The sequence below is a fragment of the Vicugna pacos genome, chromosome 1, assembly GCF_048564905.1.
Source record: "Vicugna pacos chromosome 1, VicPac4, whole genome shotgun sequence".
Lineage (NCBI taxonomy): Eukaryota > Metazoa > Chordata > Mammalia > Artiodactyla > Camelidae > Vicugna > Vicugna pacos.
Genome location: NC_132987.1, coordinates 3,110,024 through 3,182,112, shown reverse-complemented (window position 1 = coordinate 3,182,112; position 72,089 = coordinate 3,110,024). Strand labels below are relative to the sequence as shown.

General features: G+C 43.4%; 1 non-coding gene and 1 pseudogene across 1 annotated transcript; both read left to right on the top strand.

Annotated features, from left to right (window-relative positions):
- Window positions 1–19,778: 19,778 nt before the first annotated feature.
- On the top strand, window positions 19,779–19,942 carry LOC116281560 (U1 spliceosomal RNA). Its single transcript, XR_004191028.2, has one exon. It is a non-coding gene; the product is annotated as a U1 spliceosomal RNA (small nuclear RNA).
- Window positions 19,943–42,109: 22,167 nt separating this feature from the next.
- LOC102545390 (large ribosomal subunit protein uL11-like) lies at window positions 42,110–61,228 on the top strand (annotated as a pseudogene).
- Window positions 61,229–72,089: the final 10,861 nt, after the last annotated feature.

Genomic DNA, 72,089 nt, shown 5'->3' with positions numbered 1-72,089 from the left:
AAAATTCACCAGTGATTAAATATTGCAGCTTTTAAATAATGTTTCTCAAGCTTTTGCCTAATGGATTTGCAGGGGGTTGAATGATGGTGTCTGGTCCTTGACCTACACTGTTTAATTATCCTTATCGACTGACTCATGAAATTCCAGCGTGCACAGCGGTGTGCTATAAATGAGGCTTTGTTCCTTTTGTGAAATTGAGAGCTAGCTCTCTGCCTTTCCTCCTGGCTCGTGATCAAGAATCGGGCTGCATCTTCTCCCCACTGCCGGAGACAGAAACCCAGCAAGACAAACAACCACAGAAATGAGATCTTGATATTCTATCAGAAGTCTACATAATACTGACAGGTATATGTAGAAGAGATAAACAAGATTATACTGTATAGCACAGGGAAATATATACAAGATCTTGTGGTAGCTCATGGTGAGAAAGAATGTGACAATGAATATACGTATGTTCATGTAGAACTGAAAAATTGTGCTCTACACTGGAAATTGACACAACATTGTAAACTGATTATAACTCAATAAAATAAAATTTTTTTAAAAAAAGAAGTCTACACAAGCACCTCTCATATGAGATTTTTTAAATGACACAGTGAAACCAGATTCCAGAATCAGGGCCAACCACACCAGCAGCAAGATGGGCTGCTGAGGTGGGGTGACTTCTAGGCATTTGGAAGAAAATGCTGCCTCTTACAATGTATCTCTCCCGCCGACTGGTGGCTAGAATCCACAAGAAAGTGGCATTCCTGTAGGCTGAAACGTTTTTTAAATAGATGACCTGTAAAGTCCCTTTAACATTCTAAATCAGCACTTGGAAACTCAAGGTTCCCGGGGTAAAACAGGCCTGAATATGTGTTTTATTCAGACCCCCCAATGCCAAAATTTATGTATGTGTGTGTACACATATATGTACTTTTTACGAATTTGTTCGTTGATGTACTCAGAAAAAGTGTGAGAGGCTAAAGGGTGGCATTCTCTGTAGCTCACGCATCCCGGGAGCTCTTCTTTCACTATCTTCGAGTTGCTGTTTTTTTTTTCTTTTTAATAATTCTGTTCATTGTAGAAAACTGATAATATAAATGATTCTTGTCCAAAGAAATGCAAACTAATTGTGTCCAGTGAAACGCATTAATTACTGCACAGATGAGTAGATAGATCCATTTTGCGGCTAGATCTGTTTCTCATCGATTTGGAAAGTTATTTCAGATAACTGTTCCCTACAAATCTCTGCTCCTTATATTGTCCTTTTAACTGGTTATAACATCTTCCTGGGTACCTCATTAATGAGTCAAAGTATTTGACACAGGTACATTTTATAGTTGATTTTACCTTTTTAAAAAAATTATCGTTTTTTTAAAGCGCTGATTATTTATTTATTTATTATTGAAGTACAGTCAGTTACAATGCATTGATTTCTGGTGTATGCATGTTTCAGTCATCCATATACCTACATATAATTGTTTTCATACTCTTTTTTCATAAAAATTTAATCTTTTAAATGTACATAATTTTGGATCTCGAGAGGAGAGAGCTGAATCGTTGCACTGCTCATGACGCATTGTTGTCTTTGATTCTTGCAAGTTCCCTGTTTTGTCTTCATGATTTCCTTTTACCCCCATGGTCACCCCCATTCTTTTCCTGCCCCAACCATGGACAACTATTCTAATGTTTATTCTGAGTATCTTTTTCTTCGAATGTGTTCATACTTTTTTAGTTGATGTTAAGACATATATTAAAATCAAAAAGTGTACTAATCTTAGATATAGAGCTCACTGAATTTCAAGCAATCACCACCCAGACATGGAATATTTCCAATACTCTGTAAGATGTATTCCCAGGCAATACCGTGACTACCTCTGACCCTCCCCGCAGAGGCAGCAGCATTCTGGCATCCATCTCTATAGAAGAGTTTTGCCTGTTCTTGAACTTGTAATATGTTCCTGAACGTCTTATACAACATGCTCTCCGCTGCATCTGCCGTCTAACACTCATCATTCTGCCTGTGAAGTGTATCCATGCTATTGTACGGAGAACAATTTATACATCTTTCATTGCCAAGTAGTATTCATTTTATAAATATACCACCTGTTGAAGGTGAGAACCCAAACCATCTACATGTGCTCAGCGACACCACAGTATACACTGACATGGCCTCACTACGCCATGAACTTCATTAGCACAATTTTACTGTTTTAGGAAACTCTCGTCCAGGAAGACCAAAGTTGCAAACCACTCTTTTATTCATTCTAGGCCCTTCCTGAAGGAAACTCGCCAAACAGTAATTGACACTCCTAGTCTCTTTAACCCCTTGCCTTGGCTGGTTGTGTCCATCAGTCCTTACTGTTATCATCATCACCCTTCCCCGGTCCTAACCGAGACCCACTCCCTTACACTGAAAGGCTCACCTTAAAGCAGACTTCAGAATTGCAATTAATGTCTTGACTTCGCCCTCCCCACTCTGAAACCCTGCAAAGACATTGTTGAGGTGTTTGTATTTGTCTTTTATTTTTTTGGATTTCTAAATTTTTATTTTGTTACTGAAATATAGTCGATCTACAAGGCTTCAGGTGTACAGCAAAGTGATTCAGTTATACATGTATATTCCTTCTCAGATTCTTTTCCATTATAGGTTATTACAAGATACCAAATGTAGTTCCCTGAGCTACACAGTAGGTCCTGGTTGTTTACGTATTTTACATATAGTAGTGGGTAATATGTTAATCCCAAACTCCTAATTTATCCCTTCCCTTCCCCTTTCCCTTTTGGTTATGACAAGTTTGTTTTCTAGGTCTGAATCTATTAATATTTTGTAAATAAGTTCACTGGTGTCATTTTTTTAGGTTCCACATGTAAGTGATATCACTTGATATTTGTCTTTCTCTGTCTGACTTACTTCGCTTAGTATGAAGACAATCTCTAGGTCCACACACATTGCTGCAAATGGCAATATTTCATTCTTTCTGTGGTGACATAATTTTTTTTGTCTTACCAATATGTGATCTCCATGATAATTTAGGAGCCAGCATTCAACAAGCAGCATTTGACTTGTTTCCCATTTTTGGCTTTTATGACTAAAGCTGCTGTGGACATTCTCATTCAGGATTTTTAATGGACGTGTGCACTTATATCTCTTAGGTTCATAGCTGGACTGGGTTTATGTGCCTGTGGTCTAACTTGCCTAAATATATATATATATTTTCTTTTTTTTAATTTGAAGATTTCACATAAAATTGAGCTTTTCAGCCTTTCTTGAAAAACCAGAAGACCTGGCCATCCCCGGTCAGCATCGCCTGTTGTCCCGTTTGACTGGAGCTGGAGAGGGGCCACCCACCCTGCTCCTCATGGAAGTCACCTCTCCTCCAGTGGGAGTCTTAGCTGGAAACCTCTGTTCTAAGCACAAGCTTGGGAAGGGAGACTCTTTAAGTTCTTGTTACTTTTATTACAGAAAACCGAGAGCAGGTTTTACTGGAAAGGAACAAGACTGTCAGTGTCTGAGGGAAAAGGCCCCTCTGCCAAGGATGTCGGGAGGCAGCTGGCCAGAGAGCAAAGCCAGCTTAGGACGCCTCGATCTATTTTGCAATTCAAAGGAGAACCAGTGCTCTCTGAAAAGACACTAGCAGTGGTAAAATGAGAAGCGCGATCACCAAAAAAGACCTAGATCAGTCTTCCTTATTCATTAACATCATAAGTAACTTTTGTGAAACTTTTTTTTTTGGCATTTAGAGTGTTACAGACGTAAAGAAGAGTTAAAATAGCTCCCCACTGCTGAACCAAAAGAATTTAATACAATCCAGAGCCCTATGATATAAAAAGATATTAGTCATTAAAGACCAATAATGCAGCTTCTCTATTATTCTGGTAGGTAGAGAACAGAGCGGAAACCGTATGCACTTTCACACAACCAAGGGGGCCCGTTGGCTCCAAGGCCTGGCTAAGATTCTGTGCTGACACAAGACACCTTTCCTTCCCCAGAGTGGGTTTTTTATGCCCAGTCTGCAAGGAGAATGTCTGTATGGGGAGGTGTATCTGCACTTGGCATAATAGGCCTATTAACAAAAGGAAGTTGTCTGTGGGATTTGCAAAGGAGGAAGCCATTCCTATCCATCTCCCCTTCGTCCGAGGGAGGGAGAAAGTGACTCTTTACCTTCCTTTTGTATAAAATTGTGTTTAAGTTACTTGGCACTTTCATAAATGAAATTTGCCTTCACCAGCTTGGCCTGGTGCCATGGTCTTGGGCCAGATGAATGATATATGGATCAAAAAAGGAAGGCTTGAACCTGCCCACCCATCAAAACCCCATCCTCAGGGAGCTCAGCCCATCACATACCCTGAACCTCAGAATCACCAGCACCACCCGGAAGGAGGAGGATGGCTGACAGAACAGCAGGGAAGACCCAGGCTGCTGGGGGAAGCTCTGGGGACATGGCACCTTCTGCTTATCCCTGTAGCTAACATGACCCCTCCTTCTGGAAGGGGCGGGGAGGGACACCAGTGCACTGGTATTGTTTAAGAGCCAAATAAATCGTACCCAGCATCATTGGTCACAGAGTTTGATGTGAATCAAATGACTCCACCAGATGTCAACCATGAAGAGGGATAAACGACAGCCCTCTGGGCGCCAAGCTAATTGTTGGCTCCCTCGAACAACCTGGGGGTTCACAGGCAGCACTTGACTTTCAAGCCGTCAAAAGGTGTAAGCCTTAGTCCTTCAGGCAGAGCCTGCTGCTTTGCTTTCAGTCCTCCTCCCAGAGCAGGACAGTCACCCACGCCACAGAACAGCTGGGACCGAGCATCCCAAGGCTTCACTTCCGATCTCTACTCTGCCTTGCTTTGCCTAACCTCGCCTGCAATCCAACCTCCAGCGCAGGCCCATCAGTCAAACCGGACCCACATATTTCAGCTCATGTATTTGTCTTCTAGATCATCACCAGTCTCCTTTGTCCTGGGCTCAGATTCTAAGGATGTCCACAAGCCAGCCTGACCGCCCTGGATCTCCTCCTGAGAACTGTCTCAATCCGCAGCTGAGGTGACTTCCCTCCTCTCCACATAGACAGTAAAAAAAATCTTAAAATATGCAACATCTCAAGATACTCCTCCAACCTAAATCAGAAGTCCATAGTCCTTTCTTTTTTGCTGTTGCCTAAAAATTTTTATTGGCTGCTTTTTTATGCCAAGCACAGTGCTAAGTATTATTTGGGGCATTATCTCATTGAATTGGCATTTCTGCATTTCTAGGGATGTATCCTCAACAAACTAATGCTTGGAATAGTTCAGAAGGCTACAACTGTGGGATCACTTACAGCTTTAAAATGTGACATATAAGCCAATTTCGAAGCTGCCTCAGTCATCAGCTCCAGTGGACTAAAATCAGGTGAGACCTTTACGGATGAGTTTGCGGAAAACGTTAAGGATACAGAACACATTTAGGAGACGTTAGAAAGGCGTCATCAAGAGAGTGAGGTTTAACGCCCTCCACTTGCTGTGTAATGACCTGTGGCTGCTGCCCCTCAAAACTCTTCAGTTTCAACTGGACAAGATATTTCTCGAGGTTATAACCACACTTCAACGTTTACACTGCGCTCTGCCGTGTAATGAGCTCATCCGCCTCAGTCTCCCGATGGAGTCGGCCTGCGAACCACATGTGGAGGCGCTGGATGGAGCCGCTCTCCAGACCGGGCGACCCCTTGTGGGAGACAGTCTTTCCTGCGATCAGCTCGGAGACCTTAGGAAGGTCTCAACTTCTTGCAGCCTCCTTGCACAATCTGCAAAGCTAAGGGATGGATCCAAAACTCTAAGTCTTTTTAGACTTGACATTGCATGATCCCATTAACCTTCCATTACACAAGCTATGTGGTCACCAAACTGAAATGCCTCTAGGGGCCAGGTCAAATCAACGAAGCACCAAATACGGTGGTGAAGACAAAGGTGGGTCCTGGGAAGAGAAGACTTTAATACCGACTCCCATCAGCACCATTACATTTTCCACTCTCAGACATGAGCACCTGATGTTTTTTCGTCTTGTCGACAGGACTCGGTAGGCACAGCGTCAAGTCAGGGCCCCTGGCCCCGGCTCTCCACTTCCAACCCCAGTGCTGTGACCAAGCCCCTCTAGTTATAGGCACCTTGGAGCTGCAGCTGGCCAAGGACAAGTACTGGACTTTGGCAACTAGACAGCATGTACCCCCATCTGTAACGGGCCTTGCTGGCACCCTAACAGGAACCCTCGGGTCACTCTTACCAGCTCTGTGTGCCCAGGCTTTGCACCTGCATGCTTTGCTACTAGTGTTTCACCTCTGGGACCTTTGAGGTTTGCTCTTGGGCCCGAGAGTTAACCCCTGATCAGGACAGGAGAAGTGTCTACGGATGATGGCCACCCCTCTTCCTGGGCATCCATCCGTCACTGCGGTAGGGTATGAACGCCCACACCCTTTACGTCCAGGAGGTGCCAACTCCAGCGGGATGAACATCGGTTATGCTCCAGTGCTCCCTGGGGGGTCAGGCTGAGTCTGCGATGTCACCTGAAATCACACCCTGCCTTGGCTTCTTCCGCCGCCTCATTCTGCTCCCTGACCCCTACATCAGTTTCTTTTGGAAGCACTGCCTTGATAACTCACTTGTCCCCAAATCCTTGGCTGAGACACTGCTTCTGGGAAAAGTCAACCTACTAGGCTACCTAAATGCATTCACATGCAACTTTTTAAAACGGCTACTGTTCTGTCAAACAGAGTACATCAGAAACCCAAATTTAGCCAGTAAGCCACCAGTATGCAATCTCTGGCTTCATCTAAGAAATGGTTTTATCCTCAGTCCAGTGAAAAAAGCAGGGACTTGAAGAGGGCGCTGAAGAATTTGACAAAAATGTTGAGAGACTCCAGAGACGTGTGTCTAACGCCTCCGGCTATTTTAAGCTCTTGGGTTCCCCAATGCGTTTGGTTCTTTCTGCTCTGTTTATCAACACCTGCCATGAAGATTACAGAACAGGAACAGAGTGGCTAATTCTCCAGCTGCTTTATGATGCAGAGTAGAAACCGCTGACTCTTTCCATCTTGTAAAGACTCCACAGTGCTCTTTGTATTATCAATGCCTAACGTTCGTTTAGTATAATGAACTCTTCAAAGTGCTTTCTGACACATGACCTTCTGTGATTCTGCCAATATCTCTGTAAGGTAGTATTATGTCCTTATTTCACAGGTACGGAAACTGAAGCTCTGAAAGTTGCAAATCAGAAAAATACGACTCCAAAACTTGGATGTTTTTCTAGCGTAGAGAGTCCATAAAAGATCCATTGTCTTAGAAAAGTGGTGATTCCAAACCAGACAGTTAGTAATAAGAGAAGAGCATGTGAAAATTGAGATAAACCGAAAAAAATGAGGAAAGAGAATATGCGGAGAGAAAACAGGATGTTTTGAGGAGAAACCAAATGAGTTGATATTATGACGAGTTGCGGAAATAAGCAAAATGGAGAGAAGACAGAAAATGCTCTGGTTCACAAGAAAAGTGGAAAGGTGGAGAGAAGAAAGTTGGTGGAGGGGTATAAAGACCCCATCACAAAACGAAACAGCAAGAAGGTCAGAACCGAGGATGACAAAGGCCATAAACAATACAGACTCATTATGTTACTGGAAAATGTGGTTCACCTCTTGATGGGTGTCCAGCCAAAAGGCAACCAAGCCAAAAAGCCGGAGAAGAAAGGATTTATTACCTGAAGCAAGTAAAGAGAATACTGGTAATGTTCCCCAAAGCAGTGTCTTCCTGAACAGCAAACTTGGGGAAGGTTTAAGCGAAGGGCACATGCATATTCACAAAGGGGCTTGAGCAGAGAAGAATTCAGCATAGAATTGGGGCCAGGGTCTAGAGTTCAAGCTTTAGCTGATTGAACTCACGAGGGTCAGAAAAGTTCAACATCCTCATCCTTTAGGTTCCAGCTGACCTGGTGGTTGAGCACTCAAAGGGGGTTTAAATTCTGCAGAATAGCTCAAGAAAGTGCTTCAGGCTGGTCTTTACCATTGAAACAGAACTGGGAGCCTTGACAATGGATCTGTTACCTTTAATATTGTTACTTCTCTTACCTGATACCTGTTCCTTCATTCTTCTGTTCCTCTAAGGTCAGTGATGACTGGGGACAAGGACAAGCACTGTGGCTAGGTTTGATCCCAAAATGGCTTAGACCAAAAATGACTTCTCTTATGTCAAGGAAGCCATGCCTGGTTCTCTTTCTCTGGGGACCCCCTACCCTGTCTGCTTACAGTCAGGCAAACAAGATGTTAACACTCTCCCAGCATAAGCCCTTTCCAAGCCCTGGGAAAGACAGATGCTAACAAACTGGGTAAAGACTGGGACAAGTCAGGCACAAAAAGGACCACAGGCAGAAGTAATCAGTGGAGCCTACAAGCTGGTAGGAAGCAGAGTGCTTAGCAAGCGAGGATCAGGCAGCTCCCGCATCAGGTCCTGGGGTTTCATCCCAGACATTAGTTCCAAAGGATTATCTATACTGGGCGGGGGTCGTGGCTTGGGAAAGCAAGAGGTGATGTTGAGATACTGGTCATGGAAACTGAGGTCGAAGGCAGAACAAATCAAGTCTGAGCTTTAGCCCTGACAGGTTGCTGATCAGGCCTTATATAAGCCACTTTTGGCAGGAAAGGGCTCTCTGCAGGAGGCTCCTTTCGTCTTGCCACTAACCTCAAAACCAGGCACCCCATGCTCCACTCTGGCCGAAGCACATCTTTCAAGTCTTTTGTTTACACAGTACCTTGCCTAACCTGTTGGTTCTTTCCTGGATCAAAGAAGTAGGAACCACGAATAAGTAATTAGCAGATGACCAGGTCTCTTCCCCAGCTTCCCCTTCAGCAACCTCGAGAAAAGACTGTGTGAACAAGACAGCATGTAAGGAAAGATCACAAGGAGTTGACAAGCCTGCAGGCAGTGCGGGATGGCAGCGACTCTGACCCCCAGTTGTTACTGAACAAAAGTTCCAATGCCCCTCGCACCATGAAGCCAGACAAACCAAAACATCGGAGTTTGGAGCAGGGAAAGGTTTATTGCAGGGCCGAGCAAGGAGGATGGGCGGCTGGTGCTCGAAAAAACAAAATTCTCCAATGGTTTTGGGGGAAAGTTTTTTATAGGAAAAATTTGGGGTGAGGGCTGCAGGGTGTGAGACTTTTTTCTGATTGGTTGGCGGGGAGGTAACAGGACGGTGCTCCAGGAAGCTGGTGCTCAGCCTGAGGTCACCATCCTCCACCATCTGTGAACTGCATCTACCTCATAGGGGAATTAGGAGAATTGAGCTATTATATGCACAGTGGTTCATAAACGGTAAAGATTATGTGTTTTTTTTTCCATGTAAGGTAGTGAGACAGGAAGGAAGAGGGCAGGGCACAGCCATTCAAGGAATGGCACAGCAATTAACACCAAGGTGGCAGAAAACTCAACTCCCAACAGAACTTGAGGCCCAAGATTGCAGGAGACTCAACTCCCAGTAGACCTTGAGCTACATAATACGCTCACTGTGATATTTTAACATGGTGAATGACACACCCACAGGCACCAGGACAGTTCCCAGGCTGACCATAAAAGGTCAGAAAGTGGCCCAATTTCTGGGAATACCCATCCGTTCCCCAAAGTGGCTGGGATAATCCTCCCACTTGTTAGCATATGAAGTTACTGAGCGCATAAAAACCAGCAACCCCACATCTCATGCTTTTCTCTTGCCTTTTGAGATGGCCTGCTCTCTGTCTCTGGAGTGCACATCTCTCTGAATAAACCTGCTTTTATTCACCTATGACTCGCTCTTGAATTCTTTCCTACGCAAAGCCAAGGACCCTCACTTGGCAGGGTGCGCCCCAGGGACTCAACTCGGCCATCCTCTCACCCCACATTTCCCTGTATCAGTAGAACCAAGTTTGTTACTGACAATCTTTATTACAATCACCCTTAAGTGTAAGAAATAAAGGGTGAAAACAGTTAAGAGGCCGCAGCTGTTATGGTGGGGAGGGACTATGTGACCAGGAAATCAGGCAAGTTATTTCGAATGGGGAGTTAGGAAAAATGCTGAAGAACAGAATTAATACAGAATCTTACCAAAGACTGTTGGATGACTGCAGAAAGGGACTGTGGTCATTGCGATGAAAAACCAGTCAGATTTGATAGTTTCATTTTTCTCTGTGGCCTTGAATCCTCACTGTTTGAGAACACATTCTCATCTTTGCAAGTCTTAAAAAGGTCAGAAACTTGGCAATGAGCCTGCACTCTGTCAGCCCTTGGTCTTTATTTATTCTGTGGAAACATAAAGGATTTCAATTCTGTCAATACCAAGAGCCCTACAAACCGGGACGTTTTCTGTAACCTGTCCTGGGTTCTACAAGCTTCCACATGGAATCAGAGGAACCTCCCATGTGGGAAAGGATGGAATGTGAGTTCAGTCGCGTTTGTCTTTTTCACTGGGAAACAGTGAAGACAGCTTTCGTTTTGCCGAAGTAGCTTCAGAGAAATGAAAACGGGTCGCTAAAGTATCATTACACATGTGTGTAAATTAATTACAAAAGCTTTTGGCCATGAGCTTTCACGGAAGGAGGAAGAGGCAGCCTTCCCACGGCTTCCGCTTTATGAGAAGACTGGTCAGAAGAAGCAATAATGACAGGGACACTCAAACATCCGGGAACAGTGGGGCATTATAGGACCCACACAGGGTAAGGATTTGACATTCACTCAGCACTGACTTTCGAAGCCCATGGTATGTGATAAACTACGCTAATCACATCTATGCCACACACGAGTTTTACAACCATACATATATTTCAAATGCTAACATCATGAGCTATTTGGAGGAGAGTTAGTTAACAGTCCAGCTTTTCTATTATATGTAACGTGGCAATGACAAGCCATGCGCCAAACTGAATTAAAATATTAATTTTCCAAGAGTTCTGGGAGTTGCAAGCTTTATTTCTATAGATATTTGGCATATCCTAAAAATGAGCTATGACTGCTGTGATGGTTTTAATAGAATTCCCCTAAAACCTTTTCTTTCTGTCCGGACAGTGTAGGTTCTGGATGACAGTGAGTGGCAGAGGGGTAAATGAGAGAGAGCAAACATTTGCTGAAACTGTTTTCCGTCTGAAAGAAAATGACACTGAGAGCCCAACATGGGAAGAGGCTTTGAAGAGAAGCTAAAAACCAACCTGTGCCCCCCTGAGATGCGTAGGATACAACATGACTTGAAGGGGGGCCAGCTGGCCGTGACCCTCAGGAAGCAAACGTTTCCAGAGGGTCCGCTGCACAAAGGCAGGACACTAGGTGTAGGAGGAGAGCGAATATAACTTCCGACTGCTGCTCCTGGGAGTGTTCCTAGCCCATTTGGAGAAGAAACACAGACACACTTGAAAAGGAGGTAAAGCTTCAGAGTAGGTCACCACGGCGTATCTTTGATGACATCCTCTGTTGCCATAAGACAAAAGCACTTGAACAGTAGGGGGGATGTGGGCTCATGTACCTGCAAAGTCCAGAGATCAGATGGGCTACTGCTGGTTTGACGGGTCAGCGCTGCAGTGTCATCTGAGTCCTAATTTCTTCCGGTCTCTCCTCCCCTTCCTCCCTTAGGCTGGCTTCTCTCGGAATCCTGCGATGCTTCCACAGTTCCGGGCTTGCCATCTGAACACCACAATGGCCATTCCTGAAGAAAGAGAAGTTATTTCCCAGCAATCGAGCAAGGGTCCTCACTGTCGCTCTGATTAGACGTCTTAACGCCCATGACCACCTGGGGGATGGATGTGTTCATTAACATGAGGCAATTTAAACCCACCCCTCGAACGAGGGCAAGAGGGAGCTTCCCTCCCCAACTCTTTTTTTGTTTGTTTTTAACACTTTTTATTGAGTTACAGTCAGTTTACAATGTTGTGTCAAATTCCAGAGTAGAGCACAATTTTTCAGTTATACATGAACATACATATATTCATTGCCAGATTTTTTTTTCTTTTCTGCTGTGAGCTACAACAAGATCCTGTGTGTATTTCCCTCCCCAACTCTTCTGGGCTGCAGGAAGGAGGGACAGACACGCAAAAGAGAATCTGGACACAGTCCAGAAGTGGAATGGGGAGTCAGCCCTTGTGAAGGCAGCAACTCACATCCACCCAGGAAATTCTGAAATCTCTCTCAGAATTGGTTCTTAACATTTCACAGTTAAAATTGTCGTCATTTTGTGGATCCTAAATCACTTGTTGCAATTTAAGCTAATTGATTTCTCTGGAAAATGTGTCTGGAAAGACATGAACTCCTTTTTCCCCCACTAACACCCCTTAGGCACCTGAAGAGGGCTCTTAGACAATGCATGCAACTGTCATGTATCCATTTCAAATTATTTGAATTTCTTTCATTTCTGAAAACTCGCTTGAGCATCACCTGTTTTCCTACTTCGGGATTTTTTTCTCTGGTTGCTCTCCTGTGTGTTTGAACATCTCGTTAAGGCTGGGGAGCAACCTCAGTGGAGCCCAGCGCCTGCTGTAGCTGCCATTCACTGAGATACTGTGTACCAGCAGAGCATATGTGCTTTTCACTCTTAAGCTAATTTAATGCTCACAACAATGCAACAAGATATGTGATGTTAGTTCTACCTTAAAGATTAGGAAACTGAGGTTCAAAGAGCCTAAGTAACATGCCCTAAAACGCACAGCAGAAACAGGATTAGAACCCGGTATTCTATGATTCCAAGGCCTGCTTTCTTGCCATTAAGCCAAACGACCTCTAAAAGTCCAGCTTGAGCAATGCTGAGTATCATTGGTGAATGAAAATTATTCAGCACATCATGTAAATGTAAGGAAAGAATTGATGTCAGCACCAGCACTGGGAAGGCTGTCGCCTGAAAATTATTCCAAGGTTAACATAGTAAAAAACTGCCTTCTTCAGTATTTAAACTGTCCCTCCAAACCACTTAATTCTTCTTTGTAGCCAAGAATGTAAAGTGATATGGGTCTTATGCATGACAATCGAGAAATGATTAATGATCTGCATACACTAGTAACATTGTTATAACCCCACCTCAAGTCTCGCTGATTAACTGATTTCAGACAAGGTTACTAAGAGTTCAAAATACAGGAAAATGAATACCTATTGCTTTCAAAGTCAGTTGAAAGGCACTGGCTAAAGCAGCATTGGAAAGGGTTAAAAAGAAAAAAATTGCAAAAAATTATGTAAGGTTGAGTTTAAGGGATAAAGGACCTCAATTAAAGCCCTGCCAAAAAAAGTAATGAGGCCGCACTTCGTTGTCAGAATGAACTGGAACAAGAAAAATGAGAAATCTGGTCAGGAAAAAAGAGGGAACCCTCCTCGGTGCTGTCACCTGACATTAGCACAAAATTATCCACTTGGTGACTTTTTTTTCTTCTCTCTTCGGGTGGAATGCAGCTTTTCACACATTTGCAAATGTTTCTGACAGTCTGAACTTGGTCTTCCTTCCAACAGTCAAAGCATTCATTAAATTGCCAAATGCCTTTCTGATCTCTTATTTCCTAAAACCACCAACAGAATACAAAGTAAGTAGGATACATGACCCTGAGAAAAAAATTTGGCCTTGGAACAGTTTTAGAAGGAAAAAATGTTTTATCATACATTACATGGAGAGATCCAGTTAATTCAATCCAAATATTGTGATTTACCAGGAACGTTTTCAATTACTAACTTTGAAAATGTTTCCACTCACATTAATGTATTTTTCTGATCCACTGTATATTTATTTCACAAACGTTATAAACTATAATGTTCATAGTATCATAATTATCATGTTTATTACATAATAATTATACAAAATAATGTCCCCCTTTTGTTAAGCAAATACACATTTCCACTAGTCTAATAAATCAACTATTTTTCTTTTTTTATGTCCATTTGCAGTTTATGTCTATGTACATATAATTTAAAATTTGTTCTAACTTTATACAAATACCATTCTGTATACTGCATTATTCACTTAACACTGGGTGATAAACATATCACCTATTGCTATGTGAGCATCATAATTCATGTTAATAATTTCATGATATTCTACGAGAATATTATGAAAAACTATGGAAGCAAAATGGATAACCTAGAGGAGATAGACAAGTTTCTGGAAACATACAGTCCACCAAGACTGAATCAAGAAGAAACTGAACACTTGAACAAAACAAATGAAACTAAATCAGCAATAAAAAACCTCCCTACAAATAAGAGTCCAGGACCAGACGGCTTCACCAGGGAATTCTACCAAACACACAAAGAAGAACTCGTACCAGTCCTTCTCAAACTCTTCCAGAAGATGGAAAAGGAGGGAATACTCCCAAACTCATACTATGAAGCCACCATCACCCTGATACCAAAACCAGGCAAAGACACCACCAAAAAAGAGAATTACAGACCAATATCACTGATGAACATAGATGCAAAAATCCTTACCAAAATATTAGCAAATAGAACCCAACAGCACATAAAAAAGATTATACACCACGATCAAGTGGGGTTCATCCCAGGGACACAAGGGTGGTTCAACATATGCAAATCAATCAATGTAATACATCACATCAACAAGAGAAAGGACAAAAACCACATGATCATCTCAACAGATGCAGAAAAAACATTTGATAAAATTCAATACCCATTTATGATTAAAAACTCTCACCAAAGTGGGTATAGAGGGAACATATCTCAACATAATAAAAGCTATCTATGACAAACCTACAGCCAGCATAGTACTCAACGGTGAAAAACTCAAAAGCTTCCCACTAAAATCTAGGACAAAACAAGGCTGTCCACTGTCACCACTCCTATTCAACATAGTCTTAGAAGTCCTAGCCACAGCAGTCAGGCAAGAGAGAGAAATAAAAGGGATCCAAATTGGAAAAGAAGAGGTAAAAGTGTCACTATATGCCGATGACATGTTACTATATATAGAAAACCCTAAAAGGTCCACACAAAAACTATTAGAAGTAATCAAAAAATTCAGCAAGGTAGCAGGTTACAAGATTAACGTACAAAAATCAGTTGCATTTCTTTACGCTAACAATGAATCAACAGGAAAACAAAGTAAAGAAACAATCCCCTTTAAAATAGCACCAAAAGTAATAAAATACCTAGGAATAAATCTAACCAAGGAGGTGAAAGACTTATACACAGAACTATAAAAGATTGATGAAGGAAATTAAAGACGACTTAAAAAAATGGAAAGATATCCCATGTTCCTGGATTGGAAGAATCAATATTGTTAAAATGGTCATAGTGCCCAAGGCAATCTACAGATTTAATGCAATTCCTATCAAATTACCCAGGACATATTTCACAGAACTAGACCAAGTCATAATAAAATTTATATGGCAACACAATAGATCTAGAATTGCCAAATCATTACTGAAGAAAAAGAATGAAGGTGGACGAATAACCCTCCTAGACTTCAGACAATGCTACAGAGCTACAGTAATCAAAACAGCATGATATTTATACAAAAACAGACATATGGACCAATGGAACAGAATAGAGAGCCCAGAAATGCACCCACAAACTTTTGATCAACTAGTCTTTGACAATGGAGGCAAGAATATACAATGGAATAAAGACAGTCTCTTCAGCAAATGGTGTTGGGAAAACTGGACAGCAGCATGTAAGTCAATGAAGCTAGAACGCTCCCTTACACCATACACAAAAATACACTCAAAATGGATCAAAGACTTAAACATAAGACAAGACACAGTAAACCTCCTAGAAGAATGCATAGGCAAAACATTATCTCACATACATCTCAAAAATGTTCTCCTAAGGCAGTCTACCCAAGCAATAGAAATAAAAGCAAGAATAAACAAATGGAACCTAATGAAACTTATGAGCTTCTGCACAGCAAAGGAAACCATAAGCAAAACAAAATGACAACCTACGGAATGGGAGAAAATGTTTGCAAAAGATGAAACCGCCAAAGGCTTGATCTCCAGAATACATAAGCAGCTCCTACGACCTAATAAGAAAAAAACAAACAACCCAATCCAAAAATGGGCAGAAGACCTAAACAAGCAATTCTCCAAGGAAGACATACAAATGATCAATAGGCACATGAAAAAATGCTCAGTATCACTAATTATCAGAGAAATGCAAATCAAAACTACAAAGAGATATCACCTCATACCAGTCAGAATGGCCAGCATTCAAAAGTCCACAAATGACAAATGCTGGAGAGGCTGTGGAGGAAAGGGAACACTCCTACACTGCTGGTGGGAATGCAGTTTGGTGCAGCCACTGTGGAAAACTGTATGGAGATGCCTCCAAAGACTAGGAATAGACTTACCATATGACCCAGGAATCCCGCTCCTGGGCATATATCCAGAAGGAACCCTACTTCAAAAAGACACCTGCACCCCAATGTTCATAGTAGCACTATTTACAATAGCCAAGACATGGAAACAGCCTAAACGCCCATCAAAAGATGACTGGATAAAGAAGAAGTGGTATATTTATACAATGGAATACTATTCAGCCATAAAAAAGACAACATAATGCCATTTGCTGCAACATGGATGTCCCTGGAGAATGTCATTCTAAGTGAAGTAAGCCAGAAAGAGAAATAAAAATACCAAATGAGATTGCTCATATGTGGAATCGAAAAAAAAGAAAAGAAAAGAAAGAGACAAGTGAGCATAAATACAAAACAAAAACAGACTCATAGACATAGAATACAAACTTGTGGTTGCCAGGGCGAAAGAGGGTGGGAAGGGACAGACTGGGATTTCAAAATTTGTAGATACTGACAGGCATATGTAGAATAGATAAATAAGATTATACTGTATAGCACAGGGAAATATATACAAGCTCACAGTGAAAAAGAATGTGACAATGAATATATGTATGTTTATGTATAACTGAAAAATTGTGCTCTACACTGGAAATTGACACAATATTGTTAACTGATTATAACTCAATTAAAAAAATAGTTTCATGATATTCAGTTAAGATAATCTTCTGTGAATTATTCAACCATTTTTAAACTATTGTACATACAAATTATTTTTAATTTTTCCTAATTATAAATGAGGTTGCCATGACTTTCATTTTACAGAAAACTTTCTCTGTATTTTTATATTTTCTTAGAACAAACTCACAAATATTTCACTATAGTTTTTCTTTCTTTTTGGGGGGTGGGGGAAGGAGGTAATTAGGTTTATTTATTTACTGATTTATTTTAATGGAGGTACCTAGAATTGAACCCAGGACCTAGAGCATGCTAGGCATGCACTCTTATACCCTTCCTCTCACTATAATTTTTTTTTAAAATGTGCCTGATTCAGACAGTCACTACCTAAAAAAGGCTTCAGACTTAGCAGAACAGCTTTATTTTAAAGTTTACTATCTTGAAATAAAATGTAGCCATCCTGATTTTTGTGTCTCTTTAGTAGTTTTGATAGATTTCAATGAAGCTTGGAATGTATAAATAAAAACACAATGCAAGCCACATGTGTAATTGAAATATTTCCAGTAGCTACCCTAAAAAAAAAAATAGGTAAAATTAATTTTAATAATGTATTTTATTTCACCCCATAGATTCAAATGATTATCATTTCAACATGTAATGAATAAGAAGTATTATTAATAAGTCATAATAATTACACATTATTATGAATATCATTATAAGTAATGTGTTGATAATAATATTATATATTATGTTAATAACATTATTATTATGTTAATAATTTTAATAATTTAATAGTTTAATAATAATATCATTAACATTCTTTTTTCACAAGTCTCCAAAATCCATTGTATATTTCACACAGCACATCTTAATTCAGATGCTAATTTTCCTAAAAAATTATCGATCTGTATTTAAGTTACATAAAACTTAGTTACAAAAAGTAAATTTACATACTCCAGTTGTTCAAAACTTACTTAAAAGTTTTCCAGTAACTTGATGTATCAGTTTTTAAATGTAAATTATTGAATAGTAAACAAAACTAAGAATTCAGTTCCTCTGTTGCACAAGCCATATTCCAACGTGACTATTGTACTGGGCAGCACAGTGTAGATGGAGGACTTATAACTGTGATTTTTCTGAGGAAGGTCTATAATACATAGAACCAGTAACACTTATTTCTTCTTAGAGAAAAAAAAAATCTGTATTGGCTTGCTTGAAAGCATTCTCCTCCCTCCCAATAAGAAAAACCATGCAATCATTTGCATTCATTCTGGTCAAAAGGATCAGGGGATCCAGTAGGTGGAGTACCAAACTCTCCTTAATGAATCCACTAGACGGATACTCAGCCAAGATTTTTGTGAATAAAATGTTCCCACATGAAAAGAGAATGAGCTCCTTTAGAAGCTTTTTCTGAGGGAGGTGGAAAAATCCAATTGTTTTCATAGCACCAGCTGGTTCTTTGGAGTTAAAAGAAATAACACCTCCCAGGGGTGAACGTTTATTTCGTGTCCAATCAGAAATGCAGTCACCCTGATTCCCTAAGAGACCACGCTACCTGGTAGACAGTACTGATGGCAATTAGGATGAAAACAACAAGTAATAAGGACACAGATTCTCACCCCTGTGGCTCTTCTCCAATCCTTATTTAGTTTGTGTGTTTCTGGTACTAATGAGATTCCCCCCGCCAAAAAAAATCTATTTCAAGTTCAGAGTCACTTTTTGTCCTGTGTGAGGGTGGCAATAGTCACATAATGCTAAAAATCAAAGTAATAGCTTCTCTTTTATTTTGAGAATTTTTGAGTGTTTCGTATGCACTGGATACTGTTAAAAGCATTTCATAATATACAGAAGTATTTAATACTCACAACTAGTGGATGAAGTAGACATGAAGTAACTTGCTCAAAGTCATATGGCTATGGTCTTCACAGACATTTTTTAGATGGGAAATTTGCCACTGAATTCTATACGTTTCTTACTCAATGACTTCCTCCCACACACACCCTACTCATCCTTCCTTCCTTCCTTCCCTTTTCATTTGGTACCTTCCTTCCTCACTTGCACTATTCAGTCCATCACAGACTGGTCTCTACTACCCCAGACCGCTCTTGTTGAGATCACTGATGCCCTCAGTGCCAAGCCCCAGGGCCCACCTTCCAATTCTCTGCACAGTGGGTCTCATTTAAACATCCTCCTCTCTAGATTGCCAGGGGCCTCCTCTCCTAGCTTTCTCATCATTTCCCCCACAATCCTATTTAATCACCTTTGCTGTGCTCCTTCCTTTGATTGTCCCCTTAAAGGTAGGTGCCTCACAGATTTATTCATATATATTTATTAATTTATATGTGTGTGTATATATATATATACGTATATGTATATATGACTGATCTGTCAGTCCTCAAACTGATCAGAAGGGAAGCCCCCTCTCTCTACCAGAGTAAATTTCCAGAGCTCATCTTGTCTCCTGCCTTTAAATAACACGTAGATTGCCAAAGCAATCTCCAGTTCAGACTGAATTCAGAGCTCATAGATCCAGCTGCCTTTTAACATTTTCATTTGGATGTCTACTAAGGATTCACCAACTTAAAAGATTCAAACCCAGTTTCTACAGCACCCCCACCACTCACACACAGACAAACCCACATCTACCTCTTCTCCCCCAACATCCAATTCACCAGGTGAGATTAACTTCATTGCATGAATTTGTCCCCTAACTCCATTATCGCTATCCTACGCCTACAGTTACAAAATTTAAAAATACATTTTAAAAATTGAAAAACAAAACACACACACACACACACACAAAGAACTCTTACAATTCAATAACAAGAAGACAGATCACACAATTAAAAATGGTTGAACAACAATACTTACCTGGCAGGGGAGATACCATGATCACGAAGGTGGTTTTCCCAGGGCGAGGCTTATCCATTGCACTCCGGATGTGCTGACCCCTGCGATTTTCCCAAATGTGGGAAACTCGACTGCATAATTTGTGGTAGTGGGGGACTGCGTTCGTGCTTTCCCCTAAAAAAAAAAAATGGTTGAACAATTTGAATAGACATTTCTCCCAAGAAAGAATACAAATGGCCAAAATGAGTACATGATAAGATGTTTAACATCATTGGTCGTTAGGGAAATGCAGTTCAAACCACAGTGAAATAATTCTTCACACCCAGTAGGATGACCAGAATCAAAAAGTCAGACAATAATGAACATGGGAGACAATGTAGAGAAACGGGAGCCCTCAGACATTGCTGGTGGGAATGTAAAACAGTGCATCCATTCTGGGTAATAACTAGGCAGCCTCAAAAGGTTAAATATAGAACTACCATATGATCCAACAATTCCTTTCCTGGATATATACCCTAGACAGTTGTAAATATAGACGCATACATAAACCTGTGCACAGGGTTCATAATATCATTAGCCGTAACAGCTAAAATGTCCATGAACTGATTCGTGAATAAACAAAATCTAGTCTATCCACACAATGGAATATTATGCAGCAATGAAAAGGAATGAAGCATTGATGCTACAACATAAGTGAAACTTGAAAACAAGCTGAGTGAAAAAAAAATCACGAAAGGTCACACATTGTATGAAGCTATGTACATGATATGTCCAGAATGGACAAATATATAGATGCTTTTGAATATGCAGAAGCATGTAGCCCAGACCCACCTGCACAGAACACTGATTATCTCACCTTTCCCCACCTACAGTCACTGTTACTATGCTTTTCCCATAACTATCCCAAGCCTCTTGACTCCAGGGAGGCAGATCTGAGACTTGTTCTCTTATCTCCTCACTTGGCTGTCTCAAGAATAAACCCTTTCTCTGCTGCAAACCTCGGTATCTCAGCATTTGGCTTGCTGTGCATCAGGCAAATGGACCTGGTTTGGTAACAGAAGGGCACCTTTCACGTGAGAGATTTATTTCCTGCTTTCAGGGAGACAGAAAGGAGGGTGAGAGTGTCCCTCTTGCATTGACCATTTCTTAAGCAACTTTAATTTAAAATAATATGTTATTGAGACACATTTTGGGGCAGCTGACCCTAGGTCTCAACAGGGTGATGGTTTCACAACTGTATGTATACTGTAAACCATTGAAATGTGTATTTAAAACAGGTGAATTGATATGCATTGACTGAAAAAATATATACAACCTGAAAGTTGGAAATTATGCTTTATTTGGTGGACATACTGAGGTCTTAAGCCCAGAGACAGTCTCTCAGGTAGTTCTCAGGGACTGTTACCAAGAGATAAGGGAGAAGCCAGGATATATAGGAGTTTTTGCAGAAAAGAAAAAAAAAACCCCACAGATAATCAGAACATCAAAAGGTTACTATTAATTAAGAAAACCAGACATCTCAAGTTAATGAATTTAGCACTTTTCTATGTATTGGAAGATAAAAGATTCTGGGCTCACTGAAATCATTCCTTTGATTCTCACCTTAACTGTATGGGGCCAGTATCCTGTTTTCTTCCACACTGTCCTCCATAGTAGCTGCACCAAATTACATTCCCACCAGCAATGTAGGAGGGTTCCCTTTTCTCCGCACCCTCGCCAGCATTTATTGTTTGTGGACTTTTTAATGACGGCCATTCTGGCTGGTGTGAGATGATACCTCATTGTAGTTTCGATTTGCATTTCTCTCATAATTAGTGATATTGAGCATTTTTTTGTGTGCCTGTTGGCCATCTGTAACATAATTTAGTGACCTTCCATGAACCTAGGTACAATGAAAGTAAGACATGTGTGGATTGATAAATCCAACAAGCTAAACCTAGCTTTAATATCAGATATTAATTTAATATTGACTATTTCCTAGATCATGTGAACCTGAAATTTATTTTGGTCAGTTTCTTTTATATTTAGTAATATTTAGTTTGTAAGTGCTTACTTTTAGGTCAATTAAAAAGAATTATTTTATAAATGCTGATAATATTTTCTAAAGGTAGAGACATTTCTTATGTATAATGTTTACACAGACATACAAACAGACAAAACTAGAGATCTGGTCGCTTCACTTTTAAACTTAGTTATGAATCAGGTATTACAATATGAACTTACTGGCTTATAAATAACAGTTAAAATAAGTTGGATTTGTTTGCTCAGATGACTAACGCTTTGCTATTTGTAGAAAAGACTTTTAAGATTTGTATTTGTCCTTCATAAACCCCTAGGGAGGCTATGAATTAGATTCTGGGGGAAGGAGACTTCCAGTGGTTTGAGTTAAAAAAGGCTTTCCCCCTCCATTCCTACTTTTTCTTTCTTGGTTCTGGATTTTACCTGACTGAGCTAAGTAAGCTCGGGCTCAGGTCATAGTAGACTGTATTTACATTTCTGATTTGTCAAGATTTTCAGGACAAAGACAGTTGCCTTTAATTCTCCAAAGGACTGGTCTGCCACCTAAATGATACTAAAAGGTTGCTTTGCCCAACTATACCTTCTTTAATTTGCCTTTTATACTGGTGAGAAGATTCCCAACTAAACTGAAAATTTAAAGTTCCATGTTCCAAGATATCTTTCCATTTCTTAGTATCATCTTAAATTTCCTTCATCAATGTTGTACAGTTTTCAGAATATAGGTAACCTTCTTGGCTAAGTTTATTTCTAGGTATTTTGTTCTTTTTGATGCAATGGAAACGTTTATGCCAGTGATAAAATTCTGGTTTTTGAAGTGGGAAAAAAGAGTGAATGGCAAAATATCCTTCTTTCTTACGGGTGAGTTGTGTTCCATTACATATGTATGCTGCATCTTCTTTATCCATTCATCTATTGATGTGCACTTACGATGCTGCCATGTCTTGGTGATTATAAATAATGTTGCTGTTAATAGTGGAGTGTATGTATCTTTTTGAATGAATTCTAATTTAGTGGTTGGCTTTATTCCTTTGATAACTATGTAAGTTTAAAAAGCTAAAGCTCTAAATTTGACACAACATTGTAAAATGATTATAAATCAATAAAAAATGTTTAAAAAAAAGCTAGAGCTCTAAACGTTCTTAGAAACAATGAACAGTTCATATATGTAAATGTAAAAAACATGTACAGTATATCGCATTTATGTATTTACATGCAATACATTGTATATGTGCAGTCAAATTCTAACAATTCTACCTAATAAAACTGAAGAAAAAATTTCATGTTCTAGAATTTTAGCATGCAATTTATCATACCTTCAAAAGCTTGCAAAAGGCATTCAACAAAGGCCTTCTTTCTTAGTATACAGGTTAGACCCAAAACAAAATCTCTACTATTATTTTTATTAGTCCCTGAATATTAGCTCTCAGTTTTACTTTAATATTGTCTGGGCTCAGGTAACACTCTTGCTTTCCTTCAGTATGTTTAATGTATATTTCCTGAGGGGCAGATTCATATCTTATGATACCAGGCAGGAGAAGCGCTCCCCAGTGGAACATGTCAATCCCACAAAATAATGAAGCGAAAGAGATGTAACCGTCTTCTATAGAGTCCATTTAAATATGCCAATTTTGGCAAACTTTCATCTCAGTTCTATCAACTTTTATACCTTTAATTTTAGTTGCCATTAGGATCCAATCAACGAGTCTCGGTCTTATGAGGAGTCCTATAAGCTTTCCTTACTTTTTAATTCCAAGACCATTTGCTCTATTCATATAAAAGGCCTTGGGGTCCCCAGTGAGGGGTTGAGCTAAGGGACTTAGGCCCTTTTGTCAATCTTTTAACTTGATTAATTGGCCTAACTTTTGCCCCAAGTAATTGTTGATCAGGTATCTCAGTGTAATTTTCTTTCAGTCTTTTAAATATATATATATATATATATATATATATATATATACACACACACACACATATATATATATACACACACACATATATATATATTTAAACTGGGGTAAACAGAGCAGAATTGTTTGGTCCCCCCTTACTGTTGGGGACTGATAGGGGGTCCCTTTGGCCCATTGCACTGAAAGAGGATTAATTAAAACGGCCATATTTAGACTAATAGATTTCTTATCTTTATGCTTGCCCTTAAAATGGTCAACTGACCTGACTGACCGGTTCCTACTCACAGTCCCGGGACCATTGTTAAAATAAAGCTATTAATTCTACTGTTTCTGCTTTTTTCCAGTAATTGAAACTAATAATCATACTTGGTTTCTGAGTTGTTCTCCAGGGAGAAGGTCACAGAACTGTAACCTTACAAAGTAGCTAAGTACCAAGAAGACCACACCTTGAGTGCTTCCGAGATAAACAGATAGAAAAAGTGACAACCACTAACTTCTATAGAATTGGTCACCTGGAGGCATCACGACGCCACTCTAAGTATTATACTGAGAAAATGATTCTGTTGACTGTTTATTATTTGAGCGATGGCAGTATAATCGCCCTGCCCCACGCCCAAAGTGGGTGCACAGTCTTGAAGGCACCAGCCTGCTGTGAGTCCCCTTTGCCCAGCAAAGCAACAAAGCTGCCTCTTTTCTTCTAAGCTCCAAGACTCGGCCTCTGAGTTTCAGTTTGGCTCGTTAGGACGGGGCCGATATTTCGGCAACACCACCTTAGGTAATGTTGTGCCAAAACCTTTTGTCTTAATCCCATTAACATCCATGTTTTTTATCCCATTCCTTAATAACCACCTAGAGAGTTTTCTTTTGAGAAGAGTCCCTTTAAAATTTCCTCCTTGTCAGGAAAACCTCCAGACTTTCACTTCAGTATTTTTCTTATTTCCCTGTTAATCAACTTAATTAATATTAATTCTAATGTTTTTATTAGCATCTGTAAGACCCACTGAGGGGCAGGAAAGGGCACAAATAGGCCTTCCCAAACTTGTTTGTTTGTTTGTTTGCTTTGAACTAAAGGAGCTCTTAGTTTAACCATTATATACATACAGTTTTTTCCACTTTTTAATTTTTTTCCTATAGGTACCAATAAAACAGCTGTTTATTATGAGAATTCTCTAAAAATTTACCAGTTTAGGTGTTTATCCAATTTAAAGGATCCATCATCTGGCCATTAATGAGATAATAGTGCCTCAAACCAATAAGACGCAAGAGGCAACCCCACAAGAGAGTGCAGAGGATGCCGCCTACACAAGATCCAGAACATTTATTCCCCAAAATAGTCTAAGAAAGTAAAGGCCTTCCTGGTCCAGGCTGTTGCAATGATGGTTAAGATGGCAAAAAGCCCCTAAGAGTTGGCACAGTCGTGCAAAAGACTGCTCAGAGTCCTAGTCTATTTGATAGGCTGCCAAATGTACACCATATGTGTACCTTCCAGATGGCAGAGACCAAGTTCTCAAAATACATGCACACACACAGACACAGACACAGACACACACACACACACACACACACACACACACACACACCCCACTAAGACCAGGCAGAACATTTACATCTCAAAGGCACAGGGAGAGAAATACAAGTTCCCCGTAGAAGGGCTTTTGTTTCTTTAAGGTCAGGATTCTGAAAAGATGTTTTATCAATCTGGCTTTCTCTTACATAACTGCATACACAATAAAAGAACTCCATTTAGTCTTTTTCAGGGTGAGATTTTCTTTAATTCCCAATTAAGAAGGTACTTGTACGTGTAAGTTTTGTACATATGTAAACCTGGCTGGAGTGTGAATTGGAGGCTGGCAATCTGTTGTTCCTTTTTCTTTTATTTTGAAAGCTTCGTTCCCCATTTTGAAGTCGGTGATGGCCTTGTGGTGGGCCCGCGTGCTTTTGTGAGCTGACCTCCTCTAGGTTTTTACCTAGAATCATTTCAGCCTTCTTATGTGTCTTGGTTTCTCCCTTGGGTAGCCTAAGACCACTGTGGGTGTTCAGATCACAGTGTGGCCCCTCTTATATGTGTCCCTGGCGGGGACCGTTTTGAATTAAAATGACTGGATTTCCCTATAAGAATGACTGCACTGTGTTAGGTCTTGGCTTCTGCCATTCCCGCCAGTTTCTCAGTTGCCCTGAGAAAGCCAATGTTGGCTGGGAGGAGATGTCCCTTCTTTGGAGCTGAGAGCTCTCATGAGATGTCATCACTTTCATTTCAGCACTCTTTTAAAGTAGCCAATTCAAGGGAAAATGGCAGGCCAGTCTTCCACCTAATTACCCAGTCCAACTTTACAGTGGCCTTCTGATGAGAAAAATCATCCCAGTCTTTCAACTGAGGATAAGCCATTCAGTGTCTAAACTGAGCAAACATCTTCCCAGTGGCTTTCACTGAGGATAACCCAGGAACTTCTTCTTAAAACTAAGTTTCAAGGATAACCTCCTCCTTCAGAGGGGAGTTTAACACCACCGAATAAAACTTAGGATCAATAGTCAATAAAGGGAGATCCAAAAACCAGGAGAGATTCACACAAATTCATTTGGATTCTCTGAGGAGGCAGACAGGCACAAGAGATCTCTGCTGGTACAAGAACTCTGGATCCTGGTAGAGTTCAGGTGAAGGAGAGAAATCTAGAAGTCTGCTCTGGGTCCCTTTGTTGTAGCCAATTTGTTCAACAGACTTGCTGAGGACTTAACACCAGGAAGACAGCCTCTCAGCTAGGTCTGGGGGACTGACTCCAAAGAGGTAAGGGAAGAGCCAGGATATATAGGAGTTTTTGCAAAACAAAAACAAAAACGCATATAGTTTGAACATCAATGGTTACTGTTAATTAAAGAAAACCAGACATCTCAAGTTTATGAATTTAGCACTTTTCTATGTATGGGAAGATGCAAGTCCGGGCTCATTGAAATCATTCCTTTGATCTGCACCTTAGCTATCTGGGGCCAGTCTCCTGTTTTCTCCAACCTGAACCCCCTCAGGGGGCACATTTTGGGGCAGCTACGGTGACTGATTGCTTGATGGCTGCAACATTTTTGTTTGCTGATATTACAGGTGACATTCTTCATCCACATATGCAAATCATATCTCAATAAAGCTGTTTTTAAAAAGGAGAGGGGATGCTGGGGTGAGCCATGCAGATATCTAAAGGAAGAACATCTTGCTATCCAAACACTGGCTTTGCCTCTGGGTGGGTGTTGAGCCAAAAGGTACAGAGATGGGGAGAAAGAAGGATTTATTATCATTTGCAGCAAGTAAGGAGAACGCTGGTGCTCTTTCCCAAAGCAGTGCCTCTTGTACCGCACAACTGGGGGATTTTTAAGCAAAGGGTACATGCATATTCATGAAGGGGCTTGGGCAGTTGACAGAGTCCAAGCTTTAGTTGATTTAACTCACAAAGGTCAGAAAAGGTCAACATCCTCATCCCTTAGGTTCCAGTTGATCTGATGGTTGAGCACCTGAGAGGGGTATAACTTCTGCAAAACAGCTCAAGAAAGTGCTTCAGGCTGGTCTTTACCATTGAAACAGAACTGGCAGCCTTGACAATGGATCTGTCATCTTTGCTATTGTTACTTCTCTTGCCTGATAACAGTTCCTGCAATCAGGTCAGTGATGACTGAGACCTGTTCAAGGACAAGCACTGTGGCCAGGCTTAGATCCCAAGATGGCTTGGACAAAAAATGGCTTCTCTTGTGTCAAGAGAAGCCATGCTTGGTTCTCTTTCTCTGGGGAACCCCTTACCGTCTGCTCACAATCTGGCAGAAGAAGCAGTCAGAGCAAACCCACAGGCAGGAGAGCATCTCAGGGGGCTCAAGGAACAGCAAGGAGACCAAGGTGGCTGGAATGGAGGGAGGGAATGGAGAGAGGGGAGGGAGGGCTCACAGGGAGACGATCAGAGAGGTAATGGGAAGCTGGCTCAGGTGGGATCTTTTATGGGCTTTGTGAAGACTTTGTATATACAGTAAGGGGGATGGGGAGCTTTTGCAGCATAAGGAGCAAAAATGTGACATTACATTGATTCATATGTAAAAGGATAAGTCTATCTGCTTGTAAGCAGATGGGGTAGGGGTGCAGAGAAAGAGAACCAGGCATGGCTTTTCTTGACGTAAGAGAAGTCATTTTTGGTCTAAGCCATTTTGGGATTGAACCTGGCCACAGTGCATTTCCTTGAACAGGTCTCAGCCATCACTGACCTTAAAAGAACGGAAGAATGCAGGAACTGTTATCAGGCAAGAGAAGTAACAATAGCAAAGGTAACAGACCCATTGTCAAGGCTCCCAGTTCTGTTTCAATGGTAAAGACCTGCCTGAGGCACTTTCTTGAGCTGTTCTGCAGAAGTTAAACCCCCCTCAAGTGTTCAAGCACCAGATCAACTGGAACCTAAGGGATGAGGATGTTGACCTTGTCTGACCCTCATGAGTTCAATCAACTAACACTTGGACTCTCTTGACCCTAGCCCAATTCTATGCTGAATTCTCCTCTGCTCAAGCCCCTTCATGCATATGCATATGTCCTTTGCTTAAACCTTTCCCAATTTTTCTGTTCAGAGAGACTCTGCTTTGGGAAAAAGCCCCCATGTGTTCTCCTTACTTGCTTAAAGTGATAATAAATCCTTCCTTCGCCCAATCTCTGGCTTGATTGTGTCATTGGGCTTGACACCTACCAAGAGGCAAACCCAGTTTTGGGTACCATGCTGGGGTGGGAAGTAGACCATGACATGGCAGGACAAAAAGTGAAGCAGAGAGATTAGTTCAGAGGCTGTCATTCATAGATTGTAGGAGAAGAGAATTTGCCAACCCAAAATGTCTCTGTGGCATACTCATTGTATTAAGTTGGTTATTTTTTAAGAAACAGCAGACACGGAGAACACTCTGAAAACCAAATAAGTTACCCTTTTATAAGAAACATTCACCTTTGAAAAATAAATCTCCATTAGTAAGGATGTCTCCCTTACTATACCAGCAAAAGGAGGAAGACCAAGAGTCTCTACAGACTCTTGCCAACTGAAAACTGGCCCTGGCCATCTGCCTGTATGAGGACTGAGTCACACCGGCACTGGCCATCTACCTCTGCAAGGATTAGATCATGAGCCGCTACAGCACTGACCTCCAACACTCCTTGAAAGGAGGTCAGGGCAGAGATCACCCATGAGGTTCTCTGGGCTCTGGGAAAACCCAATGAAACAAGCCTTCTATTCTCAGGGGATATTATGAACCCAAATTCTTGTATCTCCTCTTATCTAGAAAACACTAAAATCATTAACAGTGACATTTGCTCCTCATGACTAATGACAAGCCTCTGCCAAAACGTGTGCTTGAATGCATGTACTCACCTCAATGAAATCATATGTAATACTGACCTCCCCCCAACCCCCGTCTCTTTGGAGCAGTTCCTCAGAGCTGTCTGAGATGCTGTTTCCCAGGCTATAGTCCTTTTTTTTTGCCCCAAATAAAATTTAACTCACAACTCTCACATTGTGCTTCCCCCCCACCCCCAGTAGACACACTTAACAATGGAAAAATCACTGACGTAAATCTGTGTAACTTTAACCTTGTCTACTGTGCTTTTCCTGGTAACTGCAACATCCTCTTTTGTCTTTAGCTGAGGATGGTATTTAAGGTGATGGCTTTGGCCATTCTTGCAAGTTGCAAAGTTTTACTGGGTCTCTCTCATGTGTACATATTATTAAACTTTTGTTTGATTTTCTCCTGTTAATTTATCTCATGTCAATTTAATCCTTGGACTAGCCAGATGAATCTAGAAGGGTAAAGGAAAATTTCTTCTCCCACACAAGATGATGGTGGCTCAGACACCACTGGTTGGATTCCGGAGACCTTAACTCTTTAATCCCCAGATAGCCCAGTGAAATACCTGATAGCATCATTGCTATTTTCCTGATGAGGAAATTGAGGTATTATAATTTCATAGCATACAACATCACACAAGGAATAGGTGGCACAGCTGGGAAACCCAAGTGGTCTTGTTCTGGAGTCTGTGCTCTGCTTCACTGTACTATACTAACCTTCTGAAATCTCTGCTGTCACCTGTGCCCGTCGGTTCTTATATGCAAACTTGGGGACATTTCTAAAAGCATGCAAGTCACAGCTGCTAGCTAGACTTCTCTTCCTGATAATTAACAATGTTCCTGGGGCTCTGTCTAACAACTTTGTACTCATACTGAAACACTTTGTTTCTATGAAAAGTGAGCCAGGAACACCACTGAACAAGACAGAAAAAAGCTGAGGCCTAAAAGGAGAATTAAAAAAAAAAAGAAGAAGAAGAAGAAGGCTGAACAGTGTGGCATTGCTCTAACAAGGAAGAAGAGAGAAAATAAATGTCATGGGAAGAGAAACTGACAAGTGTCACAGAGTGGAATTAATCTGTGAGCCTTTGTGATTTGGAATTTTGGGTTCTACAAAAGCCTAGATAAAGAGAGTGAAATCGTTTTTACTTTTTAAAGTGGTTTGAGTTGAGTCATGGTGCAGCAGTTACACATCGTTCAGAGCACACTCTGTAACTGCAATCTTGTCAGCTCATTCTGGCCCCGGGGTGGCCTGTATCCAAGTTTCCCATAAACCCAGATCTTTGGATTGGAAGGAAAGTGCATGTGATTGGTATCCCTTTTGCTTCCTCTAAACAGTGGTCAAGCAAAGAGAGATCAGAGTGTTTCACCAGAGTTTGTACGACTCCCCCTTTCTCTGCTTCCTTCCTTTCATCTTCTTTATTTTTTTAAAATAAAGCACAACCAGCAGCATCATATTTATTTGCTTTATGAGTGCAGCTTTCGAGCTGTTTCCAAATGGCTTTTGGAAATAGTCGAAAAATGTCTCTGATTTGGCAACTATTTAGGTGGTAGCCTACCCTGGGTCTCTGGCTATCACCTCAGGATTCAGACACTCACCAGGAGTCTATTTTCAAGAAGAATTAAGAGTCTCCAGGGAAAGAATCTATTTTCAGGATATTTTTTTAAAAAGCCCTGGGATGAGCATTTATAATTTCATTGTGCCACCTGTATCTGAACCCCTTCCTGTTTTTAAGCTTGTGAATCCCCATCTGTGAGTTGAAAGGCAGAGCCCACTCTGCTAATGGGGTGGTGGTGGGGGGGTTGCCAGGCAGGGTCTCATTTTCCAGTGCCCCCCTCCCAGTGTACCAAGGGCCCTGCCACTGAGGCTCTAGCATCAGACACATGGCACTTGGCAGTTACTTGAGGGTCCAGGGTCCAAGATGCCCCCTCATCCTCTTTAAATCTCACCCATACTCCCTACCTCTGGAAAAGAATATTCCATTTCCAGTTCTGCTGTGTTTCAGCTCCTCATGCTCATGTGAGACTTCTCTTCTACTGTTTCAGTGTTTCCCTTCCCCCCACCTCCCTCCTTATGAAGATATGATATCCAGAGCAGTGGCTGCCATCCTGCAGCTGGAGGCACCGATAGAGTTCTAGAGTGCCAATGCATGCGACATGCTGAACAAGCTCTGGGACCTCCTTTCTCCACATTTACAGGAGGTGTTTAAATTACTTCACTGCTTCAGTGTAGTTTTCTTCCAGATAAGAAGGTCTCCTAAGAGGTTAAGTAATTACCAATCTCACCTTTTTCTCTTTCTCCCACGAGTTTCCCCTGGTGTTGGGCAGGGTGGGTATGGGGTGAGGATACAGGGTGGTTTCAACTCCACCTCACCTGGTGCCCAGCCATGGCGGGTCTGAAACTGAGTCCACCTAAAACCGAGTTCCTTCACTGAGTTTATAATTCATCTCTCTGTCCAAAACCTTATTCCTTTTCTCGTCCCCTCTGACCTCCATCCTGAGCTAACTGGACACTAATCAACCAGTCGGATGCCTACATTGCTGATTTAGGCGTCATCCTTAACGTACAAGCTCAGGTCGTCTCTCCAGGGCAAGATGAGCTCCCAGCCTCTGGGGTGTGGACCACCTGGCCTGAGGATCCGGGACATCTTGATTATGAATTGTCACAAGATGATGATTCATCTCAACTTCTTTGTTCTTTCCCTTAAAAAAAATCCCAACCCAAAGGCCAAGTAGGGTGGATCTAAGGCTGGTCTCTCACTCTCTTGCTTGACATTTGCAGTAAACCTTTACTTGGCTGCACACACCCACTGTCAGAGTTTAGCTCTCTGTGCTGCGGGCATGTGAATGTGTTGCTTGGTTATAGGTCAAATCTTCTCTGCATCTGGATTCTCTCTCTCACTCTGTCTCTGTGTGTCTCTCTGTCTCTGTCTGTCTGTCTGTCTGTCTGTCTCTCTCTCGGAGGAATCAAGGCCTTTCCTGACTCCAGTGAGCTCAGAAAACAAAGAACCCTGCAGGAATCAGGAAACACTTTCTGAAATAACATCTGCACTTCCCCACTGTGGCCCAAGGTCACTGTACCAGCAACTTCCCACAGATCATCTCCAGTCCTCCTTCTTCATGGAACTCAGTCAGGTTCCTAGTTTTGTAAACTACTGTCTGTTCTTGTGACACTGATTTCCTTGGTTTAAACTGCTTAAACATTATCCCCAGTTCAAAAGCAATTCAAAAAACCATACTTTCTTTTTTGTCAATGGAATGTATTTTTCCTTTTTTCTTTTTTTAACATCTTTTTATTGTTATAGTCATTTTACAATGTTGTGTCAAATTCCAGTGTAGAGCATAATTTTTCAGTTATACATGAACATACATATATTCATTGTCATATTTTTTTTCGCTGTGAGCTACCACATGATCTCATGTATGTTTCCCTGTACTATACAGTATAATCTTGTTTATTTATTCTGCATATGCCTGTCAGTATCTACAAATTCTGAAATCCCAGTCTGTCCCTTCCCACTTCCTGGCCCCTTGGCAACCACAAGTTTGTATTCTATACCTATGAATCTGTTTCTGTTTTATATTTGTTCTGTTTTTTTAGATTCCACATATGAGCAATCTCATATGGTATTTTTCTCTTTATGGCTTACTTCACTTAGAATGACATTCTCCAGGGACATCCATGTTGCAGCAAATGGCATTATGCTGTCATTTTTATGGCTGAATAGTATTCCATTGTGTAAATATACCATTTCTTCTTTATCCAGTCATCTTTCGATGGACATTTAGGCTGTTTCCATGTCTTGGCTATTGTAAATAGTGCTGCTATGAACATTGGGGTGCAGGTGTCTTTTTGAAGTAGGGTTCCTTCTGGATATATGCCCAGGAGTGGGATTCCTGGGCCATATGGTAAGTCTATTCCTAGTCTTTGGAGGCATCTCCATACAGTTTTCCACAGTGGGTGGCTACACCAAACTGCATTCCCACCAGCAGTGTAGGAGTGTTCCCTTTCCTCCACAGCCTCTCCAGCATTTGTCATTTGTGGGCTTTGAATGCTGGCCATTCTGACTGATGTAAGGTGATATCTCATTGTAGTTTTGATTTGCATTTCTTTTTTTTAACATTTTTATTGATTTATAATCATTTTACAATGTTGTGTCAAATTCCAGTGTTCAGCACAATTTTTCAGTCATTCATGGACATATACACACTCATTGTCACATTTTTTTCTCTGTGAGTTATCATAACATTTTGTGTATATTTCCCTGTGCTATACAGTATAATCTTGTTTATCTATTCTACAGTTTTGAAATCCCAGTCTATCCCTTCCCACCCTCCACCCGCCTGGAAACCACAAGTCTGTATTCTATGTCTATGAGTCTATTTCTGTCTTGTATTTACGCTTTGTTTTTGTTTGTTTGTTTTTGTTTTTGTTTTTTAGATTCCACATATGAGCGATCTCATATGGTATTTTTCTTTCTCTTTCTGGCTTACTTCACTTAGAATGACATTCTCCAGGAGCATCCATGTTGCAGCAAATGGCATTATGTTGTCGGTTTTTATGGCTGAGTAGTATTCCATTGTATAAATATACCACTTCTTCTTTATCCAGTCATCTTTTGATGGGCATTTAGGCTGTTTCCATGTCTTGGCTATTGTAAATAGTGCTGCTATGAACATTGGGGTGCAGGTGTCATCCTGAAGTAGGGTTCCTGCTGGATACAAACCCAGGAGTGGAATTCTTGGGTCATACGGTAAGTCTATTCCTAGTCTTTTGAGGAATCTCCACACTGTTTTCCATAGTGGCTGCACCAAACTGCATTCCCACCAGAAGTGTAGGAGGGTTCCCTTTTCTCCACAGCCTCTCCAGCATTTGTCATTTGTGGATTTTGAATGACGGCCATTCTGACTGGTGTGAGGTGATACCTCACTGTAGTTTTGATTTGCATTTCTTTGATAATTAGTGATACTGAGCATTTTTTCATGTGCCTATTGATAATTTGTATGTCTTCCTTGGAGAATTGCTTGTTTAGGTCTTCTGCCCATTTTTGGATTGGGTTGTTTGTTTTTTTCTTATTAAGTCGTAGGAGCTGCATATATTTTCTGGAGATCAAGCCTTTGTCAGTTTTGTTGTTTACAAAAATTTTCTCCCATTCCATAGGTTGTTGTTTTGTTTTGCTTATGGTTTCCTTCGCTGTGCAGAAGCTTGTAAGTTTAATCAGGTCCCATTTGTTTATTCTTGCTTTTGTTCCTATTGCTTGGGTAGACTGCCCTAGGAGAGCATTTTTGAGATGTATGTGAGATAATGTTTTGCCTATGCTTTCTTCTAGGAGGTTTATTGTATCTTGTCTTATGTTTAAGTCTTTGATCCATTTTGAGTTTATTTTTGTGTATGGTGCCACACAAAAACTACTAGAAATAATTGAAGAATTCAGCAAGGTAGCAGGTTACAAGATTAACATACAAAAAGCAGTTGCATTTCTGTACACTAATAATGAATCAACAGAAAAAGAAAGTAAAGAAACAACCCCCTTTAAAATAGCACCCAAAGTAATAAAATACCTAGGAATAAATCTAACCAAGGAGGTGAAAGTATTATACACAGAAAACTATAAACCACTGATGAAGGAAATCAAAGAAGACTTAAATAAATGGAAATATATCCCATGCTCCTGGATTGGAAAAATCAATATTGTTAAAATGGTCACACTGCCCAAGGCAATTTACAGATTTAATGCAATCCCTATCAAATTACTCAGGACATATTTCACAGAACTAGAACACATCATAATAAAATTTATATGGAACCACAAAAGACCTAGAATTGCCAAAGCATTACCGAAGAAAAAGAAAGAGGCTGGAGGAATAACTCCCAGACTTTAGACAATACTATAGAGCCACAGTCATCAAGATAGCACGGTATTGGTACAAAAACAGACATACAGACCAATGGAACAGAATAGAGAGCCCAGAAATGAACCCACAAACTTTTGGTCAACTCATCTTCGACAAAGGAGGCAAGAATATACAATGGAATAAAGACAGTCTCTTCAGCAAATGGTGTTGGGAAAACTGGGCAGCAGCATGTATTTTTTCTTAAGTTTGGGTGGAACCATGGAAATATCTTGTCTTCTCTCGTACACATGTGTGTTTTAAGGCTAGAGCTTTGTGTGCACTGCTGCTATCTGCTTCCACAGCACTTCCACGAAATTCAGTTCAGCCGAATTCTTTGCTTTCCACATGCTGTGTCTTTACAGTGGCATCACTCGCTATGATTGATGGAAACACTGAACAATGTGCTGCTGTATTAAAAGACTGTATTTGGGAAGCCTAACTTACTGGTGATAAAAAAAAAAACTTTTAGCTTGGCTTGTTGGCTATTGCTTTCCTGAGCTTTTACAAATTTTTTTTATGAGTTTGAATGAACTTAGAATCTGTCTCAGACTCAGGGGTAGAACACACTTTATGTTTCTGCAGAATTGTTTTTCATCACAAACTAATAAACCGTAGGCAGAACTCTCTGTGGGGCCTGCTCACCACATGAGATCTCAACTGTATCATTAATCAGAATTAAAATAAAGGAGGACCAAGAAGCCAGGCACATGCACCGATCTGTGGCAGCCTCTGTGATAGGTTGTCATGTGGGATGGTGACAGGGTCTGTCTCCTCAGAAACAAAAGGAGGAAGTGACACCGTGACAGCAGCGTGTCTAATGCATTGACAAGTTTCTTCACGGAGGCTCCGGCTCTGATCTCTCTCCTTTGCATTGCGTTGAGAAAGGAATTTAAATTCTGTCCAGAGTTAGGCATTTCTGAACTGATTTAAATTGAAAAAGAGCATTCTTCCTCTCTGGATATGTGTTAAGTCTTTGTTTGCACGTGCAGAGAAGCTGTCTGCAGGAGAAAGAGAACTCAGCGCCACGTGACACGGGGTGGAGTCCGCACGGTCTGTCTGCCCGGGTCTGCTCCACCAGCTCTGCTGGCCGTCTTGCTGTCAGAAACCACCTGCAATCTCCCAGCAAGACAGTACTGTGATTATATGCGACACAACATTGTAAACTGACTATACTTCAGTGAGAAAATAAAATGAAATAACAACAAAATAATTAATTAATTTAAAAGGGAAAAAAAATAAGACTGAGTACAGAGTAAACGGCATTACCTAACAAGCAGGTCTATTTTAAACCTTCTTCAAGATGGCATGTATAGAAAAACTGAAAGGACTTGGTGGTAAAAAAAAGCGATGAGAATGACTTGCGGGCAAGATCAAAGGCATCTGCAACCTTCACGACTTGAGACTCATGAGACAGGACAGTTCCCTGTGGCAACAGGGGCCTAGGGGAAGGGAAGGAACCAGGGGCCACAGGGACACCGTGCAGCAGGCCTCTCCTCCCAGTCCATGACTGCAGCAGACACACCCTGAGGTCCCACGCCCTTGAGGGAAAGTACAATCCGTGACTTACTTCTGACCAAGGAAGCCTGGTAAACATGGGATGTCACTACTGCAAGTGTTACCTCACATAGCAAAGTTACGTGGTGACCCGCCCATGATTACGTTACCTGTCTTAGAGGTGGGAGTGAGATGCTCTCCTGATGAGCCCCACGTGACCTGCCCTGAAGACAGCCGTGTGGCAGGGGACTGAGGGTGGCCTTGTGTGAGGGTGGCCTTCAGCTGACGGCCAGAAGACTCTGGGGCCCTCACTCACACAGCTGCAAGGAAACAGATTTTGCCAGCAAAGAGATTGAGTTTAGAACTGGTGCTTCCCCAGCCAAGTATCCAGACAAGAGTGTAGCCCACCTGACACCTTGACTGCGCCTCGTAGGACCCTGAGCAGAGGACCTAGCCACACTGTGTCCAGATGCCTCCCATGGGTGAGGCACTAAGTTTGTGGTAATTTCTTACACAGCAATAAAAAGTTAATACAGTGGTCTAGAATAAGTTTTTGTCCTTCTGAGTCTCAGCTTCCTCATCTATAAAATGGGGACGTTGATACCAACTCATATAGACAGGTTGAATCATCAAATGAAATAATGGCTCTTGCTAACACGTACTTGTTTTATTGTATATTAACAATCTTATTATTGTTCGGGGTGCATGGCCCTATTAGACCTATCACATGGCTGGACAGGCATTAGGGAAGTGACCCTAGCTCTTGGGCCATCCATAGAAGTGGGACAAAGGGCAAAGCATGGTGGCCAACACAACCAACAGCCAAGGGTCAGCCCTGAGGATCTAAGAGGAAAGGGCTGAGTCCTAACAGATGGCTGAAACACTGAGTCAGAATTCCAAATGGATGATGCTAAAAAAATCTGGTAGCAGGCAGTTATGTGAGCTGACCAGACCAGGGCAGAGTACTGAGACCCAGAGCACCAGGCTGGCTTTCAGGGGCTCAAGTCCATCCTGGGCCCCAGGCCACAGGGGATCAGGGAGAACCACACACGAGGAAAGGGAAACACGGCCAGCTGTCCTTCAGCTGCAGCTCCCTGTAAGGCTGAATCTTTCCTGACTACCTACCCCTTGCCCAGCAGCGTGCCAGGCAAAGACACTATGAAGAGGAGGGGGAGGTCCTCCCTGCCCTGGACAGTGCCCAGGCTGGTGGCCACAAGTTAGATTCCAAGACTAACACCGGAGTTCTGTGTTCAGTGCCGGGGTCCCAGATTCTGCAGACAGCACGGCTGGGCTGTCGCGGGGCTTTCAGGCTGCTCGCCTCCCTGGCCGTCTGACACCAGGGGAAAGCAAGGCTGAGCTTTCCTACAGAGCGTGGGGATCCAACCGGGGGGGAGCCATGAGGGCTAAAGTCAAGAGAATGAGGTAGGACCTTGACACCCGTTCACAAACGACCTGGAAATGGCATTCCAAGACAGGGCAGGCTTATTTTAAGCCCTCTTTAAGAGGACTCACGACCCACCCCCTTGCTGTGCTTGTGTGCAGAGGGCAGGTATATTCTCCATTTCATTACTGAAGTGCTAAAGGCTTAGAATGTTGGTCATTCAAAGTATCAGAAACTGCCAAAACTCAGACCGTGTTGAACATCAGACGTCAGCGGATGTGGGACTAGAGCTTTGGCTTCCCTTTCCTCTTGGTGAGGTGTCTGCAGGGACGCTATCTTGAGTGGCTTGTCAACATGCTCCACTGAAGGAACAGGAAGCTACACTGGTAATTACAAGTGGGACCTCGCCACCCTGGGAGGCGGAGGCACCCATCACCACCAGACCTTCCTGCTCTGAGTAACCTGACAGCTACTGTCTCATTCGCACCAACTTTTTGAGGGGATCTTGGTTCTCTGCCTGCCTCCACAGAGCCCAAGAAAATCAGCCTTTTCCCTGACTTTCACTCCTCACGATGGCTGTGAAGACCTGTGAAGTGTGGTGGTTGAGAGCCCAGCCCCCGGAGATGACGTGCAGGATGAATCCAGCTCTGCCCCCGGCCAGCCCTGCTCCTCTTACATTGACTTGGCCTCTCTGAACTGGGAATCAGGCTAGTGAAAGTGTGTTAGGAAAGCACCTGTCACAGAGCCTGGATACAGAGAGTCCTCATTAAGGACATTAAGGTGGCTGTTACTATTATGACCGCTAAAATGGCTATTGCCTTGCACTTAGGTTTCAGTTTACCGGGAAGTCATTAATGTCTCTGGGACAGCGCAGATCAAGTGACAGCAGGTGGAAGAGTCTCAGAAGCTCGGTGAAGTCAAATTGTTTATAACTATGCCTCAGCCCGGGGATTTGCAAACTTCCTCTAAGAAGGGCCAGGTAGGAAATATTTCAGGCTTGCAGGTCATGTGGTCTGTGTTGGGACCAGTCACCTCTTCTCAAAAGTAGCCTCAGACGATACAAAAGCAAATGGGTGTGGTGTGTTCCAGTTAAACATTATTTACAAAAAGAATGGGCTGGATTTGAGCCACAGCTGGCCAACACCGGCTCTCGCCCTTTGCCCGCTTGCAGCAAGGAATCTCTGAGCAGAGCTCTGAAGGGAAGAGCTCGAGAGAGAGCAGACATAGTGGCACCTGGGTCCCCACTGAGTCATTCTGGGGGGTATTAATTCCTCCGTGCTCAGGTTGTCCCTCTGCAAAACAAGGGAACAGGACCTCTCACACCCAGTTATCGAGGGTAAATGACCCCAAGTATGTGACATATAATTGAGGACAAGAGGTAAAGTAAGTGTGTGTAGTTCTGGTTTTTGCACATGCGTTTACTTCTTATTTGACTGGCTAGATTGCGAGTTTTTTGAGGGCTGGACGCTTGTCCTCTGTTGCCCTTGCTTCTCTCACCTCCTCGCTAGGTCCTAGGGAGGTGGTCTGCACAAAGCAGGGAAGGGCAGCCTGCACTCAAACTTTGGTTGTTCTGTTAAGATCACTTGTAGGACAGGAGGAACCAACACCTGCTAAGTGAAAGAGGAAAGGAACTTGTTAGGGAGACACGCACAGACCAGGGGAGGCAGGCGGGGGCACTGCCCTGCCAGTCAGGATGGGTGCCCTCGTAAAAGGGACCCGAGAGCTCTCTGGCCCATTCTCCACCACGTGAGAACGCAGGAAGGAGGGAGTGGTCTGACACTCAGAGGAGGGCTCTCACCAGAACCCAGCCAGGCTGGCACCCTGATCCTGGAGCTGCAGCCTCCAGAAATGTGAGAAATAAAAACCTACCGTTTATAAGCCCCTGGTCTGTGGCTCTGCCCTATAGCAGCCTGAATTGAGTAGGGAACAGCCCCAGGCAGGAGTCTCTGCATGGCTGAGGCCAGATCACTGCCTACACCTAGGCTATAAGGAGGCAAGGACAGAAAACTTTATTCAGCAATTCTGGCCTCTGGAGTGAGAGCACCACGTCACTCAGTGATGAGGAGCCCTCCAAACAGGAAAGACGTGGGGGCTGGGAAGCCAGAAAAATGGCCGGCGTCGCCTGCACTGATCATCCACCAGCCTGACCCACGAGTGTGTGGAGAGCATTTGGGTCACAACGTGGGCCACCACCACTACGACTCTCAGGTTTGTTGCTCGTCAGGTCAGCGCTGGGATGGATTAAGCCCTCCAAGCTCTGGCCTCGGGTCTCCTACGGCAGATACTCCGGTGTCCCTCAGGTGTGCGCACCGTTGTGCCTGCCAGCCTGACTGCCGGCAGCTGGAACATACAGCTTTGGCCAGAGAGCTGTCCTGCAGCTGCTGGGACTCATTTTGGCCACAAGTAAGGCCAGCTCAAAGTGCCTGGGTGATGTGTAACCCACAGGGGCGTCTGCTAACCTATTATTGATCAGGGGTGAATGTGCACATACCCCGGTTCCCTTGCCCTGTGACTAGGATCATAATAACATACATGTTTTACATCATTTCCCAAAACTTAACCACTAGTTTGCACATTTTAATTGCACTTAATGGTAGCTGTGTGTACAGACTGCCTTCTCCTCCTTAGATTACTATACGCGCACACAGACACACACACACACACACACACACTCTTCTGCCCATGTCTCCCAACACTGCAAATGAACAGTGCGCACTCAGCCTTCCTCTTAGCTTCGCTTCTGGGAGAAGTCGGAACACAACTCTCTTGGCCTGAACGTCGGCACGCTGTTCTGCAGACACATCAGGGAGGCTGAGATGGCTCCCACCACAAAGCTCTGTGATTCACAGGAACCACAGCAGGTGCCTATGCAGCCGAACAGGAGACTAAGAAAATATTATTTCCTTTCTCTACTAAAGAATCAGTATTAAAATTAGAGACTGTGTGTTTATACAAAATCTGCCCCTATGATGAAAACACTGATGCTGAGAAGGGAGGGAGGGAGGAAAAGAAAACAGACAACCATTATTCAGGTGAATCAGAAGAACATAAACAGGATGGGTCTGAAACAACAAGGACCTACTGTATAGCACAGGGAACTACATTCAATGCCTTGTATTGGCCTCTAATGAAAAAAACATGAAAAGGAATTGAATCAGTATTCTGTACACCAGAAATTAATACAATATTGTAAATTGACTACACTTCAATTTTTTAAAAAAAGAGGATAGGTCTTGGACTTCTGGAAGGTGACGAGGCAGACTGCTTTGAGGCCACAGAGTAAAGAGGAGAGCTGCCTTTACCCTCCCTATACCCTGGAAAAACGAGATATGAGGAGGGCTGTGAACCACCGGGTCATCAAAGCAAAAGCTATTCTGCAGGGCCCTGCGGAAAGCTATCAGAAGAAGGAAGGTCGGGTCAACTCTCTGTGACTGAATGAGCACAAAGCCGTCATGTTCTGAAGCTGAGAGGACTCGCCTGAGGCCTCTGGTAGCTTCAGGGGCTTCCGTGGCTGCTCTTCTCTCGGGGAACTGGGAGGAGGCAGCTCCTGCTGGACGCTCTTGTGCAAGGAGGAAGGTAACTTGAACATGTATTTTCTCTCCTCTGCATCCTGACCATTGAGTTGTGCTGATAAAGATCAGACCATTGTGCTGAAGCACTGAGCTCTTCATGAAATCATAACCCAGCTGCTGAACTCTAATCCCGTTTCCCTCTTTGTCGGAAAAGGGAAGGATTTTGTTGGCACCTGACTCTGTACAGGTGGGAAGATGGCGCATTAGGACTATGTGCTCTGTGGCCAAAGGTCACTCTGGATGCAGGGAGCCAGCTAGGTGATCCTTATCGGGGACCAAGGGGGACCATCCAGAGGAGGGAGAACCCCTGGGGCTGAAGGAGGGCTGAGACTAGAAGTGGAGGCGGGATGAAGAACTGGCTGGTCATGGGGATGAAATGCAACAAAACAACAGATGGATTCCAGCTCTCGCCCAAAAAGGATTTAAGAAGGGGAAAAAAAAACCTTGGAATCAAGTTTGGTGAGCAATCCTAAAAGTTGTTGGTGTCCCACAATCCTGCAGAAGGTAAAGTACATGACTTGGGGCAGCAGAGATAATTCTGTCTGAAACATATTTATTTGTGGACCTAGAAGGGAACAGTGTCATTGTCATCAACTACAAAGAAGATTCTGGACGAGATGCAAGGGCTACAGGGCGTCCTCACAATGGCTCCAGGAGCTACGACAGGCTGGGCTGATGGCAGGTTGGCTTTCCCACTGATAATGCCATGATTCTCTTTTCTGAAGGTCACAGCTGAAGGCATGTCGGTCCCTTCTTATGGAGCAGAGAGCAGACAGCCCACCTTGAATGCCAAGACGTTCTCATGGTAAGGGAGGTGGTCCAGTTGGCCCAAGTCATATCAGCTCATCTAAGGTGGCAGGCAGTAAATAGTTCTTTAAAAGAGTACTTATTAGCAACAATCTCAAAGCATGGTTGGTTCTCCCCCTAGACTGACCGCTCCTCTAATGAAATGCCAGGCATGGTTTCTCCCAAAGTTTAGCTGGAGTGGTTTCACATAATGATTCTGGTCAATACACGCACGGGCATGCAAATGCAATGAAAATCATGCCAGGTCATTAATAACTGTAGGCACTGGCAGGTGACAGACATGAAATAAATGAGTTCCTGCACATTTCTTTACTTAATCTTAAAAAAATGAGTTTTGAACTTTCTATGAGTAATATTATACGTCAACATGTGTCTTCTATTTTGAACTTAATGCAGTATTTATAAGAATTTTATACTAGTCTGGATGTGCAGTTACTCAATAATTACTCAAAAAATGGTATGTGCTTATATAATGCTGAAGAATTCTTTACTTAATCAACTATTCGAAAGGTTGAAGAGATGCCAAAATGTTCAAACTATCAAACGTCAATGTCAAAACTCTAATGAAACCTCAGAGGAGAGATTAAATTAGAAACAGACCAAAAAGAACCAGTGACAAGGAAGAGAGAGAGCGCTGAAGGAGACGATGACTATGAACCAGGTGAAGCGAGGGCACAGACCCCTCTGAGGGCGCTTACATTAACCAGACTCTCCCACTGCCCAAACTCACGTCCTCTGTCCTGCAGGAAGAGGGGACATTAACGGCTTTTCCTGTGGGCCCTCCAAACTTGGTTCTAGACCTTTTTTCCTTCCTAAATCCCTTTTGGGTAAAACTTGGAATCCATCTATGGATAACCAAACTGAATAACCAATAGGCAGTAATCAACACGGTTGCATTAACATTCGGGAACAGCCCAACTGGGAAGGCGCCAATGAACTTGTTCTCCCTTCCTGGTTCAATTTGATACAAACATCCCTTTCATGCTTAGAATAGGACAGTATCCCATTTCTTTGGCCTTTTCATAACCATTAACAAAGTATAGGGGAAAAGCCACTTTGACAGAACCATTCTGAAATACTGTGGTGCTCATGCAAAGCAGTTGACCATCGGGCTCATCAAATGTTGTCATGTAAGAAGAGAATTGTTTGTTAAATTTAGAATTAAGCTTACAGATCTGTAGATAAAATACGTGGATGTATTAGTTTTCTGTTGTTGCATAACAAATTGCCACAAACTCAGTGACTTAAAACAAAGTATGTTTCTTATTCCACGATTTCCATGGGTCAGGAGTCCAGGCACAGCTTAACTAGGTCCTCGGCTCTGAATCCCACAAGGCTGCACTCAAGGTGCTGGGTGAGGCTGTGATCTCATCTGGAGGCTCAACCAGGGAAGAATCTACTTCCAGTCAGATGTTGGCAGAATTCACTTACTTGTGGTGGTGAAGGCAGATGGCTCTGGTGTCTTGCTGGCTATTGACTGGAAGACACCCTCAACTCCTAGAGGTCACCTGCAGATCTTTGTCATGTGGGTTTTCCAACATGGTCATTTACTTCATAAAGCTAAGCAAGGAGAGTCTGCAGATCAAGTCTGCTCACAAGACAGAGGCTTATATAACATAAGTAGCAATCATGAGAGTGACATCTTACTACCTTTACCATATTCTTTTAGTTACAAGCAAATCACTCATTTTCATTTAAGGGGAGAGGATTACACATGGAGACCTAAATTGTGGAGGGTCACTGTGTGCACAGTAAATACTTCATTTCTCTGGGAAAGGATCCACCTTCTTAGGCATCAATACCTGCAAATACGGTAGCATCAGCAATCAAGCCGTTCTCAGGGCGGCGGGCGGTGGGGGGGGGGCAACTCAGGAGATGCCAGGTCACCTGGGAGAAGGACTAAAGGGGCTTCCTTCTTCTCCACTCTTGAAAGTGCACAATTAGCAGGAATCCTTTCTATAAAAGCTAAACTGTTTTTATCGGAGCAGAAAGCAAAACAATCAGACAACTAACTAGGATACATTCATCTATTGGCTTGTGAGTAACGTAGACTTATTGTGGCATTAACTTCATTTTATTTTTACCTTAATTTTCCTCACAGAACATTTGCTCTGATCTTTTCATGGAAATTTTCCATATAAGAGCTCCATGACTGGCTTTCTATGGACCCAGCTCCAACCTTGTTTTATCCTTGAAAACATTCTCAAGTGTCAAGTAAACCAACCATCGGAAGTCAGGAAAGACTGTAGCCCCAACAATACCGAGATGGCTAATAAAAGGGATTGCTGGCTGAGGCCGCCCGCGATTTCTGGATGTTGCCATGGTGTGGCTGTGCTTCAGTGCTCAGAAATAATGGCACTTTTATCTCAGGTCCACTCATCACCATCTGAGGAGGGAGACACAAGCAGAAGATATAAAATACCGAAGAAAGGTGAGTGTACTGCCTCATTACCCATAAAATACGGTTTTATTTCAACACTGCAATATAATTGTTTTCCTTCTAGTGCTGAGTCATTTAGTCTTATACATTCAAATTTACTTTATGGCTTAATGTGAGAAAAACCCCATTTTGCTCTGAAATTCCAGTTTTTGTGGCACTGCTTTCTCTATGAATAATAGGTTTCCTTACTCCTTCTGAAATGCACTTACTGTCTGTAACAGAGATTCAGTGGTGTCCTGTGTTCTGCAGGCAGAAATGCATGCAGGGCAGCAGCACACAGCCCACGAAGTATTTGCTAAAGTCTGAGCTGGGACCATCCTGAGGGATATACTGGGTCAGAAGTGTGATAATGAGATACTATTACACACATATGTTTTGCATTTAATTGACCCCTTTGTAACAGTTGGCACAGTGGACAACCTTTTCCTAAAACAACAAATTTAAAAAATCTCTCTTAAATGTAAATCAAAACCACAATGAGGTATCACTTAACACCAGTCAGGATGGCCGTCATTAAAAAGTCCACAAACAATAAATGCTGGAGACGATGTGGAAAAAAAGGGAACCCTCATATACTGTTGGTGGAAATGTAGTCTGGTGCAGCCACTATGGAAAACAGTATGCAGGTTCCTCAAAACCCTAAAAACAGACTTACCCTATGATCCAGCAATCCCACTCCTGGGCATATATCTGGAGGAAGCTCTAATTCGAAAAGACACATGCACCCCAATGTTCTCAGCAGCACTATTTACAATAGCCAAGACATGGAAGCAAACTAAATGCCCATCAACAGATGACTGGATAAAGAAGTGTATGTATTCAGTGGAATACTACTCAGCCATAAAATAGAATAAAATAGTGCCATTTACAGCAACATGGATGGACCTGGAGATTGTCATACTAAGTGAAGTAAGCCAGAAAGAGAAAGAAAAATACCATATGATATCATTTATATGTGGAATCTATAAAAAAAAAAAAGGACACAAATGAACTTATTAACAAAAAGAAACAGACTCACAGACAGAAAACAAACTTATAGTTACCAGATGGGGAAGGGGGTTGGTGAGTGATAAATTGGGAGTTCAAGATTTATAGATATTAATTACTATATATAAAATAGATAAACAACAAGGTCCTACTGTACAGCACAGGAAACTATATTCAATACCTTGCCATAGCCTATAATGAAAAAGAATATGAAAAGGAATATATACATACATATGTGTAAATGAATAACTATGCTGTATACCAGTAATTAACACAAAATTGTAAATCAACTATACTTCAATAAAAATAAATAAATAGATAAATAAATATTGTTTTAAAAATCTCTCTTTTATTCTGGAACCCCATGCCCCCAACCCCACCCTGTTGCACTTAACGGTACCCTCTGCTTTTAAATCTACCTCTAATCCCTTACATTTTTTTCAGGTTGTCTCTATGGTCTTTACGAGCGTTTAAGTCCTGGCTCTGCTACATACAAGCTATGCAAACCAGTCCGTATGCTTAACATTGGGGAGCCTCAGTTGCCCCATCTACAAAATGGGACTAATTGAAGCAACCACTTGTGCTGTGGTGATTAAATTGACAACACACCTAAGGCACAGTCCTAGACAGTGTTCAGCCGACAAAAGGCCTCTTGTATCCCCCTCTCTCCACCTGTTACCACCCTCAGAGACCTCATCTCCCCGTACCTTTAACAATCACTGCATTTGGGTGATGCCCAAATTGAAATAGTCAACTTTGGCATCTCACCTGGGCATCATTCTTGCATCTTCAAGTTTATGGTGGGCATTTCTGACAGTTCAGCTGGCCCTCAACAGAAGTATGCCTGAGATCAATCTTAACATGCTCCTCTTGGAAAAACAAAGAAAACAAACTCCAGGAAACATTTGGCAGTTCCTTAACAAGTTACACATAGAGTTAGCATGTGACCCAACAATTCTACTCTTGGGTATGTATCCAAGTACACTGAAAACATATATCCAAACAAAAACTCGTCCATGAATATTCAGAGCACTCTTACTCAGGAAAGCCAAAAAATGGAAATAACCCAAATGTCCATCAACTGATGAATGAATAAATAAAACGTGGCCTGTCCATACGATGGAATAATAAGCATATAAAGGAATGGAATACTGATGCACGCAACAACATGGATGAACCTCAAAAACATGCTAAGTGAAAAAGCCAGGCATGTGTCCCTGTACTGTATGATTCCATCTACACAAAATATCCAGAATAGGCAAATCCACAGAGACAGAAAGTAGATTGCTGGTTGCCAAGGCCTGGAGGGGTGGGGCATCAGGAGGTGACAGACGGTGGGTGTGAGGTCGCTTTCCCAGTGATGGAAATGTTCTGAATTAGTGCTGACGGCTGCAAGATGCTGTGAACACACTGAAAACCACTGAGACGTATACTTTTAAAACATTAAAATAGTGAGTTTTATGTTACATGAATTTTCTCTCAATTTTAAAAAAGGAAAGAAAAAAACAACCTCTGTGGACAGAGCAACAACACTAGACTGTGGAAACAAAGGGGGACTGAGCCAGAGATGCAGAGGAGCTCTAGGGGTTTTGTTTTGTTTTTGTTTTTGTTTTTTTTATTGAAGGGTAGTTTATTTACAATGTTGTGTTAGTTTCTGGTGTGCAGCATAGTGACTCAGTTATATGTATGTAGATATATACATTTCTTTTCTTATTCTTTTTCATTATAGGTTTCATGGGATATAATTCCCTTTGCTATATAGTAGGACCTTGTTATTTATCCATTTTATATATATTCATGTGTATCTGCTAATCCTAGACTCCTAATTTATCCCTCTCCCCCTTCCCTGTTGGCAACCTTAAATTTGTTTTCTATGTCTGTGTGTCTGTTTTGTAAATAAGTTCATTTGTATCATTTTTTAGATTCCACATATAAGTGATATCATATGATATTTGTCTTTGACTTACTTCACTTAATATGATAATCTCTAGGTCCATCCATGTTGCTGCAAATGGCATTATTTCATTCTTTTTTATGGCTGAGTAGTATTCCATTGAATAAACATACTGCATCTTCTTTATCCAGTCATCTGTCTATGGACATTTAGGTTGTTTCCATGTCTTGACTTCTAAATAGTGCTGCTGTGAAAAATGGAGGGTATGTATCTTTTAGAGTTTTCTCAGGATATATGTGCCTAGCAAACCCAGGCACTTGCTCATGTCACCAGAACAAGTTTCTGAGGGTGTAACCATACCTACTTTCAGGCAGCATTCAGAATCTGACCCCTGAGGCTCAAACAAGTGGATCACTTATGCAGCTTTGCTGAAATACATTCAAATCCAGACCTAAAGACTAAAAACAGGGGTGGAGATCAAAGGGTGAAAATAGCCAAAGGAGGGACTTGAAATGGAGAAGAAGTTCCTCATGGGACACGTTGATTATATTCTTTATTACCAGGTCCACCTGGAAGGGCAGTCAGTCCTCTGCTCTGAATCCATTTAACATTTCCAATGTATTTTATGTCATTCTCTTTCTCCCTGCTTTTTCCTCTTTCATCCAGAGTTTGAACGTCAAGGCCAACAGGAGTTTTGAAACTTCACATTTTACAAATAAAGCAAAATCCAGTCCTCACAATGACTCAGCTTGAAGTCAGTTCTTCGAAGGCAACCTGGGCTGATCACCGATTAAATGTGATAAGGACATTTCAGGGAGTTTTCAAGACAGGCTGTACCTGCCTCTATCAACATTTTATTAATCTTCCGGTTTGGGGAAAGTTCCCACGAGTAGGACCTGGGAGATAACATTCCCAGTTCCCTGCCTCCAATGGTGGGGCAGATCTGAACAGCCACTCAGTGCAGGAGTCCCTGTGTCCCCACAGATGGCTGCTGGAAAACGAACCATGCTTACCATATCAAGAGAACAGAAAGAAACGGAGCATGGACCTTCATGACTTACTCAGGCCATGGTCAAGTTCTCACGAATGGCCAGATAATCTTGAGTTAGTTTGTTCTTCCCAAGTTCTTCTCTCCCGACTCAATTTTTACAGCAAATAGTGTTTCCAAAAGGGCAGGCGCTCCCCTAGGAGCCTCTGCTGTACACACGACATCTGGGAACCATTGAGGGAAAGATGAGGCGTCCTCCCTTGTGGCCAGTTTGCTGGGGCTGCCGCAACGGACTAGCACAAACGGAGTGGCTGAACCAGAAACTCACTGTCTGGCAGTTCTAGGGGCCGGTGTGCAGAGTCATGGTGTCAGCAGTGATTCCTCCCGAGGGCTGTGAGAGTGGTCTGCTCCGGGACTCCCCCGGCTGAGGTCTGGCCATCTCCCGTGTCTCTCTGCATCATCAACCTTCCATGTGGGACTTTGCGTCCAAATTTCCCCACCTATAAGGCTACTCGTTGTATTGGATCAGAGCCGGCTCTTGATCCCATTTTAACTGGATTACTTCTATAAAGGCCCTGTCTCCAAATACAGTCACGTTCCAAGGAACCGGAGGTTAGGACTCCAGCACATCATTTTTGAGGGGACACAATTCACCCCACAACACAGGACTATGCATCTTAATGAAGAGCTGAGGGAGAGGCCCTTTCCCTCAACATCTGGGAAACCCTCCGTTGGAGCTGGACCCAGGGGATTTTGGTTCTGGGCCAACCAGGAAGGACAAGGACTGGAACAATGAGGGTTCAAGAGAAAGAGTGTGCAGCAAAGAGGGGATAAAAGGCAGTGTGGAATTACCAGAAATTCTGAGGACAAAGCTGCCACCAGGGAGCCTGGAGTCCAGCCAAATAGACTTACAGAGGCAAAGATCAGAGTCCAAATTCCTGGCATACATTGTAGATACTCAAGCAAGAATCTGTTGGAATGAAAAGAACTGCAGAAGGCCCAGCTGGACAAAAATGCAAGAAAAATGTAAGATGGGATTATATCAACCGGGAAGTCTCACTTGTCAACAACGGAAACTGACTCTGGCTAATTGAAACAGAAAACAAACTCATTAAGAGAATGTTGGGAACACAAGGAAAAGTCTAAGGGGTGAATAATAGTTTTACTATCTTGCTTTTGGTGGTGGTTTTACAGGCACATACATGTGTCAAAATTGATCAAATTGTACACTGTAGAATACATTTTATTGTATGTCAGTTGTACCTCAATAAAACTGTTTTTAAGAAAGGATATCAAAAACTTGTGTACATTGATGGTAGGCATAAATTTGCATAGTCACTTTGGAAGATGACTTGGCAGTGTCTGAGAAAGCTGACTACATATTCTATGACCCATCATTTTGATAAAAGAGATGCTCACCTTCTGAGGTATGGGAAGTCATTCTGGTTTATACATGAGTTAACTTGAATTTTATGCTAAATAAAACAGCCGTTTGTGGCCTCTCCAACATACACTGTGCATCTGCTTTAATTATTAAAGACAGTGGCACATGGACCAGAAGTAAAGAATGTCCATGTTAAAAATAAAGATTAAATGCCTCTCTTCCCAGGACGCCAATGCTGGTCCTCCTTTGATGATAAGACTCCCTTCCCAGATGCCAAGGCCACCGTGACTCACCATGTACCTGATGGTCTGTTAATTTTTTTTTTTTGAAACGTTGAAGAATGTATCTCTGATTTGTTTAATGCTCTTTGTTCTGACAAGATATAAAACTGCACTGAAAACCCTGCTTCTCCGGAGCATTTTTTCCGAGTCACCTGGGGAGCGGGCTTCCAGGCTAGTCCTCAGTTTGGCTCAAATAAAACTCTTTTCTATTCTTATTATTGATTGTCTGTTGATTGTTTTCGTAGATATTGCCCACTCCTAAGTAACCACCCAGTAGTAATGCACTCAAATCTTCACCAAAAACACGTACAAGAATGTTCATAGCAGCATGATTCAGATTGATTAAAAATGTAAAGCGCCTAAATGCCCATCAACGATGGTATAATACCGTGCAGAAGGGGTTGACTCTGCAAGCCTGGACCACTGAAACACTGCACATTCCCAAAGTCTTCAAGACTAGCCCTTGGCTTGGGCCCTGGAAGAAGATCTCTGAGCCCTGGGAATATCCCGCTTGAAAAGAGCGTCTTTGTATGCCTGATGCCCTGGGCTATGCCGGTTAGTTCAAGCTAATAATGTGACTAATGTGAATGCCTGTTGTTGTACACTGAGCCTCTAGGTCATGACGTTATCAGTTTGACCTATGGGGAAGGGGTGGGTGGTGGGGACTGAGTAGCTAAAGTCACTGGTGTGGACACTGCATGCCTACAGTGACTGGCCTCCAAAAAACCAAAAACTGCCCCCTGCCCCTCCAGTGACTGGTCTCCAGAAAAACAAAAACTAACCCCCCCACCAAAGGCTTGGATGAGCTTCCCTGATTGGCAACATTTTGCACACGTTGTCACACTTACTGGCTGGGAAGGTAAGCGCTATCCGTGAGACCCCACTGGGACAGGGCAAGCCAGATGCTTACTCCTGGTTTCATCTGGACGCAGCCCTGTGCACGTTTTCCCTCTGCTGATTTCCATCTGTATCCTTTACCTGTCATCAGTCTGGGAGTGTGTCCTGCAAATGATGTTCCTATTTTCTTTTTAGATCTTTTAAAAGCTATACACATGCAAGAAAAATTAGAAGGGAAATAGTTGGAGGCAAAGAGACAAATTGGGAGGGTTTTCCAGTAACCCACTGAGGTCAGGGGACCTGAACGTGGGTTGTGAAGTAGGGATGGAAGTAGGAGACATTTAGGAACTAAAACTGACAGGACCTGGAGACTGTGAAGGTAAAAAACAGTTCTTGCCAGGAACTGGTCCATGGAGCCAGTAGTCATTGAGTTAAAGGGGAGGACTGTGATTTCATTTTAGACGTTCTGAGCCTGAGGTGCATAAAGGCTCTCCGCCGAGACCTGGGACAGGTGTCTGGCAGAGACAGACACAGTTTTGTGAGTCATTAACACTTAATCAGAAGCACGTCCCCAAGTCCTCCAGCCCCTTACCTTTAATATTCAAAGAAAATGGCCTGAATTCCAACCCAGGCGTGCGAATACAGAAAGTCTCTCCGCAAACATTTCTAGTGCCCATGGGGAGAGAGGTTGGGACCCAGACCTGGGAGGGGCACACAGGCAGCTGATGCTCTTGTCTCTGGGCTGAGGAGGGTCCTGGGGGCTGGGACTCAGACCTCTGAGAGGGGCCGCAACGCTGATTCTGTGAAAACTGAGAGCTCGCTTCCACCCGTGCTGTGGAAATAAATGCTCCCGCTGAAGTGCAGCGTGGCGGGAAGGCGTATCGCTGCGCGGTCTCAAGAGCAGAAAGCAAAATGGAACCGGGAAGGAGAAAGTCCCTTCTTACTCCTTCAGACTCAGTTGCCCTCCGCTGGCAGAGCCCAAGGTGGGGAGTAGCTGGCAACGGGGTCCCGTGCTTTGTGGAATCCCAGCATCACTAAGAAGGGTATAGATTGACGTCTTGGGAGGTGAGGGACAATTACTTAGTAAATAGCCCACTCTTCCTGGGCAGAAGCAGGTGTCTTACCGCTGTCTTCTTGTGACTCTGGCCAGGAATTGTGGTCCCGAGGAGTGGTTGTGTCAGATTTTGCCTGGGGGTCTTATGGAGGAGGGTGTGCTCTCAGAAGAGAGGGCCAAACATGGCTTGGGTCATAGTGACTCCCGCTCTTCTGGCGACGAGGAGGATGGAGAGGGAGAGAGCACCTAAGCTAGGACAGCGCCGAAAACCCGTTGTCCGGGGAGCATTTTAAAAATGTGTTCTTTAGCCCTTACATGTTCAAAATGAGCAAAATGAAATTCTTCATTTGTATGTTACAGCCAGTCTGATGCATATGTAACTGAGCAGGACCCTGGGGGGGCCTTCCAGGGTCAGACCCCTCCCCCAAGTCCTCTGCTGCGGCTCCTCTCTGAAGGACCCAGATAATAGCATCTCATGTCTGTTTCCTGAGTTTGTCAGATGCTTAAGAGCCACTACCAAAGGGAAGAAATTAACTACCTGATAATTGAGAATGTGTGGCCTCCAGACCTTCTGGCACCTAAGGATTGATTACCATCAACTAGAGAATTGTGCATGAGCTGATCACATACCGGCGACCCCCCTCCCTTACCTGCCCTTTAAATATCCTTTGCTGAAACCCTTTGGGGAGCTCAGGGTTTTCTTGGGCACTAGCTACCCCGTCCTCCTTGCTCGGCCCTGCAATAAACCTTTCTCTGCTCCAAACTTCAATGTTTCAGTTTGCTAGGCCTCATGGTGCGGCGGGCACACGAGCCTGCCTTCAGTAACACATATTAAATTTCAAGTGGTAGTCCCTCCATTCCCTCTGTCTCCACCCATGGCAAGAAACCCAGCACGGACTGCCAGGAACTTAGCAGCTAGGGGATGTTAAGCTGCCAAGTGAAGGCACCTGTTACAAGTCTGCCTCTTCTGGAAAACAAAGGCGGTAAGCTCCTAATAAGGATAAAAGTGTAAAGAACAATGCAGATGGAGCTGGGCACCTGCTGTTAGGGCGGCAGGGAGTCCGTTTTTACATGATAAGATATGCATGGTGGGACGCCATCGAAAACACTTGGGGAGAAATCCTTGGGAAGCAGAAAACCTTAACACGCTCTTGAAAAACAACGTGTTTCTGAATTTACAGCTACATGAAGGAAGGGGACTCAATGGTGCTGTCATTCTGAGCTCCTTTTCCAATTCAGCAGGACAGGAGCAGGAACAGCACTTCTGTTGCTCTGTTCACTGCTTCAACCTTACATTCTTCTTGAGCTTGACTAGCCTAGACTTTAAAACACTGCTTTCATCACGGGGCACCTCAGAATCATAGGGTGTCAGACTTGGACAGGACCTCAGAGCAACAGAGAAAGAATTCTGTAGCAATAAAAATTGTCTAACTGTAAACAAGGGCCTCTGGGGAGATACAGTTAGATGTAAGTGTCTGAAAACTAATATTAAGGAAGGAAGGGGGTTGTTTGGGATAGTTCAAGGAAATAACTCAGAAAAACTATTTTAAATAAAGCAAAAGTAACTCAAAAAACAATTTTAAATAAAACATTTTTAAGGAAAGCAATCTCAACTAGGATGAGAATTATATTTTAATGCTGAAGATGGAGAGTAATGGAGACTATTCATTTTGATTACTTTTACTTTTTTTTACACAATTAAATAATACAGACATCATCACCCAGGAAACTCAAACACTTATAAATTCTGAGTAGGCAGGGTTGTTTAGAACTTTCTAGAAATGTGGATGCTCGCATACAGGAAAGATGAAACAATTTAGGCATAAACAGATACTACTCTAGTCATACTTCCTGAGCCCAGCAATGTGCTGTGATCTTCCAGGGCCTCCTCCCTGTTTCCATCCTGAGGCAACGTGACCCATAATGAGCTGAAAGCTTATATCCCCATCCCCCAGATTTATATGTTGAAGGCCTAACCTCAAGATGGAGTCCCTAAGGAAGTAATTAAGTTTTGATGAGGTCATTAGGGTGATGCCTAAATCCAGTAGGATGTGTTCTTTTTTTAAAAAAAAATTTTTAGGTATATTTTTGATGGGGGGAGGTGATTAGGTTTATATATTTATTTATACTTTTTGAGGGAGGTATAGTAGGGATTGAACCCAGGACCTCATATAGCATGAGGGGCACACGCTCTACCACTGAGCTATACCCTCCCCCAGGATCAGTGTCCTTTTAAGAAGAGACACCTGAGTGCTCTCAATTTCTCTTTCTACCTGTGTGCACCCACCATGGAAAGACCATGTGAGGACACAGTGAGAAAGTGGCTGTTTGCAAGCCAGAAAGAGATTACCAGAAGCCAGATTTGCTGTCACCTTGACCTTGGGCTTCCCAGCCTACAGATCTGTGAGAAGATAAATTTCTGTTGTTTAATTGCACCCAGTCTGTGGTATTTTGTTATAGCAGCCCAAGCCGAGTAAGACATCCACCAAATCACATCCATTGTTACACTGTCCACTCCTCACATACTCATAGGTAAACCAGTGTGTAAATTCTCCAGTGATAACGGAGAATTAACATTTGTTGGCTGTCTTTCACAGAAGCTGTTTTATTTTTGGTCTTTAAGTGAGAACTTTTTATGGCATTGGCTTGACGTGCTGAGAAATGGTAGCACTAAGTAAATAGCTGTAATGGAGGTTGGTTTGAGCCCAAGAGTTGTGCTAGAGACCAGGAGCACACAGGCAGGAAAAGGGGGCTGTCATTATTTGGAGGAACAAGCTGTATGCATCAGGAGGATGGGGAGGACCCCAACTGCATATCTGTTACTTCCACCACAGGAGCCCAGACCTAGGATAGCTCACTAGTCAGAGGGCTTTAAATAGAAAGGATGACAGCATCCAAGTAGATGGGTGCGCTTTCAGCTTAGTTCTTTTTATAAGCACATATATCAAGCCTATGGTACACCAGGCATTCTGCTTGGAGATGGAAGAGGATACAAAATAGCAATGAAGGCAGTACTGCGTAATGGTTAAGAGTTTGCGATGTGGAGCCAAAACAGAACTGGGGTGGGACTGTCAATGGGTCATTTACATGCTCTGTTCCCTCAGGCAAGTAACTTTACTTCTCTGAGCCTTATGCCTACTTCACAGGATACTTATGAGATGGTGCAAGCAAAACTCACAGCACAGTGTTGGAGGCATAGTTAAGCCATTAATGAAATGCTGTTAATAACGTGAAATATGAATGTTTAATTAATAATTTTAAATTTTAAATTATTTGAGCCCTGGGAGCTATCGATCTAGTTTGAAGCTAAAAGTCGGCACACCTCTTTATAAAGGGGAACATTGTTAAAATAAAGGTTCAAATAAAATACAGTGAGAGATATTTGTTTCTTGTAGGAGAAGGAAGAGGTTGGGGAAAGTTTGACAAAGGATGTAACACCTGGACTATTAAGAAAAGTTTATTTCTAAATAGTGGATTACCTCCTGAGGACTCTCTAAGTTTGTACCTGTGATAGTGACACAGAAATGGACAAGCTGAGCATCTGAAAACAGATCCAAGTTGTTACAGGCTGAATTGTGCCCCCCACCCTCCTCCAGCCCTGCCCAGATTCATGAGTGAAGTCCTAACGCCCTGCCCCTCAGAATGTGACTGTGTTGGGAGATAAGGTCTTTAGAATGGGAGTTGTGTTGCAATGAAGTCATTAAGTTCTGTCCTAATCCAATATGATGGTATCTTTACAAAAGAGGAAATTTGAACACAGACACATACAGAGAGAAGGCCGCGGGAAGACAGAGGGTGAAGATGGCCACCTATAAGCCAAAGAGAAAGGCCTCAAAAGAAACCAACCCTGCCAACACCTTGATCCCAGACAGCTAGCTTCCATGACTACGGGGAGTGACATTTCTGTTGTTCAAGACACCCGCCCCTTGCTACTTCATTATGGCAGCCCCAGCAAACTAATACATGAGTGTACACTAGACCTGAATAGAGCTGTGCCCCAGTATCCACAGGGGATTGCTTCCAGGACCCTGCAGATACTGTTTGAGCAAGCAGACAGCTAGATATGAGCAGGGAAAGGGGGACACAGACCAAATGGCAGGAATTGGGCAGAAAGGAGGGGCACAGGCCAAATGCAGGACACCACACATCATGTCAGCACCAGGGGTCCCTGGGCAGAGAAAGAAAAGAAGGAACCTTTGGGCTGATAAGAGGCCAAACTTTTTGGGGTGATGAGTGGCCTGGAGACCGCCAAAGAAAGGTGAGAAAAGGCAGGAATTTCCAGTGTCCAAATGTGCCCTTTTGCTCATTGTGCCCTCTTTTCAATAAAATTAGCCTTGCAGATCAGAAGTACCCATCATGCACTGAGGCCATGACACTTCTGATCCAGACTAAATAAGGACAAAAATCCCTCCTCCCTTTGGGAAGGTGGAGTTGGGATGATAATCAGGGAATACAACCCCAAACCCTTCCCTCCCCAGTGAATATTCCGCCCACTCATTTTTACACCCTATGTAACCAGCCTGTCAAAGAAACTCAGGGCAGCCCCTTACCTGAGCCTGCCTGCTCTACCCTGCGAGTGTGCTATCCATTCTTTAATAAATTCTTATTTTACTTTTCTTAACCACTGTGTCTTGTCTCTGAATTCTTTCTGGGACGGGACTAGAACCTGGAACAACGGTTGCATCCACCGGCAACAATGTCAGAATCTGCAGGTCTGCAAGTCCTTTATTAAAGTGGTGTAACATTTGCATATAACCTACACACATCCTCCCACATACTGTAAATCATCTCTAGATTACTTATAATTCCTAATACAATATAAATGCTGGGTAAATAGTTGCAAGTGTATGTCAAATTCAAGTTTTGCTTCTTGGAACTGCCTGAATTTTTTTTTCTGAATGTTTTCCATGAATGGTTAATTGAATCTCCAGCTACAGAATGCACTGGTACTGGGGGCTGACTGTGGTACACTGTTGTATATAAGGGACTTGGGCATCCACGAATTTTGTTATCTGAGGTGGTCCTGGAACGAATCCCCCAGGGATGCTGAGGGATGAAGTTACAAAAATAAAATTTAAATGATATTAAGTATCTAAATGTAACAAATAAAGCACATTAGAAAATATGTAGACATATTCTTACAACTTCAGGGCTAGGGAGGTCCCACAAAGCAAGTCAGAAAACCCAAAAGCCAAAACACTGGTAGGTTTGACGCGCATTCGGGGATGGTGGTAGGCCTTGGGGGAGAGGAAGACTCTGAGCCAGGTGCTAAAGGCTTCAGTGAATGAAGAACCACCAGGGAAAGATAAAGTTCTAAACAACGGCCAAGCCCCAAGAGAGTGCGACACCTGACAGCAGCCCTAGCCAGGTCAGAACTGTCGTCTGAAATAAATGCACAGCCTGAAAGTAGAGAGTTCTGTTTTATTTGGCGGGAGGACTCGAGCCGGATGACAGCCTCTCAGACAGCTCTGAGGGACTGCTCCCAAGAGGTAGGGAGGAGCTAGGATATATAGGAGCTTTACAACAAAGACCAGGAATTGGAACATTAAAAGATTACTTCTTAACTGAAGAAAACCAGGCATCTCAAGTAAAAGAAGTTAGTGCTTTTCTGTGTATGAGAGGGAGCAAATATTTGCGCTCATTGAATTCATTCCTTTGACAAGCACCTAGCTATCTAGGGCCAGTGTCCTGTCCTTTCCTGTTCTGAGCCCCCTTGGAGGGCACCACTGTGAGTGGCTGCAGAGGCCGGGCTGCAGGCTTGTCTTCCCTTGGGGGGGAAGCGGCTGATGACTTGATGGCTTCAGCATTCTTCGTTTACTGATATGGTTTGCAGTATTCTTCATTCACAGAACTTTCAATCCTCATTACTTGTCTTCCCTCCCCTGCCTCTGCTTGGGCAGATTCAAATACCTCAGCCAGCAACCCAGGGGAGGAGGAGAAATGCTAGGCCAGGAAAGAGAGCAAGAGGACCACTCCTCTCCCTCTTCCTGCAAGTGGTCATGCCTAGCAGGTCTCACCTGGAGGGAGGGGAAAGACACATGGATAAATGAGGTTGAAAATTTATTTTCTGAGAATTGGCAGGGTCAAATTAAAACTGTGCTTATGACCTAAGGTTAATAGTTGGATTTTCCAGTTCCTCTGAGCAACTGAAAAAATCATGGGGAGTATCCTGTATAGAGGAAGGTGAGGGGCATGCATGCGTACGCATATTTAAAGAGACAGTAGGCATCAAAAATAATGTTTTTTAATGTCACCCTGTGAGTTCTCTGTGTTCAATGAACCAGTTACACCAGAAGAGACTCAGCTAGTGAGAAAAAATAGCCAGGGGGAACCTATTCTAGACAGAACAGTATGGAAACCCTCTCTGAGGAAGTATTATTTAAGCTGAGACCTAAAGAAGGAAAAAGGAGAGGGGAAGTATAGCTCAAAGTGCTAGAGCACATGCTTAGCATCCACAAGGTCCTGCGTTCAACCCCCAGTGCCTCAGATAAATCTAGTTACCTGCCTCCCCCCACCCAACTATGTGCTAACTCTGTATTTTCTGCTCGATCCTGTTGTGAACCTGAAACTGCTCTAAAAAATAAAGTCTATTGAAAAAAATTTAATTTAATGAAAGAAGAATTAGCATCTGTGTAAAATATTATAAAAAAAAAAATTTAAAACTACAACCCTAATGTGGCAACAACTAGAAATACGTATTTTATAAAGACTGGGTCCATGTACCTAATCTATGCAACATTCTTGGTTTTCTAGCTCATAATGTAGGGAAGGTGGAACAATAAGGATTAAGTCCGGCTACAGTAACAGAGTCTTGAAAAAGAACAGCATAAAAAGATAGAACCTTATTTTCTTCTCACTTAAAAGAAATCTGTAGGAAGTCAGTCCAGGTGGAGCATGGTGCTCAGTGTCATCGGGGACCAGAATTCCTTCCAGCTTTCTGTGTCTTGGGCTGTGGCGCTTGATGGCTGCTGGAGCTCCTCATTTGAAGCAGCAGGAAGATGGAAGGGAAACTGAAGTTTCCTTTTAGGAAAACTTCCTGTACTTTCTACATTGCACCTTTTTTCTGCTTACATCTGATCGGCCAGAACTTAGTCACATGTCACCCCAGTTGCAAGGGAAGCTGAGAAAGGTTATCTGCCAGCTGGGTGCACGGTGCCCAGAGGAAAATTAGGCTTTGTTATAAGGAAGGGAAGGATAATATTGGGAGGCTATTTGAAATCTTCTTTCTGTTCCTTTCTAACTCTTAATTGTGATGAATAACTACTTCTGGTGTTCTGAATATTAGGTAAGAATGTCTGTTTATGTAAATTATTGTATGTAATTCTCATATAGTCAATAAAATGCCGCAGGATGGGAGTCAACAGACATCTGAAATTATGAAACAAAGTGGGGTGCAGTAACAGCCCAGGAAATAGGTTCAAAATCTGATTCAATTTCAGTTGATTAATATCAGCTGGCCTAGGATGGTAGCGAGTAAAACCCCAGAAAAGCATTTAGAATTTTTTGGTCTTTGAGCTAGTGATATCTTTGTGTAAATTTAGTTTAGTAGTAAGTTTAAAAAAAAAAAACCACGTGCTGTTTTATACATATGATTTTTAAAGATGTCTGTTACGATTAGGAGAATATGATGATTAAATTCCTAAGTCTGACCTACTAGCTAAAGAACTGCTAAAACCTTCAGGAAGGTTTGTCTTTGGGATTTATGTCTATTCTGTTAAGTGTACAAGGTGTTTGAGAGAATAAAATATAGTCACCTCGTTAAAAAAGAAAGAAAGGAGGACAAAGGGGGCAGCGGCTCACAGAGAGGCCTGGGCTTCACCACCGCGCCCTCTCAGATAACAGGCAGTGTGTGAAAAGCAAAGGCACAAACCCAAAGAACCACATGAGCAGGAGAGAAGCCATCTCCAGTCTTCTGCAAGGAAATGTCAGTCTCCCCTTAATGGAGTGGGGAGGGATCCAGTCCAAATGCTTCTTAGAGCTTTTCACCCTGTCTTCCTGTTTCCACCTCCGCTTCCAGAGCTCCCTGCCCCACCAGTTCCCGAACCTTTGGGGATTCTGCAGCGCCCGCTGGTTTCTCCTCTGCTTCCTGCTTTCCGGGATGCTGCCTGAAGCTTCAGCTCTTTGTTCTGCTAAATCAGGTACTGCTTGCTCTCCTGCACCCTGCCTTCCAAAGTGCATTGCTATTTGTGCTAGGGCTAGGAATAAAATGATGACCAAGATGTGGACGTGACTGAACCACTGTGCTGTCCACCAGAAATTAACACTACACTGTAAATCGACTATACTTCAATTTTTTTAAAAAAAGAAATACAATTGAGAAAAGAAAAGAAAAGAAAAGGAAAAAAATGCGGATGTGGCTCCTGTCCTCATGGAGCTTACATCCCAGTGGAAGAAACAAAACAAGAATAAACAAATGCATAGAAAAGTAGCACATTGTGATGACTCTTACGGGGGAAACTCACGTAACAGGACATTAAAATTGAACTTCCCACAGAGGCTCTGAGTTACTATGGATTTTGCCTTCCAAACAAGGTGCTGGGCCCTTGCTAATTAAAGTAGGGTGCATGGAACATCAGCCTTGCCCTGAAACTTGTCAGAAGTGTCGAGTCTCGCTTTTTGGGTTTTGGCTCGGAGGAAGCCAAGGTGCAACTTTCTTTGGTCATCCTGAATCCGGTTTCATCTGACACCAGCCACCCCCACCAGATCGCCCAAGTTCGACCCCAGCAAGATCAAAGTCGTATACCTGCAGTGCACCAGTGGAGAAGTCGGTGCCACATCTGCCTTGGCCCCCAAGATCAGTCCCCTGGGTCTGTCTCCAAAAAAGGTTGGTGATGACATTGCCAAGGCGACTGGTGATTGGAAGGGTCTGAGGATTACAGTGAAACTGACCGTTCAGAACAGACAGGCCCAGATTGAGGTGGTGCCTTCTGCTTCTGCCCTGACCATCAAAGCCCTCAAGGAACCACAAAGAGACAGAAAGAAGCAGAAAAACATAAGCACAGTGGAAACATCACTTCTGATGAGACTGTCAACTTTGCCGACAGACGCTCTCTAGCTAGAGAGCTCTCTGAAACCATTAAAGGATCCCGGAGACGGCCCAGTCCGTGGGCTGCAATGTTGGTGGCCGCCACCCTCATGACATCATAGAGGACACAACAGTGGTGCTATGGGATGCCCAGCGAGTTAAGAACTACAAAGGAAAATGATCTAATAAAGGGTTATTTGACAACCAAAAAAAAAAGTGTCTAGTCTCATGCTCCAGCCCAGACCCACCATGGGATTTATATGCACACAAAATACTGAGAGGCACGGTACTAGAATCACAGGAAAGGTTTCAAAGGCTTTAACCCAAACGTGTTTCACAGCCCCCTGGAGCCTCTTGCCCACACTGTGTTAAAGAAAAAATTATTCATTTGACACTTGTCAAAGGTGGTAAAGGAGACGGCTCAAGAGGGACAACCACAGTGGAGGCTTGGCATAGGGAGCGAGACAGGGCTCACCCCTGAATGGCCCAAGGACGAGCGGAGGCTGACAGCTGCATGGTCAGGCCACTTGACATGGCTGTCCTCTTGCTCTCCGTACATCCCTGCTTGACTGGTCCCTGCCGACTCACTTGACTGTCCAGTTCTCTTAATTATAGGGCTGAATCAGTAACCGCCCCCCGGCTTGCCCCTGCCCCAGCCGCTGGTCACTGGTCTCCCTGGCAACTGATGAGCCAAGCTGACCTCACTTCCCCCATAAACAGTAGCCTCCTTCTCCCGCCAGTAGCTAAGACTACTGCTGCGTCCTGCCCATTGCGGACAGTGGGATGTCCCTCCAGGACTTTCCATTCCCGGTGTGTAAGATCCCCTGTCTGATAAACCATTGATGTCTCTGGGCTCTTTCTTTGTTCTTGAGGCTGGGGGAGTATAGGGCTGGCAGGCCTGCAAGGTGCAGCCCAACAATGGCCAAGGAGCAGGGCTGGGGGTCAGCGGATGGAAAAATTCGCAGGAGGAATGATGAAGGCTAGAGGATTCTTACTAGACCAACTCAACAGGAGTCTTACTGAAGGCCAGCCAGGGAGATACTGTACCAAGGGTGGGAGAGTTAATCTAAGTGGACCCAGCAGGACTTCCGCTAACACTGGACGAAGCAGACAAGGTTGGGACATAGTCATAGTCAAAGAGAAATCTCAGAGGAGCTGACTCAAGTTTGGTCAAGGAGAGAGTCCTTGTCAAGCAAGTGGAAAGACAGAAATGACTTTGTGTGAAGTATTCGTTTGGAGAGACCACACCCCAGCATGGGAGAAGGTGCAGTGTGGGGCCCTCACTTCCAACTTTCAGGGAGGCACCTGGAGACGTCGATGTGACTTGCTCCTGAGAACAGGGGAGGGGGTGCAAGGCAACAAGCTGAGTCTGTATCCAGTGAGTCCCTCTGTTCTCCTTTGGGGGCAGTCAGGGGTGTTCAATTCTGGGACCCAGGTGTGGAATCTGGGGTCATCATAAAGGGGACCCTGCCCAGAAGGGCGGCTGGCGAGGTGAGGATGCCACAGCAAGGGCTCTGAGCTGCGCTGAAGGCAGAAGGGCAGGTGGGTAGTGAAAGGGGGTCCTGGGAGCTGCAGCTGAAGAGCCCCCAAGAATGGATGAATGGGAGGCCCCTGGGAGGACATTCATGACCTAAATGCGGGGGAACAGAGAGCAGCCAGTTAAATGGGGAGATTGGAAGATGCTTTGGACCTCAAGAGACTCAGGGCCTCACTGTAGGTACACAGTGACACACCAGGTGACAACAGCAGTGACACACCAGGTGACAACAGCAGTGACACTGAGCAGGGTTAGGGGACCAGAACAGACACTTGGAAAGGAAGAGTGGACAGTACGTGGCAGCTGGCCAGGACTTGCTGGAAACTGTATGAGAGATACTCCGACAGTGACCAGAAATACTTGGGTGGCAGTTTTCAACAATAGGAGATTCTACACAAACAGATGCAGACGTGAACCAGTGGGCTGTTACTTCTAACATAATCAGTCTGGATTCAGAGACTGACAAGATCTGTGAAAACTCCAGGCAGCTCACACCCAAGTGCTACCCGACACGTAGACTCAGTCATCCAACCTTACATAAGGGCGTACTGAGCACCTGTGAGGCACTGACCTAACAGTGGACGAGGCGCAGTGACTGCACTGATGGAGGTCGTGAAGAAGTCCCCAGCCAGGGAGCTACAGACGAGGGACAGCTATCCTGGAGAGCTAAAGGTCAAGCTATGTGCGTGGTGGGGTGGAGGCGTGTAGGAGTTCTGCATTTATCCCCAGGCATTGGTCTCAAACTTTCAGGTGCATAAGAGCCACGTGCGGCTCTTGTCCAAATGCAGATTCAGATTCAGGAGATGTAGGGTGGGGCCTGAGATTCTGCGTCCCTCACAAGCTCTGGGCTGGGAGATACGAATGCCCCGGGGTGTGGACCACAGGATTAGCAAGGCTCTAAAGAACACCTAACAAGTCTTGCATGAGCAAACAAACAAACACATCATCCCATGTACCTCTGACTTTGACACCTAAGATTTTAGCAATGAAAAATTTACATTCTGGTCATAATTACCCAGGTGATTGTTACCTGTGTTTCGTCTGGGTTGCACCAATACTAATGCTGTTTGGTGGTCCAGCTGAGGGCAGACATCATTTTCATGTGCAGGGTAACTGCCTTTTGTAATAGAAAAACTCAAGGACACCAGTGTGGAGGAACATGACTGTGCAGGCCTCACTGTGACAGGCAATTTCTCTCCCCCAAATTGCATGCACAATCTCTCTCTTTTAGATTATCTGGCTGCCACCTCCATCAGATTGCCCGACCAAACTGGGTGAGTTACCCAGATATGCTCCTCAGGCCTGGGCCTTTCCACCAGAACCCAAGACAGTATTTGAGGCTCATCGGAGGTTCTAAGCTCTCTGGCCCCTGAGTTTTTCCCAGGCGATGGAGTCAGAGAAATGAGAAGGTGGGTTACATCAATCATTTCTTTATCCCAAGGGCCATCACCTGCCAAGGCGGGGTGGGCCTGGCCCAGTCACACATCTGCTTTCACTTACATCCTTAATTCTCAAACCACCAGGCACTAGAGGGTCACACCAACCTGCCGCACTTGCCCCCTCCCTCCAGCCTCCTACTTAGGCAGAGCAAAGGGAAACATGTATTTTCCTTATTTCTAAAATCATATTGCTAGTTTTCATCCACAATTATAGGTAGCATGACTGCCAGCTTGAAGGTTTCCCAGGGTTGAACCACCACCCTCTCCTCTTTCTTCTTCTGGTTTCCTCCTCTCAGAAGGAGCCCAGAATGGCGGCAGCGGGGAGGCTGGGAGGAGACCGTGTCCTGAGGAGAAGGCGACAGGGCTCCGGGGACCCGCCCCCAAGCCCACCGGGAACAGTAAGTGTGCTGGGGGCATGTTGTGTTTCTGCTAAAGGAATGGTTTTCAGTCAGGTCCTGAGAGGACACTCAAGACTGGGAGAGAGGAGGCGGAGTTAGCGGAGGGCCCATCTCAAAGCACCCCGGACACTGCAGGCAGAGCCCAGCAGATTCCACTGGGGTGTTTGGAGGGGATCTTGCTAGGAAGGGCTCCTTCTTCCCCAGCTGGACGGGAACAAGGTGTGAGGCTGTGGCTTCTGGCCCGGGGCTTAGAGAGGTTGATCTCCCTGAGTGAAGACTACCGCCAGTGCCCCTGGGACTTGTTAAGAGGAACAAAGTGAGAGGTTGAAGGAACCTGATGTCAAGTCAAGATGTAACTGAGAAGACAGAACTTGGTGGGAGGCCCGTCTGAAACTTGAGTCCCTCATGGAAGAGTGGCTGCGAGGAAAGCCATCACCCCTGGGGAAGCGCATTTTGAGATGTGGAGCTGATGGAAAGTCTCCTAGTGCTCCAGCAAACAGGCTGTCTGTCCTTCCCACTCCATCTGAGATGTCCCTCCCGCCAGCACCCAAACCCATGGTTTTCAAAGTCAGGTCCCCAGGCCAGAGCATCTGCTTCACCAGGGAAGTTGTTACAGATGCAAAATCTCATCCTCACCCCAGACCTACCGTAGCAGAAACTCTGGGGCTGGGGCCAGTCATCTGGGCTTTTCTGATGCACATTCAAGTGTCTCCTCACCTAGGCAGAAAATAACTTTTTTTTGTGTGTGGAGGACAAGTGTCCCATGGGTACAGAGTTATTGAAGTTTTTAAAATTTTTTTTTGTTTTTGAGGAGGTAGGAAATTAGATCAATCAATCAATTAACTAATTTAATGGAAGTACTGGGGATTGAACCCTAAACATCGTGGATGCTAAGCACCCAGCTTAGCTATATCCTACCCACCCCACAGAGTTATTGTTAAATTTGAGAAATCAATACTTGAAACCAGAAAGCAGAAAGCTTAAAAGTTGTACAGGTTGCAGAGCAATTCGAAACACCAACAATATTGAATTGGGATTATAATAGGAACTTGGGAGGTTCTGAATGTGGGTTTTGGGAAAACAAAAATGCATCATATGCTAATATGAGATAATTACCCCCTACATGGTACGGGCACCAAGAAAATGTTGTCATGTGAACAAGTGTTTTAATCGGGCAAGAAGGCAGAATATTGGTGCTGCGTGAACTTGTCCTGATGAGCAGTGGTGAAGGCCTTGCTTCCCCCTCTCCTGATTTCATTTACAACTGTCCTTGGAGGCAGGAGACTGGACCAATATCCACAGACCTAGAGGGGTGAGAGTGACTTCTCAGTGGAATTCATAATGAAAGATGGTTTCTGTTTTCTGGGCTAGCTGCTCCTTCATCATTCAAACTGCCTGCCCTTCATTTTATATCCAGGCTGGATTCATTCCCAGAGGATGGAACCATTTTCCTGATGGAAACTCTTAGCACTGAGTGGAAGAAAAAGAGAGACGGGTTTGAATGGGGTTTGGGGCCTTTTTGATGCAGTTTGGAAACCCTGCCAATGAAAGGTATCCTGGAGGGACATTTTCTGTTTTTTCCTGTTCCTCATACTAAATTGAACACTTGAATCCCCTTCTTTCCTCTTTCCCTTCCGCTTTAATGAATATACATTGGCATGCATTAATGAAACACTGACTGTGTGCAGTGCATAGTGCTAGATGGCTCCACAAACCCTCATTTCCCCCCACCTCCTCCAGCATTTGAAAAGGAGTGAACTGGAAAATAGCTCTCTCTTCACCCGCTTGGCGCTGTTTTTCCTGGCTTTAGTTTTGCCTCTTCATGTTGCTCTTCAAGTGAAGACATTGAGATTCCTCATATTTCAAGCTATCTGTGAAAAAGCAGGTTAATTCTTAGAAATCAAAGAGAACACACAAACATCCTCTCCCCGTGGGATTGCAGCCTCCACTAGGGATGTTTCTGGGTTTGTGGTTTCTGCTGGTTATCTTTATATCGAATAGAGGACGAGGGGTGGGAGTGAGCTGTACAGGTAACAGGCCATCGTCTGCTCTTTATTGTGCTGCTTTGCAGGGGGAAGAAACACTGGGCTCTTCTGGTCTTTGCAGACAAACACTGCAGCCTCCAGGACTCTGGGCACTGCCTTTCGCCAAGGTGGCTGGGTCCTGGGGGCAATCCAACAGCCCTCCTCCAGGCTGAGGTGCGGAGATGGCCACACTGTGAACACACAGGGATGGCCACTCTCACCCACACCATGTTTATGTTAAATATTGAGAGAAATGGACCTCTGTCAGACAGAAACCGAGATTACAGTAGTTTCCAAAGTCTGGGAAGCAGGAAACCTGTATCAACGAATACAGACTCTTCCAGATCACCAGAATCATTTCCTAAAGGAAACTTGAAGAGGCAAATAATGAGCATTAGCCTTATTTTCAAGGAATCCGGGGTAGGAAGTTGCGCGGTCTTCCATGAAGGTGTATGGGCTCTAACCTAATCATCCTGGTCTCTAAATTCTTGTCAGTCTGCATTTGTGTTTCTCTTTAACAAGGCAACTCCACGTCTTTCCTTCTTCAGGTTAACCCTTAGAGGCGTCCTCAGAAATGCACTTCTGCATGTGGGCTAAAGGGCTGTGCTTTACACGGATTGGGAACTGAGACTCTGGAGATGATGGGGTCAGCCTGTTTGGTTGGAATGCCTTCTCTGCATTGTGGCTGTGTGACCTTGGCAGGTTGTTTACCCTCTCTGAGCCCCAATTTCCCCAAAGGGTACTGTAGGGTTACATGAGATAATATGTGTAAAGAGTTGAGCACAGTGCCTGGTGCAAAGGCCCAATAATTATTAGACACAACTTATATTCGGTATCAATTGAACACCTAAGGGAATTTTAGTTGCATTTGTTTTACCAGTTTCTCTCTTGATGCTCAGTCTGGTCAGGATAGATTTTTTTTGGTTTTTTTTTTCTTTCCCTCCCCATCTCTTTTCATCACTCTCCTCAACCCTGGAAAAGGTGGTCATGAAACAACCATTTGAAATGAAGTCTGCTTTGTGTTGGTCCCTTTCGGAAGAGGCTTTGATCGCCAGCCGTTCCGTGGGTGTTTGGCAGGCTGCTGGCTCTGCACACAGTAAGAGGCATCTCTGAAGTTTTAGCTATTTTTAAAAAGAGAAGTAAAAGGGCAGCTTGCGGATTCCTCGAGGGTGTGTATAAATGGCACCTTTGCCTATTCCCAGTGCCCTGAGGGCCCTCCTTCCAGGGCCAGGGCATCCCGGTGGCCCAGCTCCTAAATCACAACACGTCCGCTTAGCGTCCTGTGGTTCACAAACATGCTGCTTCTATGGGACCCTTGTTAGAGCTGGCTGCCTCCAGCCTGTAGAGGAAGGCTGGCGGAGCCCCTGGAAGCACCAAGCCATGCCCCTGCAGAGGGGACAGGAGGACAGGGCCTCCCCCGGGGAGCCCGCCCAGCAGCACTATGCAGAGGACTTCCTAGAATGGCCAGCCTGGCCCTGGTGAGACTGGAAGATCACCTTGCAAGTGGGCTGATGCCAGCCGGACAGATGGCCTGGGCTGCTCACAGCACAGCCCACATTAGGCCGCTCAAGTGTGTTCCCGGAAGACAACTGGCCCAGCTGCGAGGGCCAGAGAGGCTGTTGAAGGGGTGGCTCAGGCTGCAACATGGGTTCCCTGACCTCCACTTGCTACCTGCACCCCAGCCTGCAGTGCCCTCTCTGAAGGGGGAAAAGAGCAGCTCTCTTTCCACTTGAAAGCAAATTTCTGGGCCTCGTGATTTTTGGGTGACGTACAGCCTGGCCTCTACATGACAGCCCCTCACAGAAGTGGCCAATGTTTCATCAAATGAACCAGCTACTGCAAAGTTTAAAAAGGTAATAAAACAACAAAGCCTACTTGGGGAATTTGCTCAGAAACCCTGTGACTTCCATAGAGTATTAAGAAAATATTGAATTTCCAAATTTTATGATTTCATGTCCCCTAAGACCAGAGACCTCTTATCAGGTTCTCCTTTTTAAGCATGAACTCATTTTTTTTTTATAATAGTTAGAAAGTAAGTGTGCAACATTTTTTCTTCCTTAGACTCAGAACAAAGCCTGGGGAAATTTAATGTTCTGGGTTCAGCCTGTGGATTTGCGATAAGGATTCTAGGAGAGAAGCCTTTTAACTCAGAACAGAATCTGTTTGAAGCTATTGTTCAGTTAAGAAAAAGGACCTGGTTCCCGGGCATGTTGCATAATGCATGACCGTGTAAACCAGACGTTTTCAGTGCTGACACTGAACCCTTTAATGACAACGAAGAGTTGAAGTAATTTGTTGATTTTTTTTTTTAAAGAAATCTCCTAAAACAATGCTTCTCAAGACTGAATGATTCAACACTTTAGAGCTGAGATGCGGCTGAGGCTTGTCTGCATGTGCTTGTGCTGATAAGAATTCTGGAAGGATACAGGAAAAAAAACACATGTCATGTCCTCTTTAAGAGCTAGAAAAGCTGTCGGAAGAATTAAGATTAAACCTCCCGAGAGTCTGTGGGTGTGGAAAGTCACCAGCTAGCTAATATTAACACAGCCTGCAACAGAACGCCGTTGCTAGAAATAGGACAGTCGCATCACTACCACTGAGCAATTTGCACTGGGCGGACCAGCCCCTCCACTCCTCGGCTCCCGCTGCCCTCTGGGCGTTGGTTGCGTTTCTGGCCGCTTTTAGACAGTGTTGGACCTTGGCTGCCTGGCTTCACTGAGAACACTACCCCAAAGAGGAAGCCGTGAGGGGAATATCTGCTTTGTTTGCAGGAGAGTGGTCAAGCTACAAGCAAATCCTTAGGCATCAGAGGAACTGTGAAGTGTCTAGACTTCATGTGGTGCTGACAGGGAGGGGCGAGTCAGCGTCTCCGTGCCTTCCTCACCATGGATAATCTGTTGCCTCAGTCGAGATTCTCTTTTTTCAAAAAATATCCTCTCCATGCAATTAGAAAATATTTATCGATGCTGAGAAACCAAAGAGCCGAAGAACAGGTATCATTTTGCTTACATTGTTGTTAGGGCTGATGGGTGTTTGCTTAGGGCGTTGCTCTTACAGCACTTGGTGACTCAGTTTCTGCTGGTTTACCTGTCTCTAGGCGCGAGTCGGCACCTGCATGCAGCTGCTCAGACTTGGCAGAGGAGCAAGGAGGCGTGTGGGGGGTTTGTCTGAACTTGGAACATTTAGATCCTGAGATTAAGCTCAAGTGCTGTAATAAAACCTCTTGCTTTTCTTCTGAACAGCTACACTGGACTACTCAGAGTCAGAGGCTGGACTCCTTGATAATTTCCCAGGGCCTCAAATACCAGATTTTAAAACTATTAATATCTCGACAAAGAGTATCAGGCCCTAGAAATACACCTGTCTTTCTGTGTATTTTTATGGCTATGTTGGCATCACAAGGATTTGAAAAACAAAAAAACACTTTGTAGGCTGTAAGTATGGCAGCCTTAAACAGATCACTAATGAGCTGTGAAAATCATTCAGAAGTGATTAGTCACTTTTTTGGTGGAAGGTTGTTTTCAGTCTTTTTAGCCAATCAAAAGTTAGGGTTTCTATTAGTAGACTCTAGCATGTGGGAATATAAACATTAAAAAAAACTGTTAAGATATCTGATCATTTCTTTTTAAAAATCATGCATTCATTTTATTGTTTGGAGGTTTCCATCATTCTATCCATCCATTACAAGGATGGAAAGGCATTTCTAAAAACTGCTTTTCTGAATTGAACCAAATGGTAAGAAGAAACTGCTGTATTGGATCCATTTAAATCTGGTGGCTCATTTAGGAAAAAGCACGGCAGTGGTAAGATAAAGTGTATCCACGCTGAAGACCCAAAGAGTCATAAATTGCATGCACATCATGCTTGTAACTAGGACCGCAAAACTGCAGGGGAGATGGTACCCATGCCCTGGATTTGTATGAGATGCCCTACTTAATAAAACACTGCCAAGACGCAAAAGCAAGGGTCAGCAGACAGAAAATCCTCTAATGACAGGTTTCCCAAAAAGTCAATGCATGATTTGGAAAATGAAAATTGTTACTCCTGTTTGAGGGGACACTGCGCTTATGTCATGCTGTAATGGCTTTACAAGCACTGGAAATTCAGGCTGTGCTCAGTGAGGGGGCTGGGCTGGTCCAATTTATCTCTGACTCAGGCAAGGGGTCTCGATCACAAGATCTCTTGGTTTCCAAGTGTCAGCAGGTGCTCGCTTTTGAAGTGGAAAGCCAGAGACCCAGGTGCTGGTTCTCTGAGCCGTCGGCCACGCTGGCTGAGTCCACATCCACAGGCCTCTTCAGGCCTCCTGATAGGGGGAGGAGGGGCAGCAACGGGAGGGAGAGGTGGCTGAAGGGATGGGCTGGAACCGTGGAATGCGGATTAAGTGATTGCCCCCCACCTCTTCTCAGTATTATAAATTTTCGCAGAGGTGGCTATAGTGCTGGTACAGTTAATTTTTTTGTTAATTTTTTAAATGTTATGAAATGCAATCAGAAGACTATTAGAATTTAACATGGGTCCTCTGACTTGGACTGAGTGGGTGGTCCCCTCCCCAGTTTACAGCCATCTGGGATGACCTGGGAGCAGCTCTGAGTTGTGCTGATTTCTTAGCTTGCCATGTGAATTAATGGAGAAATTAAGAAAAGTAATATATTCAGATCCTTTCTGAGACCAATTAATAGCTCTGCAGACATCACGTCTCCCGGAATTAGAGAAATGAGGTCAGAGCCAATCACAGCTAACCTTGGGAAGTTTGCTGGAAAGTTAGAAAGGAGGTTAGTAATGTCTGGAATGTTAGGGCCTGCATATTAGGTGTCTCTAACCCTTAGTTCCTGGGGGCTGGTCTTCATTACGACGATGAGGGAAGTGAGACTCCGAGAGCTAAGAGGCCTTGGCCAAGGCCACGCAGCCAGAAAGTACTGAGCGAAGATTAGAGCCTGTCTGCCTGGCTTTAAACTTGACCCGTCTGACCATGCTTGATCTCCAACAATCTCGTGCCAGCCAGTAGCACAGCAAATGGCTAACCGTTCTGGAGAGTATTTTCAACACGTCAGATACTCACATACCACAGGTACCCCTCCCACCACGAGTGTTTACCACCTGCATGATGGACTTAATAGATTTCTATATTTGCATTTAGATCACTCACTTTCTACACTTACATTTGCTTAGAAAGAAACTTTTATATTACTGCTGTACATGGAAAACCACTGTCATCTGCCACAAACAGAAGCGTATAATAATAAAAGCAAAATAATATTAAATTCTAGCTAAATACTATTGGATGTGAAATCTCTGAGCCTGAGGCCTGCTCTATTGTTAAGAAGGAAACTTGGCTTTTAAGAGATTAGCATACTAGTGGCCAACTGAGAAATTCTCCCGGGCAAGAATGGAAGGGAATTAAAAGATAGACAATTTTCTCAACTCTACACAATTCACTGTGATCTATCTACTACAGTGTCCACATGCCGTGTAAAATGGCACCATTGGGTACCACCATGGTTGCATTCACACTCTTGGAGAATATTATTCCAGGCACACCATCTGCTTCTCCACCTCTGTGCATTCAAATACGCTCCTCCTTCCAGCCTAGAATTCTGTCTTTCACTTATAATTTGCCCACCTGGA